This window comes from Peromyscus leucopus, chromosome 3 (genome assembly GCF_004664715.2).
Source record: "Peromyscus leucopus breed LL Stock chromosome 3, UCI_PerLeu_2.1, whole genome shotgun sequence".
NCBI classification, from domain to species: domain Eukaryota; kingdom Metazoa; phylum Chordata; class Mammalia; order Rodentia; family Cricetidae; genus Peromyscus; species Peromyscus leucopus.
The window spans coordinates 123,630,750-123,702,838 of NC_051065.1; the positions used below are offsets into that span (position 1 = coordinate 123,630,750).

The window sequence follows — 72,089 nt, forward strand, 5'->3', positions numbered from 1 at the left end:
AATGTGCTCAAGATATTGGGAATTCAACACTTTAAATGTATACAAAATCCCAGCACTGAGAAGGGGCAGTATACACAAAGTACCACCTTTAATGAAGAAGCTATGTGCAATTGATACCAGCTGGGAAAAGAAACACCAGAGTTGTTGTTTTTTTCCAATGGAATGTCACCAAGTATAACAACTACACTCCAGGGTAGGCTCCATGCACAGGAGTAAGTAGTTAGTCAACACAAAACAGACTTCAGATTTTGTGTGGTCTTTTCGTTTTATTTTTTTATTTGGTTTGGCTTAATTGATTTTCATTTGTCTTAATTGTTGTTTTATACACATGTTTTGGTTTTTAGAGAGAGACTCTGAAGTTGGGTGTGAGTAGAGAGATTGGGAGGATTTGAAAGGAGTTAGAGGGAAAAACAATGTGATCAAAATGTATTGCATGAAAATTTTTAATAAACAAAAAGAAGTGTGCAGAGTTTATAACAATAGTGCAAAGATGTTAGGGTGATCTAGATTGAGCTGAAGACTCGGGATATTGGACAGATATGATGTGTCACAAAGTATCAAGATCTCCCAAAAATATAACCAGAGCTAAGCTTAGTAATACGTGCCTGAAATTCCAGTACTTAGGTGGTAGTGGGAGGGTCACAAATTAGAGGGTGGCCTGTGCTACACAGGAAGTTCAGGACTTCAAGAGTGGACTGGGATATGAATGTAGTAAAACCCTACAGTAAAATTTTAAGCAGGAGCTGGAGGTGGACCTTGACGGTGAAGCACTTGAAGCATGTGGCAGATTCTGGGCTTAATATCTGGTACTGAGGATCCTAAGTACCAGCACCTCCAATCCAGTGTTCAGATAATCAGTGATATAACTTTTTTTCCCAATAGAATATGGCTCCATGCGAATAGGTTAATATAGTAATGAAGAAAGGCTGAACTGTAAAAGAACTATAAAATGAGGAACAAAAAAGACCAACACAAGGGCTTCTTACTATATGCTTTTTAAATCTATACAAATTCAAATATATGTTGCTCAGAAAAATAATAATTTATATAACATAGGGAATCCAGTCTATAATTGTACTCAATAAGCATATAGACACAGCTAGAAGGTGAAATGCCTTCTAACAGATCGACTATTTCTTAGTTGTTTGCAGTTCTTTTGTGCTGAAAATAAAAATGCCACTTATGGTTGAGACCTACTTATTAAGTGTACATAGGTAATACTTACTTTACACAAGTTGTTCCTTGTACATGAACCACAAAAGGCAACCTATGTTTATGATATAAATTCAAAGTCAGTACCAGCTTTATTGCTGCATATTCAATGACTCAGGTATGTGGTGTTCTCATCAACAAGGTCTTAACATCATGTTCTGGGTACTACCTAGTTCTCATAGTATCAAAAAATTCTATTTGTACTACTGGGAAAGAAAAGTATTCAACAAACTTGCCCAGATGTGAATCCTGTGAACTACAATAATAACTGACCTGCCAAGATGTACCCACTGGTGTAATAGTGGCACAAAACTTGTGGAAATAATCAATAACTTTCTGATTGGATTTAAAGTCTATGCCACAAAATGGAACTCACGTCTGATAATGTGAACTGGGCCAAAAACTTTGTGACTGAATAGATCATAGGCCATATGAGAGAACCTAATTCTGCTAAACGGACATGGTACTAAACTTCCCCCTAAGTTCTTATCTTCATGCCCATATATTGTGCAAATCTCAACCTTCACAATTAAATTTTTTGAAGTCGATTGAAATTAATGCAGAAATGAAATTAATATACAATTGGTCAAAGTAAAGTGAATTAGGGACTATGAACTATTCAGCTCTAAATGGGAAATCCATCTCACAGTGCCCCCCCGACAAGGCTCTGCATTTATCATAGGAGAGGGGACAGAAAGACTGTACAAGATGGAAGTGGTGGATGTCTGTTGGGAATCATTATTGCTTGGATATGGAAATCCCATCCCTAGCTGAGAGGATATTGGCAAGCAATGGCTTCTGGGAGAGGTAGAGTCAGTTTTCTTTGGGAATATGGCCTTCAAAAGACTACCCATGTTTCAGTGGGTGGTCATATATCCATGCACATACCTCTAAGTAGACTTGGTGTGTTTTTTTTTTTTTTTTTTTTTTTTTAAAGAGCACAAGAAGTTGGGAAGGGAACGTGTCAGGAGAGGATGGGGGAGGAGTTGAAGGAGACAGAAGGAAAGGAGAGAGAATGGGAAAACAGATTTCACAAAAACGTATCATATGCACATATGAAGTTCTACGTTTAAAAAGTGCAAAATCACAATGGAAGCACTGACCAAACTTGTTTTTACAAAGAAAGAAAGGAAATTTTGTATTCCCATAATGAAAAATGAGGTTTGCAACGTTGCAAAGATGTAGTAAGCTACACTTTTCTCATCTCTCTTTGTTAAATTAGTGTGATTTTTACCTAGTTCTGGTAAAAAAAAAAAAATTAGATATACTAAAAACTCAGGTAATAACTGAAAATTACCCTGCAAGTTCCTAGCACCTTTCAGCAGAACTCATCATATTAGAACTATACAGTAGGAGAGTGAATCACTAACCTAAACTGACAGGAGAATTAGGTTATAATGAAACATGAACAATTATGGTACAACACAAGCCATACACCTCTGTTGGAAGGTACCCGAGCAAACCTTTGTTCATTCTCAGCCTTGTGCTGTGGCTATCACTTTAGAGGTGGAATTAGCTCACTCCCCCTCTAAACCCAGACATATTGCTTAAAAAAAATGGTTAAGACATTCTCGTGTCCCAAATCAGAAGAGCCCTCTGGCGTGGGACAGAGAAAAACCAATATTTTTATTTAAAACAGGTTGATTATAAATGTGATCTTTTTTAAAAAAAGAAAAGGGGATATGATATAGATATATAGGGTATAGAGATGATTTAAAAAAGGGTAGATTAATAAACCTACTTTTAAAGAACAACAACTTGTTTAAAATGTTTTACATTGGTATAGATTTTAGTTTATGTTTAAAATGTTTTACATTGGTATAAATTTTAGTTTATTGATGCAAACAAAGTTAATTTTGTTATCCTGAATATATATTTCTATTCTTGTTTGAGATATTATGTTTATGTAACTCATTTAAAATTGTAATGGATAATTAAGAAATAGATTAATAATTAGTCATCTATGATAATCATATTTATAGCCATGTTAGATAAGTCTTCTAGGTATACATAGATATATTTCAGATAGATAGGTAGTCTTCAAACACTTCATAGACTTAGAAAATATGGCATTTAAATAACTTAGAATTCTGTTGACATGAGACACAATTGCTCCTGGCTGCACCAATTTGATCCCGAGAGAATGTTGGGCTTCTAAGACATTTCCATTTGGAAGTTTGTCTTTTTTGGCACAAAATGGCCTACTGGGCAAAGAACTGCCCTTGCCTTGATGGCTGACAGTATGAATACAATGCTGTCCTTTCTGGACAAGTGGGACACAAGGAAAGCAACCACTGTACTCTGCCACGACAGGGTAAGATGGTCTTTCAGAATTCCTGCTTCTGAAAATGGTCTGTCAGATACTCTAGGCCTGTAGCCAATTTGAATGCACCAACAATGCTGAGAAACATTAGGTGACTGTCCAGGCTGCCAGCTGTCTTGGTCTACTCTTACAATATTCCCTAAAGTTGCTTGCATCCATCTACCATTTCTCAGGTACCATTATGTTCCTTCTCAGGTCTTTGATGTGGTTGAAGACTAGATAGTTGTAATTTCCTCAGTTATGATAAAAGATAAGTTATATATAAAACCTTAAACTCACAAATATAAGATAGATAGGACATCTTTTTTTTTTTTTTTTTTTTTTTGATTTTTCGAGACAGGGTTTCTCTGTGTAGCTTTGCGCCTTTCCTGGAGCTCACTTGGTAGCCCAGGCTGGCCTCGAACTCACAGAGATCCGCCTGGCTCTGCCTCCCGAGTGCTGGGATTAAAGGCGTGCGCCACCAACGCCCGGCAGGACATCTTCTTTAATGTTGTAACTGTAAAGGCGTGCGCCACCAACGCCCGGCAGGACATCTTCTTTAATGTTGTAACTGTAATTCTTGCTCAATAATTGTTTTGTTATATGTAATTTTACCATATTAAAGTTAAAACCTTCCTTTAAAAAAAAAAAAGAAGAAAAGGGGAAGTGCTGTGGATATCGCTCTATATAAATAAAGCACTGGTGGCCAGTGACCAGACAGGAAGTATAGGCGGGACAAGGAGAGAGGAGAATTGGGGAAACAGGAAGAAGGAGGGAGAGACACTGCAGACACCACCAGGACAAGCAACATGTAAAGACGCTGGTAACCCACCAGCCACGTGGCAAGGTATAGATTTATAGAAATGGGTTAATTTAAGATATAAGAACAGTTAGCAAGAAGCCTGCCACAGCCATACAGTTTCTAAGTAATATAAGCATCTGAGTGACTATTTTATATGTGGATTGTGGGACTGCGGGGCTTGGTGGAACCTGGAGAGAAGCCCTCCAACAACAGCCTTGCACTGTACGCAAACATTCATTTTTCTTGTTCAGACATTTGAATTCTTGCTCAAACATCTGAATTTTTTTCAAAAGACTATGAGCTTCCTAAGGCCAGGCACTACGTATTGTTTACTGGAATATCATTTTAAGTGCCTAGCACATTACAGATGCTTACTATGTGCTTAATGAACTAATGAGTAGAACTACTGACTTGAAATGGAAGGCAACACAATTAGTTAAGGAGTTTCTCTTAGATAAAAATCCAAGCTATCCCTAGTCAACAGATTTAGAAAATCTTGAACCTATACTCGCCAACCATTGGGAGTATAGAATACAATAACAGTGGTGATTATGTTTGAGTGTGTATCAATAATTGAAATTTCTTCTGATTTTTAATTTGATTTCCTCAATAGTTTATCTTAAACTTCCTTTGGCTTTCATAATATATATTGTATATACATATATAGTATACTATACATGTATTATATATTATAGATATTATATACTATACATAAAATATATTGTTATGTCATAGTTATGTATTATATAGCATATTATATGGCAATTATATGTAATTATAAATATATGCATGATTATATATAATATATAATTATGTGTAATAACATATTATATAATAATATTCACAATTTTAACAATTTGGCCATTTTCCTGTAATTATTTAGAATTTCTGATGTAATAAAGTATTTACATAATTTCCACATATCCCTATGCCAATACCAACTTCTCCTGTGGCTACCAACTCCCTCTCAAATTCAAGACCTCTTCTTTAATTCTTTCTGTAACATTATACACATGGATATATATATTTATACACACACACATACATATGTATATATAAGTACAACATGCTGAGATATGTTGCTCATATGTGTATGTGTTTTGGGTCTGACCACTTGGGATAACCTATGGGGCCAAGACACCTGCTATCAGCTAGTGTCTTCTAAATTTGACAGGGAAGAATCTGCATAGAGGAAATTTCAGCAATGTGGTCATCTGAACAATACCTGCCTGCACAACCACACCACCAGTTGGCACATCAGTGTGAATGGGGAGTCTCATAAGGCACCAATCCTAGATGACGTGCTATAAGCAATGAATGTCTGCCACAATAGGGAGAATCTGTCTGCTCCAAGCCACACTATGTTTTCTGAAATGTGTATGTATATCCCTTTTTTAAAACTTTCTTTTTATTTATTCTTTGTGTCTTTTTTTAATTTAATTTAATTTTACATATCAGCCACGGATTCCCTTGTTCTCCCCCTTCTCACACCACCCTACTCCCCCTCCTTCCCCCTCTTTATGTCTTTCACATCATGCCTCCTGATCCCACCCAAGCACACTATTCTTTGTGCTGGCACAACACTGTTCTATTTTTATGATACTGATGCTAACCCACCAAGACGTTTTAAACGATATTTTAAAAGAAGTTTTAGGTCATATAAACCCTCCTCTTTCTCGCTAATTAGACTCCCGGAGCTCCACCCGGGGCCTAGCCATAGATCTCTGCATCCAGATCCCTCAGTCATTGGATGGGGTTTCTGGCACAACTATTAGGGTGTTTGGCCATCCCATCACCAGAGTAGGTCAATTCCAGCTGTCTCTCAACCACTGCCATCAGTCTATTGTGGGGGTATCTTTGTGGATTTCTGTGGGCCTCTCTAGCACTTTGTTTCTTCCTTTTCTCATGTGGTCTCCTATTCCTTGTTCTTCCTCTCTATTCTTGATCCAGCTGGGATCTCCCGCTCCCACAGGCTCTCTTTCCCTCGACCCTCGCCCTTCATTACTCCAACTCATGACCAGGTTGTTCATGTAGATATTAGCCATTTCTTGTCATTGGGCGATCGTTGTGTCTTTCTTGGGGTCCTGTTTTCCAGGTAGGCTCCCAGGTGATGTGAGTAACAGTCCAGTCATCCTTGTTCTACCTCTAGTACTGAGTGAGTACATACCATATTTGTCTTTCTGAGTCTGGGTTACCTCACTCAGGATTATTTTTTCTAGATCCATCCATTTGCCTGCAAACCTCATGATGTCCTTGTTTTTCTCTGCTGAGTAGTATTCCATTGCGTATATGTGCCACAATTTATTTATCCATTCTTCATTTGAAGGGCATCTAGGTTGTTTCCAGGTTTTGGCTATTACAAACAATGCTGATATGAACATAGCTGAGCAAGTGCTCTTGTGGTATGATTGAGCATTTCTTGGGTATATGCCCAAGAGTGGTTAAAACCAAGATTTGATAAAGCACAGGGACAAATAGCCAAACGAATGGAAACACATGAGCTATGAAGCAAAGGCTGAGGGCCCCCCAACTGGGTCAGGCCCTCTGAATAGGTGAGACAGTTGATTGGCTTGATCTGTATGGGAGGCATCTAGGCAGTGGTACCAGGTCCTGGGCTGATTACATGAGTTGTCTGTTTGAAACCTGGGGCTTATGCAGGGACGCTTGGCTCAGTCTGGGAGGAGGGGACTGGACCTGCCTGGACTGAGTCTACCAGGTTGATCTCAGTCCTCGGGGGAGGCTTTGCCCTGGAGGAGGTGGGAATAGGGGGTGGACTTGGGGGAAGGGGAGGGGGGGCAGGAAGGGGGAGAACAAGGGGATCCGTGGCTGATATGTAGAACTGAATGGTATTGTAAAATAAAATAAAAGGGAAAAAATGCAAACCTTAAAAAAAAAAAAAGAAGAAGAAGTTTTAGGGTCACAGCAAAATGGAGAGCAAGATATAAAAATTTCCCAAAGAATATCTCCTTCCATCCACATAAACTTAACCACTTTCCTGTTAACAATATTCCTACCAGAATGCAACAATTGAGGCCCCAACTTTGATACATCACAATATAATTGATCTTATTATCCTCATTCTACAGATGAAGAAAATAGGGCTTCTAGAAACTAAACAAATTATCAAACTTTAAATGACACAATGAAATGAGTCGATGTGCAACGTGAGCAGTGCTAGGGTAAGGTAAGTGGTTCTGTACTAAAGAACTAATGTGGGGGAAAGGGACGAAAAACCAATGTTCTGCCTCACCTGGGTGGACATCACTGCCCCATGCTTTCCCCAGTCCACTAAACTTTTAGATCAGCAATCCTACCTTCCACGTGTGCAGTCTTCCTAACAGGTGTCTACTTTGACCTGTTCTAAAATCACCCTTCCTTCCCCTGAGATCACCTTAAACAGCCTTTTTCTGCCTAATGTAAAGGGGCCACTTTCATGTGAGCATCTGGAAAATCAATTTTCTTCTCCCTTATCCTTGGATATGATTGGACTGTAGCTTCAGTAGCCATTGTGTTTCACATCACCAGTGACTTGCTCTCCGGTATAACTACCCCCCGGGGAAAAATCATAACTGTAAACATTCTTGGTCCCATCTTCAAAAAATAAAAATAAAAAAATCTCTGTGCCAAATGACTATATATATATATATATATATATATATATATATATATATATATGAAGTCTTCTCTGAGCTATGAAGGGGTTTTAAATGAAGCTGGAATTCTTTCAGGGAATTTTTTTAATGAACTGAACACAAGCATTAACACAGGAACAGTTGGATGCTAATCACTTAGCTGGCGAAAACTATATTACACAGCTAATGGAAACACCAGGGAGTACACGGGAAATGAGAAGCCTGTGTTGGCAACAGCACAGCAATGTGTCTGTAGGCAGCTTCATGTCACCGAGCACACTTGCATTACGATAAACTACACAGAGGCACGAGCTATTATCATAACAGCCTTAGCACCTCTTGAGAATTTACCGTACTGTATGGAGCATCTTGATGCTGTGGAATCCAAAAAGGCATAGCTTGAACATTGTTGAGGAATGAGCCATTAATAAATTCTGTTGGCCCATTCAACAGAAAAGTGACCACTGATTAATAATAATAATAATGAGTCTCTTAGAATCATATTGTATCCATTGAACTTTTGTTTTGGCAATATCTCAGAGAAATGGGCATTACAAATGAGGTTCAAAGAGGTTAAGGAATTTTCACAAAGTCACATAGATACCAAATAGGAGAGGACAAATTTACTTCTATAAGATGTAATGATTTTTTTAAGCCAGTTTCTACTATGTTCCATATGTTAAAGGTCTACCATGTGCCTAGCATTTGGATGCATGATAGGGGAACTGGTTTCTTTGATCACAGAGGGGACATGTTAGTAGGTCAAACAGGAAAACAAGAAAATTTACTGGTTGCTGCTGACACAATAAAGCAAGGTGATATTTAAGAGCAGGGAAAGTGCTAAAATAGATAACGAAACATCTATCTGATAAAATAATATTATACGCTCAGCTTGAAAGGCATTGAGTTTGAACATCCTGGCATCAAACTTGCCGGAAAGAAAGGGTATGAAACTTGTTTTTAAGTTGCTCTTGCAGAGGACGCTAATGAAGACATGGGGAAGGTTGCTAAAAGTGCTCAGCAAGCCACATTTTGACATGGTCTGGAGAAAAAAACAGATCCAGTATGTTCAAGAAACAGAAGTCAAGATGCAAAGCCTAGTGAACATAAGATCCTGGTATGAAATAAAGGTAGGTCAAGCTCTGTGTAGGTCTTTGCGGCCACTTGTTTGATTTTATCTCACTGAGAGAAAAAACAAACAGGATTTCAAACTGGATGTGATAGAATCTGATAAAATTGGGGGGGGGGTGGAAACTCCACCTACAGTTTAAGAGTGGGTTCAAAGAAACAAGGGTGGGGACATTCACACTAGTTAAGGTGGGAAAGATGAAAACCCAGCATTCTGTTTCCACTGAAAAGCAGATTTACTGTTGATAAGATCTCAGTTACTTTTCTGTTGGTGTGATAAGATGCCATGACCAAGAAAACTTAGAGAAAAATAAATTTATTTGGGGTTCACAGTTTCAGAGGATTAGAGTCCATGACTATCATGACAGGGAGCATGGCGGCAGGCAGGCATGGCACTGAAACAGCAGCTTAGAGCTCACATCTTGAGACACAAAAACAAGGCAGAGAGAGATAACTGGGAACGGTGAATGAAGCCATGCCTCCTAATCCTTCCTAAACAGTTCCACCAACTGGAGACCAAGCATTAAAATATACGAGCCCTGGCTGTCATTCTCAATCAACCACGACAGCAAACAAGGTGAAGATAAGGAAAATCGTGGAGCATTTACCCACCAACCCCACAGTTCCCCAGAGTTTTCTTGAGTGCGAACAGCAGGAAATATTAGATAGAAGGATTTATTGCAGAGATAAACAGATAGAAAATAAAGAATAGCCTTGAGAGGACCTGGAACCTATTCCAACGGGCCCCAACTGTCTCTGCCCCAGGGTTTTTATAGAGACGCCAAGGGGTGGAGCAAAAGACCTCCTCCCCCAGCACAGTCAAGTGCAGACCATCTCAAACACCTGCATTCAGGCCCGTGGTCCTAATCATCCTCTATGCAGACCTGCTGGGTAAAGCCACGAGGAACCCGAGAACGGGCTCCCACGGAAAATTATGATAACTTCCATAATTTTAGATGAAGCATCAAGGTCAGGCTTGAGAAGAATTACAATTCAATGTGACACCCACTGCTAGGACAGAAGTAGTTTCTGAGAATGGGTCAATGCTAAGGGAAGAGAGACACCTGTAAAAAGAGAACAGGTCACACAAGGCTTCGTGGAGGAGGTGGGTCTAGCTTGCACACTTAAAAACAACTGCAAGATGGGCATTTGAGGCTCAGGTAACAGCATATCACACAGGCAGGAGGTTTGAAAACTAGTTTGCCCTGAGCTTTGCTCCTTGCACCAGATCTGTCCCAGTGCTTCAAGGCTTAAAGAGACTGGAAGAGAACTGAGCAGTTAAGTTCTTGAAGAGTATCAAAGGAGGAGTCTGAGACCTTGAGGGGAAGAAAGTGTTCAACATAAAGTGGAAACCATAAGCTCCTGTCATCTCTGCCACAAAACAACTTGGCAAGGTGTTCCTCTCTCTAGGTTTCCTTCTTCATCTGTCAAGGGTAAAAAGGAAAATTCTTTCCAAAGCAATGTTCAGGTCTAAAAACCCATATAAAAAGGTTGGTGTGCCTCTAGTGTCTGTTGACAATGTTTATATTTTTTATTTATATCCATATACACACAAAGACTCCTCTATCTCATTTCAAAAAAAAATTAAGGCAAAAGAGAGAGAAAAAAGACAGAAAATAGTCTAGAAAAAATATAATGCATAATAACCTTTTTATAAAAAGTCTACTTCCTTTATTAACCTGTGGTGAGAATTAAAGATCATGTGTATAATGAGCTAGCTCATTGTCTTGCATAGAAAACACTTAGGATTTTAGCTCTTACTGTCATCCTTGTCAGAATTATTTTGTGATATAAAATACATCTACAATAATTATAACCTGAAAATGTGCACACATATATTAAAAAGCTCAATACACTGCCCACACAAGACAGAATCTCAAGCAGTTTTCTACCAACAAATCCTCCAAGCTTGTAGCAAAATATAACCCATGGGAAATATATAAATAGGATTTCTCCATCTTAACCAATTAAATGCCAGTGGATTGCTATTAGAAATAATTACTCAAATTTATTAAAAGAAGTAACTGACCCAGCAGTTAAGAGTACTTACTGCTCTTGAACCTGGGTTTGAGTCCCAGCACCTACATGATGACTTACAATCATTAGTTAACTCCAGTTGCAGGAGATCAAACACCCTCTTCTGGCCTCTATGGATACTACACGCACGTGGTGCACAGACACACCTGCAGGTAAAACACCTATACACCTAGAATAAGAAAACTATTTTAAAGAAGTAACTTAAAGGAATTATATCACGGGACTGCTGTTTGTGGAGGATAGTCTAAAGGTGGAAAACATAAAATTATATCATCAGCATCTGAGCAAATGCTTTTCTGTTCTCTATACCAGAGAAGCATGAATTTGGCTCAACCAAGTCATCTAGATACACATGAAAAGTTTGGGAGGGGGAAGCGGGACCCAGTGGGTGTCCTAGTTAAGGTTTCTATGCTGTGATGGAACACCATGACCAAAGCAAGCTGGGGGAGAAGTGGCTTATTTGATTTATATTTCCACAGCACTGTTTATCATTGAAGGTAGTCAGGACAAGAACTCAAACAGGGCAGGAACCTGGCAGTAGGAGCTAAGACAGAGGCCATGGAGGGGTGCTAGTTACTGGCTTGCTCATCATGGTTGCTCAGCCTACTTTCCTATAGCACCCAGGACCACCAGCCCAGAGATGGTAACACCCACAGTGGGCTGGGCCCTCCCCCATCAATCACTAACTAAGAAAATGCCTTATAGGCTTGCCTACGGCCCTATCTATGGAGGCATTTTCTTAACTGAGGTCCCCTCCTCTCGAATGACTTTAGCTTGTGTCAAGTTGACGTAAAACTAGCCAGTGCAGTGGGTAAAGTGCTTTGCTTAACAAGCATGAGAACTTGAAGTCCAATCTCTAGAACCTGCATAAAGCCAGATGCAGCAGTGTGCATCTGTAATCTCAGGGCTCCTGGGGAGCTGGGAGACATAGACAGCAGTATGCATCTGTAATCTCAGGGCTCCTAGGGGAGCTGGGAGACAGAGACAAGAGAGTCCCCGGAAGCTCACAGGCTAACCTAGCATACACAGTGGTGAACAGTTTATACACCCTGTCTCAAACAAGGTGGAAGGTGAGGACCAGCATCCAAGGTTGTGCTGAAATCTCCCCGCGCATTCCAGGGCGCACATACTCCTGCACACATTTCTAAGCATGCCGAGGAAAGCAGTGCTGAGTGTTGCAGTAGCAAACGACCTCTGCCTGTGCTGCAGTTCACCAGAGACTAGCACTAGAACCCACTCTGGGATTTTTAATCCCAATGTACTTGATCATTGGTTTTAAAAACAAGAACTTGCCCGGCGGTGGTGGCTCATGCCTTTATTCCCAGCACTCGGGAGGCAGAGGCAGGTGGATCTCTGTGAGTTCTAGGCCAGCCTGGTCTACAAAGCAAGTTCCAGGAAGGGCGCAAAGCTACACAGAGAAAGCCTGTCTAGAAAAAAAAAAAAATACAAGAACTTTGCTCAGTGTAACTCTTCAGGTATGGCGAAAATTAAAGATCCTATGGCTTCCATAGTTACATCTCCTATGCCTTAACTATGGAAAAAACCTTATATCTTCAAAACATGCTTATCATCTACCATAAAGTATACTAAGATTAGAGGAGAGAATGGTGAAGGAAGGTGGCTAAATTTGGTGTTTTGGGGGTACAATTAAGCACATTAAAATTTTTATTTAGATTATTTTATGTGTAAAATTGTTTTGCCTGCATGTATGTATGTACACCATATATATGCCTGGTGCCCTGGAAATCAGAAAAGTGTCAGATCCCTTGGAATTGGAGTTACAAACAGATGTGCACCACTATGTGGGCATTTGAAACAGAATCTGGGTCCTTTGCAAGAGTAACAAGTACCCTTAACTTCTAAGGCATCTCCCCAGTCCCAAGTACACTAGTTTAGATCATACCAGCTATATCATATGGGAAACCAGTACATGGATAAATGTTGTATCAATAAGGATTAATTCAGACTACAAGAAAAAAAATGCATATAATGGCTTAAATATACTGAAAGGATAATTCCTTATACCAATTAAACACTGGTCTATGTGAGAAAAGGAAAACAAAACAATTCACAAAACACCCAAAATAAGTCATGAGAACTCCAACCACAATAAAAATGGGCAGCATTTATAGGAAAAAAAAAAAAAACAGACACACTACAAAATTAGCCACAGCCTACTTGTTTGTTAGTTGATTCCAACTTAACTGGTTACTGTTTATAGTTAACCAGCTACAGGGTCTTCTATGACCATCCACAGGTCTGTTCCTGTCATTTACCTTTGTTGTTTGGTGTGTTGGGCCCTATGTTGATGCCCAGTCAGAACCCACAGCCACCCATAATTTTATTTAATATTAGGACTTTCTTCTCACACAAGGGGAAGTCCAGAGGCATGTCATTGATGGTTCAGATAAAGTTAGCTCCAGAGCCACACAATGCCTGTGACATTATGCCTTGGCCCAGGTTGGATGCCAAAATTCCAACCATCGGGATGCATTCCAGCCTAACAGAAGTAGATGACAAGGTGGCACCTGCTGAGCAGCCCAGCCCTAAGCCAGCATTCTACCCGAGATCATTCAAACACAACCATCAGCAACTGCAAGGATCCATGGAGTAAGCTTTCATCCCTGTCTCAGAAATGATACATATACAATGCATTCCAAATTCCTGAGTGACTTGTAGTCAAGGACTGAAGCACACCATCCCATGCAGTCAAGCCAGCCATACGCATGTGTATCTCTGCATTTCTCATCCAGGCATACACATTCAAGCCCCCCCCCCCCCGACAAAACACACACACACACACACACACACACACACACACACACACACACATCAGGAGCTTTGGCTGCTACATTTTGTAGGTACCTCTCCTTACCAAAGGCCTTGGCTAACGTATTTTTCTCCACCTTGGCCTGATTCTTTTCTTCTCTCAGCTGTTCCCATTCTCTCTCTTCTCCAACATCTGGATCCATTTAAAGTCAGGAGCCCCATAGGAACTCACGAACTTTAGACTGACAGCTGTGGAACCTGCATGGGACCGGACTAGACCCTCTGCATACTAGGAAACAATTGTATAGCTGGGTTTGTTTGAGGGGCCCCAGGCAGGGGAATCAGGATCTCTCCCAGGTGCATGAGCTGGCTTTCTGGAGCCCATTACCTATGGTCAGACACCTTGGTCCTACCTCAACTGAATATATCAGGCTTTGCTGTCCCCTCATGGGAGGACTTACCCTTTTGGAGGAGGGGGTAGGGGTGAGTCAGAGGGGAAAGCAGGGGTTGGGGGGAGAAGGGGCAGCAGGAGGAGAGATTAGAGGGGGATCTGTGGTTGGTATGTAAAATGAATAAAAAAAATTTTAAAAAGTCAGGAGCCTTTTGCTCAGGACTCTTCATTTTAAAATAAATAATAAATGCTAAACAACAACAACAAAAAACCCTTGCCCATACACGCTTTATCTGCTGACCTTTGCAATGCTCTTCCATGGAGGGAAGTGTAATGGGAAGCCAGCTGTACTTTCTGCCTCTTGGATGCTCTGACAGAGTAAATCAATAAAGGCTTGATTGTTCCTTTCAACTAGCCTTGTTGTCCTAACTGGCCAATTCAACACCTGGCAGCTGGACCCAACAATAACCTTCCCAGAGACCCTGCAGAGACTCTCTTCCAACACATACTAGCCCATGCTAAAATAGACATGATTGTTCTTAGATGATTAAGAAAAGATTGGTCAAAAATCATCAGTGTTTGTTATAGTTTTGAAATCTATTCTACAGATGAATTATAGGCTTAGGAATTCAGAAGATGGTAGTCTATGTTGAACTGCAGGGAGATAGATTCGTAGCAATTAAAGTTTAAACTGCTCTTAAAAAACAGATAAGATTTTGGGATGAGTGAGGGAATAAATAGACTAAGGAAAGGTATTGGGAATAAATGAGTTTCTGGAACAGAGAAGAAGCCTCCTTGTCTCTCTAGAAAAAGGAGGTTTTGCTTCAGGAAGTAGCATATAGTTATATGCCATTCATGAAGGAATCTTCAGCAAGTCTAGTACAGGAAAAGTGAAATGAGAAATGCTAAAACAGATTTGCAATCACCTATCCAATCGCATTTATGCCAATGAAGTGACCTGAATACATGTGCATCACACTTTTCAGCAAAGCCCACGGAAACATGCTGTTAGAACACAAGACAATAGCCCAATTCATGACTGTGTCTGTTTAAACCCCCCAACTGAGGTCCACAGGTATCCTTTCAAGGACACAAAGCAACACCAGGCCCTGGAAACAGAAGCTTTTGATCATAGACAGAGGAATCTTTAAATTAAAATATCAAATTAAAAAAATGCTCTCAATAACAATGAGTTAAGTTGATTTCCTTTCTGTTTTAAGGTGGTTTTTTGCTTTGCATATGAAAAGACAGGGAGAAACATTCTTCAAATGAAAACTGTTTAATTGACATCTAGATTGTTTCCAGTTTCTGGCTATTGTGAATAAAGCTGCTATGAATGCAGTAACCAAGAAAGACTTCCAGTGGAGAGATTGGGACCCCAACCCAGCCACATAACCTCTGACCTACAATTTGTCCTGCCTACAAGATATGCTGGGACAAATGTGGCACAGAAATTATGCAAGTGTCCAAGCAATGCCTGGTCTAGCTTGAAACCCATACTATGAGAGGGAGCTCACCTCTCGAGGGCCAAGGCCCAGATTGAACAGCCCAGAAACCTAGGATAGAACCAAACGTGATTGGCAAAAAAGACAAAAGAGTCAATGAAATGATTCCTAATGATATTCTGCTATACTCAAAGATTGTTGCCTAGCTCAATTGTCATCAGAGAGACTTCACTCAGCAACTGATGGAAACAGATGCAGAGACCCACAGCCAAACATTAGGTGAACCTCTGGAAATCCTATGAAAGAGGGGGAGGAAGGATTATGTGAGCTAGAGAGGCCAAGAACACAACAGGACAACGCACAGTCAACTCACCTGGGCTCATGGGGGCTCACAGAACCTACATGGGACTGACCTGGGCCCTCTGCACATGTGTTGCAGTTGTGTGCCTTTGTCCTCATGTGGAACTCCTGGCAGAGATTGCAGGGGCACTCTCTGACTCTGTTGCCAGCTGTTAGGACCCTTTCCTCCTGCTGGATTGCCTCATCCAACCTTAATAGAAGAGGTGGTGCCTAGTCTTGCTGTAACTTGATATGCCATGGCTGGTGGATATATATGGGAAGCCTGCAGTTTTCTGAAAAGAAGGTAAAGGGAGTGGATTGGAGAGAAGGTTGGGGTGAGGGGCATTGGGAGGAGAGAAGAGTGAGAAGAAACAGTGATAAGAGCTGGTAAAAAAAAGAAAATTAAAATTAATTAATAAAAAAGGAAAAATGAACCTTATTGAAAAAAAAGAAAGGAAGGGAGGGAGGGAGGGGGAGAGAGAGAGAGAGAGAAAGGAAGGAAGGAAGAGAGAGAGAGAAAGAAGAAAGAAAGAAAGAAAGAAAGAAAGAAAGAAAGAAAGAAAGAAAGAAAGGAAGGAAGGAAGGAAGGAAGGAAGGAAGGAAGGAAGGAAGGAAGAAGAAAGAAAACTGTTTAATGATGGCAGCAGAGTAAGATCGATCACAGCAATCTTCTGAGCCTCTAAGAGGCAGGTTGCTGTTGTTCTTTATTAATTGGTAGTGAAGGTGTGAATAGTAGAAATAAAGCTAGTGAGTGTGGCTCCTCCCTGCAGAATAACTCCTGTGGATTAACATACAGCCAGACATCCAAAAGCTCAGGGGCCAAGATGGTCCCTTGCCATGTCTAAGCAAGCTGCACCATCAAGAAATCTGCAGACATCTCTCTGAAGGAAGTCTTCATTGACTTACTAAAATCTGTTCTTCAAGGCAGTTCCCAATAGTCTCATTTTCAAAGTAGATACTGTTCCTTCGATGACCCCAGTTGGCAATTAGATATCCTGCATCTTAATCTGCCCAAGTGGCGCTTCTGAAAATTAAAGTGTGGGATGCTCTCATTATGCAGCGATGCTGGGGATATGCGTACACTCACAACTGTACCCTCAGAGAGATGAAGAAACTGACAATGGCCCACCAAAAAGCAGACATTTTAATTAATATGCTTCCCTGTGGCTTTGCCTTTCTTCTTGTGTGCTCAGCTGGAGTAATTAGAGGAAAAACCTGAGGGGAGCCTGCCCCCGCAGCCTCACTCAGCCTTCTCCAGCTGAGTCTCACTCATAGCTGGCAACTGTCTCCACTGGGAAGAGACTCAGCGTGAGCTGTAATGTACATCTGCTCTGGGGAATAATCCCTCCCAACAACCATCAGGAACTGCCCTGTTCAAAAAGAAAGAAAAAATAATCCTACTTACTCTAAGAGGAGGAAAAGGAAAGATGCCCTCCCCAGCTATTCTTTCTCTGCTACAACATCTTCCTCGGAGATTTTTCTTCACTGAACAATCCCATCAGGCATAATTTATCATCTCAAAAATTTACCCATCTGAGATTTCTGGATCAAATGAGTTTTAATGAATTAAAAGATTGTGCAGTCATTGCCACAACCTAGCTTTAGAACATTTCCCCCACTGGAGCAGTTCCCTGGTGTCCTCTCTCCATCAGTCCCTTCTACTCCTGCCCAGGCAGCCAATGATGGTTCTCTCTTTCCCAGGGCTCTTTCCGTCTCTAGAATTTTGACTCAGTATGTTATGAAGGTCATACACATTGCTGTAAGTAAAAGTTGTTGGCTCTTCCTTGCTAAATGGTTGTCTATTGTGTAGACGTATCACTTTTGAATTTGTTTTCCAATCAACAGATCGAATGGATGGTTTCTAACTTGAAGATATAATGAATAACATGAAACAATCAGAGACAAGTCTTTCTGTGAACCCATGATTTCATTTCTCTTAGGGAAAAATACAGGAAAAAAAAAACATTGCAGGGTGGTTAGGTTAACTAGCTTTCTAGGAAGTCTTTAGCTCATTTCTTTTTTCAAAGTGACTATACCTTTTCCTTTTCATGAGCAATGAACAATGCTTTCAGGTTCCTTATAACCCCAATAACATTTAGCATCCTGGGTTTCTTTATTGCATACATCACATTCTCTTCATCTCCACCTTCCCCCCCCTCTCTCTCCTTCCCTCTCTCTCTCTCTCTCTCCCTCTCTCCCTCTCCCCTGCCCCGGGGATTGAATTTAGGGCCTTGTGTTTAGGTAAGTACTCTACCACTGAGCCACATCAGCAGCCCTGGATTACATACATTAATAAATTTTGCAATGGTATTTGTACTAACATTTCCCTAATGCTAATGATGTTGGGCATTTTTCATATGCTTATTACTTGCAGATCTTTTTAGATATAGCATCTGCTCTAGTACTTTTTTATGATTTTTACTTGTATTGTGTGTCTTGTGATAATTTAATTATATGAGTGTCTTTCATATTCTGCATAGAACACCTTTAACAGATATGTCATTGAAAATATTTTCTCTCATTCTTTTTTCCATTTCCTTAATACATCAAAAATAGTTAACTATAGCAAAATAGTTAAATTTCTCTACTATCATTCATGGTTTTGCATCATGCATAAGAAATATTTGCCTAGAGGTGCATGGGCTCAGCAGAAGCTGCAGACCAAGGAAGCAGATTAGATGAGATCCAGGGCAGTGGCTGCTCTTAATCTTTGTCAGAGAAGCTTCTTGTTGCAGTGGGCAGTATTTAATGAGCAGATGCATAACTAATCGAAGTAGTGAGAATAAGAAACTGAGGGTTCAGTCCTAAATGTAGTATCTTTCTCAAATCAACAACAACATCACTTGAGGAACACTGTGAAATGAAAATTTCTAGACTTGACTGGCTATCATACTCATGAACTTCCAATGGCTGTCGTTACATGTTCAAGATCATTCAAGCCAGGTGGAGGAGATCCTGCTCTGCCAGCTCTAACCTTGAGGTGCTATTGGCAATTGATAGCTGCTGGCAGGAGAGATAATCATTCTTTCTTTCTTTCTTTCTTCCTTCTTTCTTTTTTTTAATGAAGGTGTGACCACTGGAAGATTTCTCGTGCTCCAGTGAAAGACGCCATACCCATAAACACATGAGCAGCACTATGGGACTTAGTGGAAAGAGAGGCAGGAAGGGAGCTGTTTGGGGGAAGAACTGAAGGGGAGAAGTGGGGGTTGGACATGATCATGTTTCATTGTAAAATTCTCAAGAATAAAGAAAAAGTTAATATTAAATTTTTAATTAAAGAAATATTTGCCTAATCCAAAGTCACAAATCTTTTTTCTCCCTCTGTAATATTAGAAGTAATATCCTATTGATCCCATTTGTAGATCTATTATCTATATGAGTATAATTTTGCATATGATATATTATTTGAGTACATACAGTCATATAGGCAATGAATTATGCTGTGGATTTATCCAAACTCAATTTTTATTACTACCTGCTAATTAAATCGTAATTAACTAGACATCCAAAGTCATAATTTCCTCACTATAAAATGAAAGAATTAGGTTGAACTTCTAAGACACTTCCAGAATTTTTATTTGGCCTATGATGAAATCACATTTAAGAAAGTTTCAGAACTCATAGCACAGGCAAAATATTCCAAATTGTTGTGATAGAACAATTTAAGGTGCAGGTGCTCCTTAAAGTAGAAATTATCATTTAAGCTCATGTTTTTAAAGGGTATAGCCCATCATGGCTGGAAGACACGGAACAACCCATGGCAGTGACAGCATGCATGGGGCCTCCTCATATCTTCCTGGATGACGTGGGAGACTATACTCCTGAGCCAAGCAACTTGGGAAGTTAAGCTGCAAACCTTTGAAAAGACCATCCCAGCTGGGCTTGTTGACTGTTTACACTCCCTCAAGGAGGGGTTAGGAGAGTCATGAGACCCTCATTTGAGTATCTAGCAGCTCCCTATCACCTGTTATATGCAACTCTGTCCTAATTGCATGTGGCCTGGGGAAAAGGCTAGATATATATTATGGATGGAGAACACTCAGGGAGGGGAGCTGTGTGTTTACTTGGGGGACACAAGTGGGAGAGATTTGTCCCAACCACCAGCCAACCAGTACACTTCCAGCTACAAACTATAGTCTGTTAAATATAAGTTTTTAAAATGCAAAAAAGACATAATATGCACAAGCTTTGTGTTGTGGTGGTGTATTTGTAATCTAAGAAATAAAGCTTGCCTGAAGATCAGAGAACAGAGCCAGCCACAGAGTTAGCCATAGAGGTTCAGGCAGTAGTCGTATATACCTTTAATCCTAGCACTTGGGAGGCAGAGGCAGAGGTCCATCTGGATCTCTGTGAGTTCAAAGCCATCCTGGACTGTATGAGATTAGTCCAGTTTACAAGAGAAACAGCCAGGCAGTGGTGGCACACACCTTTAATTCCAGCACTTGGGATCACAGAACTTTAATCCCAGTACTTAGGAGTCACATGCTTTTAATAGGAAAGTTGAGACAGGAAGTGATATGGCTGGTCAGAAAAAGGAATATAAGGTGGGAAGAGACAGGAATTAGGCCTTTCAGCTGAGGACTCAGAGGCATTTGGTCTGAGGATTCATGGAGACAGGATCTTCTCTTTTCAACTGAGGAGTTGTCGAGGTGAGAAGTGGCTATGGCTTGTTTCCTCAGACCTTTCAGAATTTACCCCAATATCTGGCTCCAGGTTTTTATTATAAGACAATTTAGGATTCATACAACATTGCTTAGGGAACCTAACTAAAATCTACAAGACACTGATAAGAGAAATTAAAGAAGAACTAAGTAAATATTCACTGATTGAAATAGTGCCAGGATGTCCACTCTCACTAAATTCATCTGTTAATTCAATACACTCTAAATCAAAATTCTAGCAAATTTTTTTTTAGATCTCTGGAAATTTTACATAAAAATACAAAAGACATACAAAAATACAAATCTGGAAATTTTATACAGCTAGACATCAATTCTTTCTAAAAGCCACATTACTAAGGCAATGGGTTATATATACCACTGGGATAAAATAAAAAGCCCAGAAATATTCACACGACTATGGTCACCAATTTAAAAAAACTATGCTGTGGCAACTGGGAAGGGAAAGAGTCATCCCGTTTCCCCTCTTATGCACAGTACTAGATCACTGGATAACTATCTAGAAAAAGATGGATTTAACCTCTAATTTCCATTACTTATACAAAAAGTAACTTGAAGGGATTGACAGACCTAAATGTGAAATGTAAAACAATAAAGCTTCGAGAAGAAAGCATAAAAACATCTCGTGACCTCTGAACATGCTAACATTTCTTAAATAGAAAAACAGAAAACATCAATCATTAAATATATACAGCTAGCTTCATTTAAGACCCTCAATCCGCTGATATGGTTAGAGGCACCTATCACCAAACTTGATGATTTTAGTTCAATTCCTGGGGCCCACATCAGGCCCCATGTGCCTTCCCATAAACACAAAATAGAAAAATGTAATAAAATACATTTTTAAAAAATTACTCCAAAAGACACCATTAAGAGGATGAGTTGATGTCCATGGCCCAAGTTGCCACCAAAGGCCACAGAGATGCCCAGGATCTAGACTACAACCCATGGCCATGCTGGGCTGGGCTGTGGCTGAGGGTCACAATGTTCTGAGTGAACTACACTGCACTCATGGCCATGGTGTCGTCTGGGCCAGGGTGAGTCCTTGTCTGAGGGCCATGTCTGGATCCGTGGTCCTACTGCAGCCAGAGTTCATGGCTCCTGTTACCACCAAGGGCTGTGGAGATACCTAGGGTCTGGCCAATCACTTGAGACCATGTTGGTATTTTAGAGCCATGCTGCCGCCAGGACCATACTGACCTGGGTTGTTCTGTGCTGCCACCAAGGTCATGGTGGCATCTGGGCCCAAGCTACTGCCAAGAGCCATGTCTGGGTCTGTGGTCCTACTGCAGCTGGAACTTGTGTTGATGCCCATGGCCTGTGTTACCACAAGGGGTGATAGGAACCATGAGTCCTGAAATCCAAGGGGCCATGCTTAACCAGCCCCAGCCTTCACTGGCCCTGGGATAGCTGGTCCAATCCCTCGCTGAACACTGCAGCAGGAGAGCTGGCCTTGCCTCTCATGGGAGAGCTGGCCCCTGAACTCAGGAGAGATGGCCCCATCCCTCACTATGTGCATGGGGAAACTGGCCCCAATGGCATGGGCCTAAGAGAGCTGTCTCCACATATCACGGGAGGGGTGTGGTCCCAGAGGCCCAGACTGATGAGATCAGCTACCACCCAGCCCCATGTCCTGGGCCTTGGGTCATCCCACACTAGTATCTACCCCATCTATGACCTGATAGAGCATATGAAATGACTGGTCCTGCAGAACGATAGATGCAGGATCCCCATGACTCAGGGCAACAGCTCAGAGTTTCCATGAGGATCCAGTGATGATGGTGTGACAGAGGCCTTAAACCAGACCAATGACTCATTGCAATGAACATTTGCAGGTGGGGCTAATTGGATAAAAGGGTATACTGCCTGACACACTGCATCTCCCAATGCCACTAGAACGAATAAAGAGGTTTTGGAGAGACAGAAAAGAAGGAGGAGCAAGGTGGGATTTTTATTCACTTTGTTTTGTTTTTAATTAATTTTGAGGGAGTTTCCTTTTGAGGGGGGGATGCTGCAGTGATAAGGAGAGGATATAGAGGCATGGGAAGGTGAGCAGGATTGGGTTGCATGAAGTGAAATTCCCAAAGAATCAATAAAGAATTATGTTATTTAAAAAAAGTAATAATAAATTCTTTCGTGGCAGGGGGAAGAGAAGCAGACCATAGGAACATCTCTTCCTCTCCCTGTCTCATTTACGTTGATTGTATGCATACATCAATATATACGATTAAGTCCGGACTCATCAAATATATATAGCAAACCCCTACAAGTCAGTAGTAAAAATACAAATGACCCAATTTAAAGTGAACACAGGGTTTGAAAGACATTTTCTAATAGAAAACATGTAACAGATCAATAAGCATGTAAGAATCCAACATCAGCAGTCACCAGGGAAATATAAATTAAAACCACAGTTAAATGCCCCTACCTCTTACTAGATTGGCCGGCATTATCAAGATCAATGGTGTATCATGTCTTAGCAAAGGCATGGAGTAACTCAGCCTCTCATACACTGCAGTTAGCAATCAACTGATACAATCAGTTTGGAAATGTTTACCTGCCAAAGCTAAATACAAACTACTGCTCCCGTCTTGAATTCAACCAAAGACAAAATGAGTGCATGTCCTCTAAAGTGTGGGTCAGATACGGTGAGGGAAGTGCTATTCATAATAGCCAAAAATCTAGAAGCAATCAAATGTCTACCTGCTAGAAATTTGATACAGACAAAATTTTGCATATTGTATACAATTTAATGTATGTGTTTTGTTTATAAAAATAAGTGTGAATTAACTGATGTTTACATTCAAAAACACCAGGACAAATGTCCCAAACACAATGTATGGCAAAGAAGCCAAACACAAAAGAGCATATATCATAAAATTCACATTATAGGAAATGCAAATACTGACCTATGGGATAGGATTCAGCTCATAGGACTGAGCAAGGGACAGATACAGGGACAAAAGATAGTCCTTCGGGATGTTATCTTCCTTTTGTGATAATTACATGGAGATATATCTATTCAAAACTTATCAAGATGTAGACTTAACATTCATGTACTTTACATGTAGTTAAAAAAATGTAAGGGTGCTCAATTTCACTTGAAGTGAGATAAATATAAACATAAATTACTATTTCTTTTATATTAGGTCGAAAAATATACAAAAATGTTTAATATGTTCTCTTAATGAAGCTGGAGGGAGCACAAAGTAACTTGGAATCCACATGAAACCATACATTTGCCCTTTCGGAGTCTCCCTTTTGAAAGTCCATAGACATACCTGAATATATATGATGCCAAATATATACAATAATATCTTTATAAAATTATTTGAAATGTCAAAAATTAAAGAACGATCTCTCAAAAAAAAGAATAGGAGTGGTAAGGATGTAGCTGAAAATACAGGGAGAGGAGAAAAATAAAATACCATAGTTTTGCCTCATATGCAGAATCTATAATCAAATTTGTACATGTGGCAATGAAAGCAGAGGGAGCACTGTCTGCCCAAATGAGGAGGACTGATGAGAAGGGAGGAGTGAGCGATTTAGAATATAGTAGAGAAGAAACTATGAGAAAGGCTCAATGACATATGTGTATATGAGGATCATGGCAAACCCCATTATTTTGTATTCTACCTTTAAAATGTTAATTAAAAAATAGAAAACAAAGAAAATATCTTATATCCATGATGGAAGATACAGAAATGTAAAAAGATGAAAAGGACAGTTATGTATTAATATCATGATATGCTAGATGAAATAGTATATACCTACAAAAGTAAGAAATAATAAAAATAAGAGAAATGAACCTGTGTACTAACATGGAACGATATCTAGGAGACATGGTGACATATGCAGGTATAGAATGCTAGCTGTAGAATTTGGTGTTTTGAGTTTTAGGAAAGTAGGAAAGTGGGAATATATATTCACATCTTCTGTGAACATAAAACACTGGACTGGCAAACCAGAAACTAAAAAAAAATATTAATCCTTCAAATAAAGGGAGAAACAGAATCAGTGAGACAAGATTGAAGGAAGATTTCTCAATCTATACTACAGGGAAATAATTTTGATCTTTGAACCATTTAAATGTCTCAAAGTGCAACAGCTGGAACTGACCTAGGGGGAAATGATGGTTTGTCTTAAATGAAAAACTTAATAATCCACCTTGTGTTTTTGTAAAGATGGGAAAGGCCTCTAACTCTGATCAAAGCATTCTGACTAACATGGTTATTCAAATAATATAGTACAGTGGTCACATCTGGAAAGAAAAAAGGGGACAAGGGTTGAGTGTTGAGGTCTCAGGGGCCAGAGATACATGTACATTTCCTTTATTCAAAATATCACACACACACACACACACACACACACACACATTCACATACATGAAAGACCAGGTATGATTATATGTATCTTCATTCTCAATCAAAGTAATCAGAAGTCTGAGGCAAGAGGATTACAAATTTAAGCCTAGGGCAACATAGTGAGACTTTGTTTGTTTGAGAGAGAGAAAGAGAAAGAGGAGAGAGAGAGAGAGAGAGAGAGAGAGAGAGAGAGAGAGAGAGAGAGAGAGAGACAGAGAGAGATGGTTCAGAGGTTGAGAGCACTGGTAGCTCCCAGAGGACTGGGTTTGGTGTCCAGCCCCTATATGGCAGCTCATAGCTTCCTGTAACTCCAGTTCCAGGGAATCCAACGCCTTCCTCTGACCCCTGCAGGCACCAGGCACACACATGGTACACAGACACATATGCAGGCAAAACACTCATACACATAAAATTTTTAAAAAATAAAGAGAGAGGGAGAAAGGACAGCCGAGCCTTAAGGGAAGAGCATGAGAAGATCTGGAAGAAGATAGCCAACTTCCAAGAGAAGAAGACACTGACCCTATACAAGCTACACTGTGACCTTGGTCTGATCTTTTGTCCTGAATTGTAAGAGAACACATTACTGTTGTTTTAGCCACAAGATAATAATAGTAATAAAAATAATAACAGAAGAAACAAAGGTAAGATAAACATCAATGCACAACTCTCCACAGGCTGACTAAGACTCTCCTGAGAAGGGTTGTATTCACAACGTGATGAAGGTGTAAAGAATAGAAGATGAGGAACACGGGGAATTAGTATGAACGGTTAGGAAATGGCAGAAGGCAAAGAAGTGTTAAATATGGGCAGCAGAGGAAAAAGCACATTCCACTGAGTCCTTTTTTTTATTATTGAAGATAGTTCCAGACTCTGAGAACAAAAGATCTTTTAAATTCAAAGAATTCCATTGTTTTCTCTGTGGACAAACAATACAAGGAAGAGAAAACATCTTTAAAACATCGGCTCATCGAGAAGTCATAATAGAACCACTCAGGGTCTCCCTAAGCTGTAAATACTGACTGAGAACAGAGCAAATACGGCCCCATGAGTGCCCTCCACCAGTGAATGGTGGAGCGTGAAATGTCAGATTTCATGTGAGGCCAACAATTCAGAACCAAGCCAGAAATCTATTGTTCTCGCACTAGCTGTAGGCTGGAGCATAGTTTCCAAATTGGAAACTCGACTGAGTTACTATGACACCCTCAAAGACAACATTTTGTACATATTTCATGATCTCTTTTTATGGAAATGCACAAGGTCTAATTTCATATGCTGTTTCTTCTCTGCATTGGCCTTTTGGGTTTCAGCATGTGTGGAAAAGTTTTCTTAGGCCTTTCTTTCTCACTGCTAAACTCAGCCAAATTCATTCTGAGAAAGCCACTCTACAGTAGGTCTCCAAGCAACCCATGTCCTTGGGATCATCCAAAACATTCTGTCATAGGACATGTTTTCTCTCCTCCTACAAGCAAAAGTAGCAGGAGCAAGGACAGCACCCAGGCTCCCTTGGAGGCTCAGTTTCTTTAATCACAACCACCCTCCTGGGTAAGATTCCTTCCGCCCCTTGGCAAAGAAGAAGACAACAGGCTATCATAAACATGGCACCTTGCAATCATAACTTTTCACATTCAAACCGTTCTCCTATTTGGCCCTTACAGATTTATGCAGAGATAGGGTGGGTATTATGATTCCTATTGTACAGATGAGGACTGTTGAGACTCCGGAATGTAAATACCTAACCAAATGTTACATAGCTCCTAAGTGGCTGAACCTGTGTTCTGGTCTTTTGATACTGTTCCAATGCCAGATGCCTGGGAAACTCCAGCCAAGAAATAACTTTTCAAGGACTTCATCTTTCTGTAACTTTCAAATTCTTTGTGAGTCTCTGTTTGTCTATAGTATCACAACATCTGCAGATATGCCAGAAACCAGTCTCTCCCGCTTCATCAGCCTGCCCCAGACCTAAATTTCCACCATTTGAAGTCACTACCCTGGCTAACAAATTGGACTTCCCCACCAGGCCAGTTTGCCCTGTGTTGTTCCTCAGAAATACACTGGAAACATGCTAAAAATATTGAACCGTCTGGGCATCCCCCAGATCCTTCTTAGGAATCTGCATTTTTTAGCAAACTCTCCTATGCTGTTACCAGCTTTAAGGCTGAAAGACACTGCTCTCAGCAATGAAAACGTTTCAGTATTCTGGGCCCAAGACTAGAATCATCTTTAAAAAGCTACCTTAAGAAGAAATTAAAAGCAATGTGTAGCATGAGCTGGGGTGGAAAGAGACCAACCAGGTGTAGTAATTCAGGCCTACACTCACAGCTCCTGGGAGACTGGGGCTCGCCACCAGTTTCACAGGCTGAAGAATAGACCCTGGAAGGAGAGAGGAGAGAGGAAGAGGGGAGAGGAGTCTACAGGTATCTGATATCCTTACAGTGATCTGGTTTGGCTGGCAGGAGGAGGGTGAAGGATAAATGTGTACAGAAATAAAAACAGTTAAGGAGTTTTGTGTAAACCATTATAATGTCTCTGGTTTTTTTAGAAAATGTCTATGCTTCCTGTATGTTTTTTCCTTCATTTCCCCTAGACTCCATTAGCCTTACTAAGAGGCCGGGTTAACTCTGTACAGAGCGTATTTCATCAGCTCCACAGTTCAGCTCCTCTGTGTATGTGCTGCACTTCATGCAAGGAGGTTTAATGTGGCTCCTGCTAGACTGCTTAATTAGTCTCCTGTGACTAAAATGGAGTTCCTTTGCTACATTCATTTATATTACAAGAGAAGGTGGTGAACATCCAACTCTGATGTCCAAAGCATTTCACAGAGTGCGTTCCCACACTATAACCCTCCAGGATTTTCCTGTGTGCTCCAGTTGATGCAAGCTTCACTTTGCAAAGTGTTCATGTGGCCCACATTTTATTCTCCAGGAACTAAAGTAGAATGTATTACCTAGGAAGGATTGTCTGTCTCTTTCCTCTCACTTCTGCTCCTCCACTCTCATTCTTCCCTCCCTCCTACTCCCTGTCCATTCTTTTGTTCTCTCTCTCTCTCTCTGTTTCTCTCTCTCTCCTCCCTCCTTCCCTCCCTTCCTCCCTCCCCCTCTCCCTCCTTCTCTCCCTCATATGTAAGATAGCACAATTGCATTAAAATCATGCTCATGGGTTGCACTGGGATATTTTAAACTTTTAACTTCTTCATATACTCAGTGCTCACATCATCCCAGACTCAGAATGCCTGGCCTCTTGTTCCAGTCTTACACTGACCACTATGGGACCTGGAGGACTTCAATTGTCCCTCTATAGCTCAGTTTCCTCATCAATGAAATGAGAGGGCTGGACTAACTGGTAACCACAAAGCACTCTACCCCCACATATTCTACATCCTTTGGATCCTATCCAGCAACATGAAGGTTAAAAATCTCCAGGTCCAAATTATAAATCTGTCTACTTGAATTTGGAGCATTGAAAGTGTTTCTCTCCTTCTGTTCCAACCGGGGAGCTATAACAAAGTTGGTGTAGCCACTTAACGGGTTTAACTTCTTCAATCAGGTCTAGCAAAATGAGGGAAGGAAGAGGAATGTTAATGAGATAAGCTGTGCTTTCAGTGTCTGGTCACGGCACAGCAATGGCACACATGGCTTTCTTTCCCCACAGTGTCTTTCTACTGGTGGTTTTCCATTGCCTCCCTCCTCCTTCCTTCACTTTGACATTGACGTGCTGATGCCAGAGACACATATGGTACTGCATTGGCAGCAGTAAGAGGAAGGATATGTGTCCCTGCCTTCCTAGAGCTCACTGGAGACGTGGAAACAGTGATGGACCTGAATAGCCAAATGTAGCCCAGTATACAGCTTTTCATGAAGTTAAAAGCAGCAAATGGTCTTGGAGGATTTGTGTATGTATTTTGGATGTTTTAATCTTTGAAGCATTGATAATAAACAGACACATTTGTAAAGATCTATAACCTGTTATCTGTAGTTCCAAAAGTCCTATCTCATCTTCCAGTTATTATCCCCCAGTTCCAGATCCATTGAAGTAAAAGCCTGCGGTTCACTCATTCATTCACTTGTGAGGACAGGAACACCTACTGTATTTCAGGAGCTGAGCCTGGAGCTAGGAACTATCCAGAGAGTGAGATGGACAGAGTTCCTGTCCTTATGATGATGCGTAAAGGCCTGTGAGTGGGTGAGTGGAGGGCGTGTTTGTTTTCCTTGGTCATGTGATTTGAATCCGTTGGAGGGCCTTGTGTATGCTAAATACATGCTAAATACTGGTCTACACCCCCATCTGGGTGTGCGACAATAATCAAATATCTATGGACATAAAATGCAATATATTATACATAATGTTTTGCAAATATAAACAAGCATGCTTTTAGAAAAACTCAGAAGCTACATATATTCAAATTGTAACAGTAATAATGCTAGGAGCTAGAATTATGGGGGTTTTCCCTTCATAATATTTTACATATGTTATGTTTTACAAGCATTATACTTTTGCACTAAAGGGGAAAAAAGCAATTTTTTATTGTAAACACTGTATGCTTTTGAAGATTTAGTAACATAGTAAAATGTCATAGATTACTAAAACTCTAAGGTTGCCAAACAACGTGCATAATGAGATTTTATTTTAATTCTGTAATGCAATAATAGGAAACTGGAGAGGCATGTGCCACAATGCTAATAGTGATTATCTTTGCTGGGCAAGACAATTTTCTTCTCTTCCTTTTTTTTTTTTTTAATTACCCAAATTGGGCGTGTAACATTTTATTTATTTTATGGAATCTCATTACCCGTCAGATTGGCACCATCTGCTGAACCCTGGGAAACTTGTTGAATGTCTTACCTCCTTAGCACCAAGCTCAGGAACACTGTTGCTTGTTATTTTGCTCATGAGGCCGGGGATGCCCGAGGTGTTCGATTTCTTTCTGCCACGCTGGTACTTGATCATAATCAGCAAATACCAGCAGCCTCATTGGTTACATTCAATGCTACACCGGCTCCGCTGTGGGGGCTTAGGGTTGGGCAGTGAGTGATGACAGCAACAGCAGACGTGTCCCCTGAAGCCCCCAAACCTTGCTCCCTCTCTCTCCCAGAGCACCTGCCCCTTCATCTTCCCCCACAGAGTGCACCTCGAGGGGTAGGGGACTCATCCTGAACAGTTTTTCATCCTCAACCCATCAAGGTTCACCGTGAGAAGTGGAACCCGCAGACGGAACCGAGGGAAAGCTCATTACTACAGAACGTAATTTATTACCCACAGGATTCCTGAGTCACCCACTGGGCAAGGAAATCGAGATTGGGAGAATGTTGAGCCCGGAAGGGAGATGAGAAGCTCAGGCTTACAGATGGAGATACTGGGCCCAGAGTTGATGAGCAATTTGCCCTGGATCCCACATCAAGTTGGTGGCCACGCGGCTCTTCCCCTGCAGCCGCCTGAGAAATAAATAAAATACAGAATGCTGCCGTGCACAGAAAGAAGGGGTACTAGTGGCAAGGGAGAGATCCAGGTGTGGCTCTGAGTTTGCTTCTCTCACGAGAAAAACCTGTGTTTATAAATTGATGATCAGTGGCCAGTCCTCATACAGACGAACCTTCCAGAAATGAAGTACCTGACAAACAGAATGGCTCTCTGAGTGGACTGGTAGGACCACGTGTTTGGTTTGTCACCAGCTTCCCACAGCATCCTCCAGCAATAGCTAAGCATGCACTTGAGACACAGAATACACTTCAGGGTCAGACTGGCTCGTGTGTGAAGGTCAAGTGTAAGCCTTACAGGTTGTGTGATGTGGGCAAGTTAATTAACCCTGTGCCTCTGTCCCCTTAGCAGAAAGGAGATAATGGCATGCCATAGCTCACCGGGTTACCCAAGGATCAAACAGGAAGACACATGGCTGTCCTCAGAAGAGGGCTCTGGGCACAGCAGCTGCTCAGTCTACAGCTTTGTTTTCATTATCCTGGTCCTAAGGCTGTGCTATCGCTGCAACTACGTGCAGGATGGATCCGTGACAGATGACAGGAGCCACTTCTCATTCTGCCTCTTGACTCGGGTGGCTCATGTTTTCTCAAATGATCTCATCTCTTTTGGCTCATCAAAGGCCTGAATTTTTCTTCTGGAATCACTTCAAAATTCACCTCTCCAAAATTACTCCTAAGCCATCTCCACACCTGTACCCCACCCTCTGAATTGGGAGGATGCCTCGGGGAGGTGGCAATGGTAACTAAAGGTATGAATAGACAGAGTGAGAGAAAATAAGGAATCATGAAAACCTGAACTTTGGAGTAAAAATCCCCTGTGTGTCAACTACCAGATTTGTGACTGAAGGGACCCTTGTATTGTGGGATGCTCCCCTCTGGACCCCAGATTAGGCACAGACCTCACCCAAACACCAATTTCTGAGCACAAACCAAATGCAAAGAGATCCTTTATTAAGCAAGGCAAAAAGACAAGGTGGCTGAATCTAAATCAGGCAGAAATAGCAGCAAATAGCTTTGCAGGTTTAATTTTAAGAGGGGAAAGCGGGGAGGTCTGTGTTAGAATGAGCTAGGATGTGTTGGTAAGTTCTGATTGCTTATTTTAATTAGTTTAGTCAAAATAATTAATTTTAGTTACTGGACCCTGAGGTTTTGATAGCTGGACCTTGGTAATCAGTCTCAGGAATGAGACAGTGGCCAAATAAAGGAATAGACCTTGGTGGTTAGCTTTAGGAATGTAATCTAACGGTTTAGCAAGGGGGCAGAAAGGTAAAAAGCAAAACCTGTCTGCAACATGTTTGCCATGTTCAGACCTGTGTTTGCCATGGTCTGGCCTGCTAGAGCCTTTCAGTGACCTAGAACAACAAATCACCTTAATGTCTCCAGGCCTTCATCTCCTCATCTGTTAAACCATCACCATAGCTAACACTATAGCCACCTCCCTTTGTTGGGAGCAATTCAACATCAAACAATGAAAAGACAATAGAAAGAAAAAAAAAGAGCAGGAGAAGTCAAGGGCAGGCAAAAAGACTAGGTGGAGATGGAAGGTTCTGGGTGATGAAGCTGGAGGAGCTCAGTGGAAGGAAATGGTGTAGAGACTATGTGTCTGTCTTCAGGAGAAAAGTTGGTCATGGTGCCTGTGAGCAGAGCCTAAGTGGCCTGGTGCCTCTAGACTGAGGAAAATGATATTTTCCACCTGAAAACAAAGCAGGTAGTACTGGTACTAGTTAGGAAAAGACCTGGGAAGGAGGAGGATGTGCTCTAACATCCCCTAACAAGTGGCTGTGGAATGAATGCACAGCTACCTGCCACCTAGCTACAAGCTCTGTAACCAGACACTGTGTTATATTGAATTCGACTACTTAACGTTTAAGGCATATTTTTGACTGCAATAATTTTCCACTCCCTAGTCTATTTTCCCTTTACAGAAAACAATACCACAGTCACCATTATCCCTACTCTAGATTCACAGAATAAAATGCAACCCAAATCTAGTTAACCAGGATACATCATTTCTCGGAATGCTACTTAAAATATTTGACGACCAGCAAAGTAAGAATGCCACTTGTAAGGAGGGGCTCCTGTACAGTTGGACTGAATGAATGACCACCCACACACTCCCCTCCCCCAGCACAGGATGAGTTCAACACTGGATCCAAAACCACAGCTGATCTGCTCTTTCTCTAGCTAGAAAATAAACGCAGATGGTAGGGCAAGGAAGCGGGGCTCTTTTTATTATAGCGGCTAAGATCTGAAACCTTAGGGGTAAGGAAAGAACGAATATGTCTCAGTAGGATCTTTGCCTTTAAGAAAAGTTCCTGAAGTTCAAATACTCAAAAATGCAAAACTTGGTAAAACTCTATACAAGGAACACCAAAACAGAGTAAATGAAAATGGTCAAACAACCATGATTGGATAACACTAAGCATGCTGTGTTTAACTTAATATACAGTTATGCATCACAGACAGCTGAAAATTGCTGTGGATATTGTTCTATATAAATAAAACACTGATGGCCAATGACCAGGCAGGAGGTAGGTGGACAAGGAGAGAGGAGAATTCTGGGAAGCGGAAGGCTGGGGGAGAGAGACTGCAGCCACCGCCAGGAGAAGCAGCATGTAGAGACTCTGGTAAGCCACCAGCCACGTGGCAAGGTATAGATTTATAGAAATGGGTTAATTTAAGATAAAAAGAACAGTTAGCAAGAAGCCTGCCCACGGCCATACAGTTTATAAGTGATATAAGCGTCTGAGTGATTATTTTATAAGTGGATTGTGGGACTGCGGGGCTTGGGGAACCTGGAGAGAAGCCCTCCAGCTACAAATGGCGCCCAACGGCTCGAGTTTCCACCTTAAACCTGAGAATATTTAATAACCAATTCTAAACAGAGCCAAAACCAGGTTCCTGCTTCTTGTCTCATATGAGCAGCTAGACGCCGCAAAACGCAGGTTTGAACACTGGCGGATTCCTGGCGAGTGCGTTTGACCGGCAGTATGGCGGGAATGAGGAGTCTGCCAGAGGCACATTATGCTGCGTAGTAGATTTAGTCTTTACTAGTATTTTTTTTAAAAAAAAGGTTTCTGGGCTACATGCTGCTTTGATAAAAGCTTAGACCCACTATTTCTGAGACTTGATGACTCCCAGAGCTGGCGGAAAACGTACCACTGCCATGTTGGGAAGCTGAAAGTGGGCGGAGCCAGCAGCCACAGCGCCATTTCAGGCTTACAATGGTGCAGTTTAAAGCAATAGGCTCAAGGCTCAAGGTAATATAAAACATAAGCCACATAAAGATGGCTACCAACACAGAGAATCTGGATTATGTTCTCTTTGATATTCATAACTAAACAAAAACATTTGATTACAAAAGCTGTTGAGTTATGCCAAAATGTATATTTTAAAAGGTACCTTGACTTCAAAATTTGGATATAAGGATATGTTACTTTGGAAAAGAGGTTCTGCTTTTGTTTTCACAGAAAGCCAGAGGCTGTGGACTTGTTCCAGATTAAGATACATCAGGTTTCAACCAGCCAAGACCCCTGAAAGGACTCCGATGACACCATGGCCCAGATGATCCAACATCCAGATCGGTTTCAAGGCAACTGGTTCACACAATACAGCCTCACGGACTACCCCATAGGTCTAAAATTTTCTTTGCGTCCCCATAAGATACAGCGCCCCCTCCAGCAGGAAGTAGTAAGAGATGCTACGCCCAAATTCCCAAATATACCAAGCTGGCTTTAGAGGTGGAATTGGCTCACTCCCCTCTAAAACCCAGACATATTGCTTTAAAAAAAAAAAAATGGTTTAAGGGATTCTTGTGTCCCAAATCAGAAGAGCCCTCTGGTGTGGGACAGAGAAAAACCAATATTTTTTATTTAAAACAGGTTGAATTATAAATGTGATCTCTTTCTGAAAAAGAAAAGGGATATGATATATAGGAGGATATGGAGATGATAAGATAAAAGGTAGATTAATGAACCTACTTTTAAAGAACAACTTGTTTAAAATGTTTTACATTGGTATAGATTTTAGTTTATGCTTAAAATGTTTTACATTGGTATAGATTTTGGTTCATTGATACAGGACTTGAGGTTGATTTTGTTATACTGTATATATACTATATATATATATATTATATATATATATATATATTGTTTCTATTCTTGTTTGAGGTATTGTGTTTATATAACTCATTTAAAATTGTAATGGATAATTAAAAATAGATTAATAATTAGTCATCTATGATAATCATATCTGTAGCCATGTTAGTTAAGTCTTCTAGGTATACATAGATATATTTCAGATAGATAGGTAATCTTCAAACACTTCATAGACCTGGAGAATATGGCATTTAAATAACTTAGAATTCTGTTGACGGTGAGACCACAATTGCTCCTGGCTGCACCAATTGATCCCGAGAGAAATGTTGGCTTCTAAGACATTTCCATTTGGAAGTTTGTCTTTTTGGCACAAAATGGCCTACTGGGCAAAGAATTGCCCTTGCCTTGATGGCTGACAGTACAAATGCAATGCTGTCCTTTCTGGACAAGCGGGACACAAGGAAAGCGACTACTGTACTCTGCCAAGACAGGGTAAGATGGTCTCTTAAAATTCCTGCTTCTAAAAATGGTCTGTCAGATACTCTAGGCCTGTAGCCAATTTGAATGCACCAAAATGCTGAGAAACATTAGGTGACTGTCCAGGCTGTCAGCTGTTCTTGTCTACTCTTGCAAGATTCCCGAAAGTTGCTTGCATCCATCTACCATTTCTCAGGTACCATTATGTTCCTTCTCAGGTCTTTGATGTGGTTGAAGGCTAGATAGTCGTAATTTCCTCAGTTATGATAAAAGATAAGTTAGCTATAAAACCTTAAACTCACAAATATAAGATAGATAGGACATCTTCTTTAATATTGTAACTATAATTCTTGCTCGATAATTGTTTTGTTATATGTAATTTTACCATGTTAAAGTTAAAACCTTCCTTTTAAAAAAAAAGAAAAAGGGAAGTGCTGTGGATATTGCTCTATGTAAATAAAACACTGATGGCCAGTGACCAGGCAGGAGGTAGGTGGGACAAGGAGAGAGGAGAATTCTGGGAAGCAGAAGGCTGGGGGAGAGAGACTGCAGCCACCGCCAGGAGAAGCAGCATGTAGAGACTCTGGTAAGCCACCAGCCACGTGGCAAGGTATAGATTTATAGAAATGGGTTAATTTAAGATAAAAGAACAGTTAGCAAGAAGCCTGCCACGGCCATACAGTTTATAAAGTGATATAAGCGTCTGAGTGATTATTTTATAAGTGGATTGTGGACTGCGGGGCTTGGGAACCTGGAGAGAAGCCCTCCAGCTACAGAAAAATATAGAAGTATGTGAGATGAATGACTCATGAGAGAGATCAGGGTGGGGGAGTAGCAGAGTAAGAACACCATGTCCACCCTCTTCCACTTTGTGGAGATATCTAATCTCCCTCTATCATAGTCTTCGCCCCTGGAGAAGCTTTTATCCCATTACACTCATATAGAATCCACTCACTTTCTACTTGTGCATGATTAATATGCACTCAATAAATGCTAATATGTGCTAGGCACTGTGGTGGGCATACATCAAAAAATTAACACCTGAAAATTAACTAAAATCATAGCACTTAAATATTTAGAAGAGTCTAATAAAGTTGGCTGTCATCATCATCATGGCTATTTTTAAACTTCATTCGTGCTCATATAGTCTCATTTTCTTGACTATTTAATCCATTCAGTCCACATGTAAATGACCAAGTTCCTACTATGTAGCACCCACAGGCACTGGGAATGCAGCCATGAACACTGCAGAACTGATTTCCAACATGGAGGAGCTCTTGGCAGGCTGAAATACAAAAATCATCACAACTGTCAAGTTAAGAAAAGGAACATCAATTAAAAGGAGTCTGAAATGAAGATCTCTGGGCATTTGTATACACTCCTTCTTAGCCCCCTTCATCCTTCCTGCTCCACATTCTCCATACCCTTCGGAAACATGGCCTCAAACACAGGGCTCCATGGCCTAACCTAGCACAATCTTACCCGAGCCAGGAAAGAAAAAGATGAAATGGTCTCCAGCCATACTTCATTTTCTCCCTGCAACATGAGATAAGTCAGTTCCCTGCTGGAGAGAAATGAGAATAGAGAGTCGCTGAGCTGAGAGGATGGAGGAACAGAGCAGAGCCAGGATGCAGGAGGCCATTGCTTTCTAGTCTCAGGATCCAATCATGTCTGCACCTTCCCTGAGCTCATTGTTTCAAGAATCAATTGAGTCCATAGCCTGACTCATTTCCATAATTTTAGTGAAGATAATCATGTTAAATATACGAACTGAATTTGTATCTGAGAGTAATGCCTCGTCAACGAAAGTAACGATTAGATTGAGGCCAAAAGAATGAGCCGGAGTGTCCAAGAGGACAGTTTGGAATTAAAGTTCCAGGAGAGGAACCAGAGGCCCTGGCATGGAAAGGGGCTTCCTGCAGGGATGAAAAAACAGAGGCAACCTGGGAGTCCAGGGTGGTGGAAGAGGAAGTTGAAAAGAGAGCTAGATCATGCAGGCAGGCTATGGAAAGACCTTTATAACCCATGTTTAATATATCAGTTATAACAAGAATCCACATTTAATCCTATGACCTGAACTAAAATTTCTATTTAAGTCAACATTCATTTTCTTTGACACCTGGTCTCACACAAAACACAACTATCCACAGACCCAGCCACTCTGCTTGTCTTTACCAGCCTTTCTTCTACACACATTTCCTATGGCAGTCAACTGACTCAGGGACTACATTTCCCCTCATTCTAGTCTAAAGAAAAGTACACACCCTCTGGTAGCAGATGGCAAGAGAAAAAGACACTCAGAGTAATGCTGCTGTACCAATAACTAAGTTATGAAAAAGTGGCCCCTATGGGGCCAATTAACACCAACTCTTAATAATAACAGTGGTCATGTTCTCTGATCCACCCTCCCCTTGCCTTTACACAGCTTTGCTTCACTAGCTCAGATGTCAGGGGAATTTAAGGGTGGTTGGAACTGCAACTACTGAGACATTCAAATTATTATTCCTTCTAAGTATAGGATACTCAATTTCTATCCTCCATTCTTCCAGGTCTACACATCCCGGAACCCTGACATGCCTGTTGTTTAACTTTATTAGTCAACTACTTTAGCTAGAACCAGTGGCATCACTGGTGACAAACAATACCTCTTAGAGCTATCAGCAGAGAAGACCTGATATCTTTCGCCTCATCCATCTCTATGGTGGTTATTGCCATTGTTTCCAAATTACCAACACAGAAACCTTGGTTCTGAAAAGTGAATTGCTGTGATTTAGGATGGCCAACAGTAAAAGTGGGAAAGAATACTCAAACCCAGCTGCCAACAAGTGTGCTTATGACCACTATGTTCTCTGACCTCTATCATCAAGAACTTGCGCTAACTACACAGAGCAATTCAGAATAGGACAACAACCAGCCCACAGGAATGCAAACTTCAAGTGAAACAAAACAAGGAAAGGACAGAAGGGTGAGATAAGCAAAATGTAAAACAAACATACCGTGTGGCCAATTTCTTCAGCTGATGAAAAGTTATGGCTTGAAAGAAACCCAATTCCCTCCTGAACTCTTTCCCGATTATCACAGGGATGTGCTACCTACCCAGCCCATTGTCCTCCATAAAATCCTAGCAAGATCTGTCTGAATACATTTTCTTCCTTTGAAATCCTTTAGTGAACCTCTGTCATTTCACTCTTTCAATAAATATCCACAAAGATCATTTGCCCTGAGAGTTTGGGCCCCACTCCCTACTAACTGGGTAAGTTAACAATGCAAAACATTTAACCCCTCTGAGCCATAATCCCCCATCTTGAAATTACCTTCCTATGATGCTGCTGTGGAGACTGTATGAAATAATCTGTACATGGCATTTGGCCCTTGGCACAGTACCTGACATGTCATGAACGTTTAATAAATTTCACCTATTATTGGCCATATTATCGTGTATAATTTGCTCTAAGAAAGTGGAATGTCTAAAACTCAGGGTTTTAAATGAAAGTCAGATGAAGGATTATTAACTACATTCAAACAAATTTAATTTCATAAGGATATACAGTGAGACTTCTTCATTGAAAACTTCCCTAGATTGTGACAAGTGTGGCACAACTTGTGTTTCTATTCATAACACTAGGACAACTAAACATGCAAGGGCATTTCCTCCATCCAATCAGTTCTCCAACTTTCCAGAAGCCAAGAGGACAGCCCATAATTCAATTTAGTTTAGTTTCACATTCCACAGCTTTCAGGATTTATTTCCATGAGCATGTCATCACTTGAGATGTCAGTTATTCCTACTGGCTTTGAGCTGACTCACACCTTCATCCGATTTGACTCTCCACCAGCTTGCTGTTACCTTAGTGGGATACCTGATAGAGTCAAGTCACCAGAGGAGAGTCTTATTTTGGATCACATTTGAGACACAGCCATCTGCTGCATTGGGCCTGGGGCTGCATAATACGGCAGGAGCTCTTGAAGGGAGTCTGTTCACCTCGGGGCTATGTTAAAGAAGAAAGAAGTACCACAATCCCCTCCAAGAGCATAGCCATTGTGACTGGAAGACCTCTCACTAAGCTCCAACTCACAGTGTAGCCACTTCCCAATATCATTAAGCTGGGACCTTTTAACGCAGTGACTTTGGAGGATATTACAGATCCAAACTACAGCACCTACAAAGGAGAAGGAGAAGGAACCTGTATCTCTACCTCCTTTCCATTAAAGAGATTTGATTTAAAGAAAAAAAGAGGGGGGGTCACAGACCCCAGGAAATGCATTTACTGGTGAAACTAAGGGGTGAAGATATAAAGGCTATAACTCAGGCACAACCAAGTGGAAGAGATGGCATGGGATCAAGGAGGAAGAAGGGTGTGTGGAACTTCCATGCCATCCTTGTTACTCTATCCTCCCAGCAGCTCTTTCCATTTCCTGACCTAGAAGCTCTTTTATTGCCATCATTTGGGAATTTATATTGATTTCATTGCCGAGATAATGATTGTTTGAATTATAAGCCATTGATGAGTATATCGACCTTCTGTCCTTCTTCCGCTCCTCAGAGGTTGGGGGACCTTTTGGATGCTACCCTACCATCCTAAAGTTATCTAGGGACTGCCAACCAATATCTATCTCACTAGCAACAAGAAAATGATGCATTTATCATTTGATGATCCCAAGGGTTTTAGGAACTTTGTGTCAGGAACAACAGTTAAAGACTACTTGTTGTTGTTGTTGTTTAACCCAAAAGTTAGCTTACTGCAATTCCATGAAAGTCAGTCATGTTAAGAAATTATATCTGAATTATAGTGCTTAATAACCCATGTCCACAAAAGAAAATTCTCCAATGGATAAGAATATTATCAAAACTAACTGTCCATGTCCAGAGGCAAGCAAATAATTCCCCATGTACAAGAATAACAGAAATATGAAGTTTTCCATCTAGGAACCAACTAGAGAGCTGGTCTGGTAAGGGCTAGTTACAACCAGTTTTGTGATATGGGATTACATTTATTGTAAGAAAGTAAGAAAGAATTGGGATATAACCAACTCTGTCATCTCAGCCAGGTTACACAACTCTTACAGACTTCAGTCTCCTTACTGTCACAAAGGTAACTATGCACAGAAGGCTTTTCCAGCCCGTATTCAATGACTAGAAAAGTGATTACTATCACTGAAAGATGATGCAAAGAACTTTTCTCAAACAATCCCACACTTTAAACAGAAATCATACTATTTATTTCAGTTTCTAGCTCCATAGCTTGCTGTTACCCAAACCAAGTAACAATCTAATCTGAAATAAATAAATCTTGAAGGTGATTCTGAAGACCAGGTACTAGGTATTTGTCATTCTTTTTTTGTTTGTTTTGTTTTTGTTTTTGTTTGTTTGTTTGTTTGTTTGTTTTTGTTTTTTAATTTGTTTCTTTTATTTTATTTTACAATACCATTCAGTTCTACATATCAGCCATGGATTCCCTTGTTCTCCCCCCTCCTGCCCCCCTCCCCTTCCCCCCAGCCAATCCCCCATTCCCACCTCCTCCACGGCAAAGCCTCCCCTGAGGACTGAGATCAACCTGGTAGACTCAGTCCAGGCAGGTCCAGTCCCCTCCTCCCAGACTGAGCCAAGTGTCCCTGCATAAGCCCCAGGTTTCAAACAGCCAACTCATGCAATGAGCACAGGACCCGGTACCACTGCCTAGATGCCTCCCAAACAGATCAAGCCAATCAACTGTCTCACCTATTCAGAGGGCCTGATCCAGTTGGGGGCTCCTCAGCCTTTGATTCATAGTTCATGTGTTTCCATTTGTTTGGCTATTTGTCCCTGTGCTTTATCCAACCTTGGTTTCAACAATTCTTGCTCATATAAACCCTCCTCTTTCTCACTAATTAGACTCCTGGAGCTCCACCTAGGGCCTAGCCATGGATCTCTGCATCCAGACCCCTCAGTCATTGAATGGGGTTTCTAGCACGACTATTAGGGTGTTTGGCCATCCCATCACCAGAGTAGGTCAGTTCCGGCTGTCTCTCGACCATTGCCAGCAGTCTTGTACCTCTTCCTGCTTGTGGGTGCAAAGCCAAAGATGTCCTCTTGAGCAGCCTAGGACAAAGAAAACAGCCTTCTAAGAAACCAACATACCTTGACAACTTATATCCCTTGTTGGAAAATTGCTGTATTTACCTAAGGATGTGTTAACAACTGTTTGGTATTCTCTAAGCAAGAGAGAATCTTGGCAATGGCAAGCAAAAATTGGGATGGGAATAAAAATCATGTGCATTTGTGTCACAGGCATAAAGAATATATTAACTCCTACACTGTGCTCATTATAGAGGAATTTGTTGCTTGGTATATTAAGTCTGGGGAAAATACACATTTCTTAATCTGTCAAGTAGCAAACTGTACAACGGTTTTTGAATCAATTTAATAATCAGAAGTAACTAATGCGTGAGAGTATCTCATGTATATTCTTCCCAGAATACTTGATAAATAAAAGTGGAGTCCATTTGAAGCAGCCAGACTGAGATACATTCATCAAAGGTCTTGGTTGTAAAAAATAACATTAATGTTCACTTAATAAAAAGCAAATGTAGACAGCCTCATAGGACCAACAGAAGCCTGGAAGAACAGACTTAGTACCACAGAGCAACCCAGGAACTGCCAGAGGCCAAGAAATGAGAAAAACATCAAACACATTGGTGCCAGGGCAGTCTGACCAATATGCCACTACATCTGTTATTCATAATGGATGATATCCAAGAATACTTTTTGTATCCTTAAATCACTCACTAAAGATTCACGATAGAACTCCCAGGGTTTGTCACACATCAGTCTTCTGGGAGAAGGAAGCTGAAAGTATTCTTCTAATTCCATAGAGGAAGACAGGCTCTTGAAAGTTTACCCTACCAACATAGTGAAGGGTGGTCTCTCAAAGGAAATCAGGGTACTGTTTAGGAGAACTGGTAGTTTCTTAAAACCAAAAGACAAAGAAAGTTATACACAACAGGGCTTTACCTGCATTTGTTTGGTTATCATTTAAACCTATCCAGGTCATATGATATTATAAAGAAGACAAGCCAAAGCATAGATGATCCCATAAGGCAAGAACTATAATATCTAACACACTCATACAATCTTAGATACCCTAAGCCATTGTACATTAGAAAGAAGGGGATTCTAACATGGTTGTTTGTCTGTATTCAAAATGGGAAAGCCTAAACAGTTGGTTGCTGCACAGATTCCTGCAAGGCCATGTTGTAGATTATTATTTTAAGGTGTGTTACTTTTGTTTATGTTGCATTTGTTTAACTCTGTGAACTTGTGTTACTTTGGCTGTCTAAAACACCTGATGGTCTAATAAAGAACTGAGTGGTCAATAGCGAGGCAGGAGAGAGGGAAAGGCAGGGCTGGCAGGCAGAGCGAATATATAGAAGGAGAAATCTGGGTGAGAAGGAAGAAAAGAGATGGAGGAAAAGTTTGAAAGAAGGAAGGAGTAGCCAGAGAAGGAGGTGGACTCCGAGGGCCAGCCACCCAGCTACACAGCAAGCAACAGAGTAAGAGTAAGATTTATAGAAGTAAGTGAACAGGAAAGGCCCAGAGGCAAAAGATAGATGGGATCATTTAAGGTTAAGAAAAGCTGGCAAGAAACAGCCAAGCTAAGGTGAGGCATTCATAATTAAGAATAAGCCTCCATGTGTGTGATTTATTTGGGAGCTGGGTAGAGGGCCCCCCAAAAGAGCAGAAATAAACAACAAGGCCAGTCTGAAATACATTACTTGGGTTATTGTTTTTCCTCTCCACCATTCAAAGAAAGAGGGAAAATGTATGTGGTGATATTGTGTTCCCCAAAATATCGTGTACCTTAATAAACTTATCTGGGGTCAGAGAACAGAAAAGCCACTAGTTAGGCAGTGATAGCACACACCTTTAATCCTAGCATTCCAGAGATAGAAATCCCTCTGGATCTCTGTGAGTTCAAGGCCACATTGGAAAAAGCCAAGCATGGTGATACACGCCTTTAATCCCAGAAAGCCAGCCTTTAATCCCAGAGAGTGGTGGTAGAAAGCAGAAAGATATATAAGGCGTGAGGACCAGAAACTACCAGCATTTGGCTGGTTAAGCTTTCAGGCTTTGGAGCAACACAGTTCAGCTGAGATTCATTCTGGATGAGGACTCAGAGGCTTCCAGTCTGAGGAAACAGGACCAGCTGAGGAACTGGCAAGGTGAGATAGCTGTGGCTTGTTCTGTCTCTCTGATCTTCCAGGGTTCACCCCAATAACTGGCCTCAGGTTTGATTTTATTATTAAGAACTTTTAAGATTCCTGCTACAAACATAAGTCTTGTATCACCAGGAGTCCCAGACTCTTAAATTTAGATCCCTCAGACATACAGCGACAGCTAACAAAATCTTGTGGTTTAGAGTAATGTAAGTATCTTTAACTGCTCGTAAGCCAGGTTTTCAATACTAATTCCAAACAAACGGTTTAGGTTAGGAGTCTCAGCCTCAGATTACTGCCAGCATGCCCTTTGTAGTTATAGGCAAGCTCTACATCTTCTACAGGAGCTTAGCCAAAGCATATGCTGAGGTCCACAAATGGCATCATGGGGTGTCATTACTGCTGATAACACTGCTGTGAGCTGATGTGTTTCAAAAACCATCTACTCCAACTTTTACTACTCACCAAAAAATAAGGCGTAAGTTGTGATAATAAAATTTCTTATAGGAAGTTTTGAAGTACAATGGGCAATTTTCTTGGTTTTTTAAAGTCATTTCCATTTTGTAATATAAAAATTTTCATGGGCTTTGTTTTTATTTGGTGAAGAACTCAATCTGGATGATTTCAGTCAACAATGACAGAACTCTTAGGAAAAAAGCACCAAGCTATTTTGGTTTATATGCTTTTTTTAAATCAGCCACTCAAGGCTGCCCTGTTCTCCTAACAAAACACACAACCAATTTGAATTGTTTAAAGCCTTCAATTTGGCAAGACTTTAAAATACCACACCACGGTTTCAAAATGTTTAAGTCATGAAAGACTGTATAGACACAGAAGAATAGATGTGAAATGCTGCTATTTCTCAGGGGAGTCTCTGAGTTTGTGTAAGGACATGAAATAAAACAAATACTAAACATGCCTGAGGGGGGGAGATACATGCTTAAAAACAGGGCACTACTCTTCCCTTCTTAAGTTTTTATTGACTAAAGCAATAATGTTCAGTTGTGCCTACAGATACCACAGCCCTTTTTAGAGTCTCCCATGTCTGCCTTGTAAGTAACTAATCCTTTGTTATTTGTTGATGTCCTACATGCACTAAGTGTTACCTTCCAGTCCTGAAAGAACATGAGCCTAAACTGGGAACTCAGGTGGGCTTGCTCATAACATGCAATATGGATGTTTAATACTTCCAAAGCAAGTGGGAGGCAAGGGAGCTTGAGGCTAGTCCTAACTATTTCCAGAATAGATTGCTTAGCCTTTCTGCCCCTTTGCTCATCCTATTTATAGTCACAGGTTGAATACATGTATTGCTTTTATCGATAAATTTTTCCATTTTATAGAAGTAAATTTACATCAAGAAGCCTATATGTGGAAGTCGAAGGGAATGTAAATTATTGTGTCTTTTTACCTCTAAATACAAGTAGTAATTGGAAATTTATTTCGGGTAATAAATGTTTTCTTTATGGCTCCTGCTTTTTCTTTTTACCTCCCACAAAAACTCTCTACATAAGTGTTGGGTGGAGTCTTTTCATTTTTCATGCCACTCACATATTCATTCATGCAACGTGTTTGTATCTGCTTGGGTATATTCACTGATACAGACAGAACTCACAGCCTCATAAATCAATTATGAAAATAAGAATTATTTCACAGAATGAAATACACTCTAGTGGGAGGATTAAAAGTTTTCCTGGCAACATCTAAGAATGGTGCCTCTTCCAAACTTTTAGGATCAAGGAAAGGCACCCAGTTCAAGCTGAGTTGCAAAAAGTGAGAATTACTTCTCATTTAAGGAACTGTAAAGGGAATCTTCTGGGCAAAACATATAGCCTATGTGACATTTCATAAGCAAGAGAGCATAATATAATCAAGGAAAATAAATTTTGGTAGCAAGAGATAAGGCTACTAACATCAATAAACACATCAACAATGTGTGTATATATGTGTATATATGTTTGTGTAGATAGATAGATAGATGTTAGATAGATAGATAGATAGATAGATAGATAGATAGATAGATAGATAGATTGAATTAAATGTCAGAATAGCATTGATCAGATTAATTTCTTAAAACGAACACTGGTTGCAGTTCAGTGAATGGCTTTGAAAACAGTAACATGGAAAGCATAGAAACAAGATGGACAGTGGCTGCAGTGATCCACTGGGAAACAATGGATATTTCAGTAAGGGTAGCAGCAATATAGATAGAAGAAAGGATATGAAACTGTCAAAAATATATTAAGGAGCATCAGTAGGACTTGAAGACTAATTATGATAGGACAAAGGAAAGAAAAGATTCAAGGCTGACATTCAATTTTCTTGCTTGGACAATTATTTGATACTAGGGCTATTCACTTTAATCTTGAAGTTTAAGAAATTGTAAGTCAGGTTTGAGTTTCCTAAGTTTGAAGCACCAGTTCAGGAGAGTGCTTAATAGGCCAGCTTAGACCTACAGGTGTGAGTCATCCATGTATCCAAGTTGAGATCAGAAACAGAGAATAAGCCAGGAAAAAGGACATCCATACTCAACAAGAAAGCCCTCAGGGACAATCTATCAGCAAATGGCCCAATTAACTGTTACAATACTTTATAGAAATTATGTGAGTAGCAAAAAAACAACTAAGAGAAATGTTTTATAGTAATGTGCTACATATAAGAGACCTACAGTAAAATCAAATGTGTTAGCTTTATATACTTTGGGGATTATCCTGGAACTTCTCTTGGTATTCTTAGAGGACCTTGTGCTTCCTTATGACCATGGAAAGCTGAGACAAGAAACAAGAAAGAATATTTACTGATAGTTTTTATGTCAATGCATCCCATCCCTTTTTTAAGTGACCTCACTAAAATATGTAAACCATCTCCTCCCTTATTTCCCAGTGCTGCTTTTAATTACTGCATGCCCTCCCTCCCATCATACCTACTTAACTTTAAGATGGTTTCCACAGCAACAGCAAAAGGACTCAGAAGAAAAGACAAATACACTAATATCCCAAGGTGTGCTGCACATTTAAATTAAGATATCAGCTGTAGATTGCAATGCTACAAATGAAGATAAGAGGAAAGCCATCTATTCAGCAAATAGTGGCAAGGGATCAAAACATGAACTAGATTCCTCATCTGTTCTTTGGTAAAACTTCACAAAGCTGGAAAATTAATAGAGGTAGTATAAATCTTATAACAATCAGAAAAACTAAAATGAGAAAATATAATTTTTCCTATTGAGCAGGTCTACAGAAAGGAAAACAGTATTCTCGTGTGTGTGTGTGTGTGTGTGTGTGTGTGTGTGTGTGTGTGTGTGTATGACTATTTATTTTCTATAGCAATTTTAGGTTCAAAGCAAAATAAAATCAGAATTCCCACATGCTCCCTACTCCCCATATATACAGTCTCCACCACTATCCACATCCTGCACAAGAGTGGTACATTTGCATCGATCAATGAACCAACACTAATACACTATTATACCCTAATGTCCATGGCTAACATCAGGTCTTGCTCTTGGTGTTGTTCAGCCTATGGATTCTGACAACTGTATAATGGCATGCACCCACCATTACATTACACAGAATCACATGGCTGTTCTAGAAAATCCTGTGTTCTACTTAATCTTATTACCCTCTTCTCAAACCCAGAAATCACTAATATTTTTCATTATGTTCAAAGCTGTGCCTTCACCAGAATGACATATAGTTGAAATCAAACAGCATGTAGCTTTTTCAAACTGGCTTCTTTCATCTCATAAGATGTATCTGCAGCTCCTCCAGATCATTTAATGTCATAGCAGCCCATGTCTACATAAAGCCAAAAATCACTCATCATATGGATATATTGCAATTTATCCTCTTAACTACTAAGAAGCAGTTTAATTGTTTACAAGCTTTTAAACGGGTGGCTATAAATTCCTATGTGGTGGTTTGGGGGGACTTGGGTTATCAACTTTTGGTGGTAAATGCCAACAAATGAGGTTACTAGATCACACAATAAAAGTTTATTTTGTAGGCAACTGCCACACTGTCCTCCCAAGTGGCTGTATTTCCACCAGTGCTTTGCACTTGCACTACCAGTGAAGGACAACCGTCCTCCACCTCCTCACAGCATTTGATGCTGCCAGTGTTTTATATTTTCACCAGCTGCCATCTCAGTAGATGTGCTATGACATTGCTGTTATAAGCTGAGAATCTTATCATGTTCTTGTTTTCCTTCTGTAAATCTGGGGTCCTCTATCCAGTTTCTTCCCATTTTTAATGGCATTGTTCCTTGTCCTATAAGTGAAGTTTTTGAATTCCTTATACTTTTAGCTGGGCATGATGGCACATGCCAGCCTTGTCTACATAGAGTGTTCCAGGCCATCCAGGGCTACATAGTGAGACAAAAACAACAGAACAACAAAAAAAGTGAATCTCTTATCCTTTCAGATAAGAGACCTCTATCAAGAGATGTCATGTGCAAATATCTTCAACACATTTTATTCTCGTTTTATTGCATTGTCAATGGCAGAGCTGAAGACTACAGTTTAGTGCATAGTAACATTTCTTTCATAGACTATGTCTTTGGAGGTATAGTTAAAAGCCCCACCATCTAGGTCTTCTCCTGTGTTGTCTCCTGGAAGTTTCATAAATTGGAATTTTTATACATATATCTATAATGCATTTCTGGATAATTTTGTGAAGATAGAACAAGTGTGTAATATTTATGTAGAATCTTTAGTATTATTTTACTTTGTTTCCAACTGTAGGTTTGACTTTTTGAAGCATGCTGTTTTAAATTTCATACCTATGAAATTGATCATTGAACTTCTTTGAAAGTATCAAAAGAAAATAATTAGAGACTTGGTCAAGGATGTGCATCTAACACCATTATATAATGAAATATTAGAAACGGTTTGTCAAGAAAGTATTACCTGGTTAACTATATTATAACTAAATGATAAAATGTTATAAAACTACTTCTGGTAAGGTTTTAAGTACTTTTTTACCTCTCTGCAACGAGCTATACTAAATATTATCGCTAGAGTATGGGATGTAGGCTATTTGTATTTTATTCCATATACTTTATGAGATTCATTTATGATGAGAAAATAATTAAGATATTTTTCCTCAAGGACTTGAACTGTCAGATGATCCTTTATAAAGAGCTATGAAATAAAATTGAAACTTGCAATAAGAGATGGCATTCTTCAAAACACTGGACCAAAACAATGAAATGATGCCCTGTTTCACTGTTATCACAAAGTAGATTTAAGCACCCAAAGCACACATAAAACCCTGCAGCTGAAATCTGTGGAAAGTAATTAGTAGAGGTTGGTTTATTAGAGAGAGAATTTAATGATTAGAAGAGAGATTTGGGAGTTAAGAACTACACAGCAATGGTATAAGAAAGAAATGGATTCAGTAACTAGGAAAGGGTGTAATCACTGTGTAATATAATCCCTCAATGTAGACTAGACTCCTCACCTTCTCAAAGTCTGCCATAATCTATTATATACAGCCTATACCAGTGTCTGTCATTTACCCCCACTGTGGACCCTTTGTTCCCAAATAATATGGACACTTTGTGTTGGCGAGATAGATCTTGGATCAAAGATGGAAGCCCCAAATTAAGTCCCTATACAACTACCTATTCAGAACATGACTTGGGTAAATTGTATAGACTATATGACACAGATACCTCATCCGTTTATGATACAACCTCTGACTCCACCACAGTCATTATGAAGAGCAAACAAGGATATGCATACTAAACCACAGAAGTTCTAAATGTGTATTTGTAATAATATGATTTTTCATTCTATGAACAAGACATTGTTTGGCCTCTGGTAACAAGTCAAGATTAAAACTTGAATCCCTGGTTGACAGGACAAATGATAGTCTTGTGGGTGAAGCAACCCCTTCCTCTCTGGCTGCTCTACATTTGATGCTCCAAAATCAGGGTCCCAAAAGCAGATGGCTTTCCAAGGTAGGTGAGGGACATTCATTAACTAAAGTTAACATGCACCTGTGTTTCCAAGCTGGCACCAACCAACAGGGCTCTAATATACTCCCAGCTCTGACTTTCACTCTGTATTGCTTCATATGCCCACCCATTTATTCACTGAAAGATTATGTGCCAAGCTCCAGACATAAACCACAAACAACAGAAATTAGACAAAGTCCTGCCTGGGTAAAACCAACACCAATAGGGGGAAGCAAATTGAATCACAGGATCATACAAAAAAATTTAAGTCAATAGCAATAGAAATAGAGATTGGGAATTATTCGCAAGGTTAGTTGAGTGGCTGATATGGACTGAGGGGTTTAGAGAAGGCTCCCATGAGCTGAGATCTGAGACAGAAAAGTGAAAATAAAAGTAAACAGATCACCTTCTGTGCTGATAGCACTCTCACCAACATAGTGAATGTTCCTAACACCTGAGGGACATTCTGCTAGAAATGTGGCAAGTACCAACCTCACAAACTTGACACAGTACAAGAAGGGCAAGGATTCTTGGTATGACCAGGGAAAGCGGCGTGATAACAGGAAACAGAGTGTCTGTGGTGGGCAGACGAAGCCTATTTTCCCCAAAAAGGTTAAAACTACAAAGAAGGTTGTGCTGAGATTTGAGTGTGCTGAGCCCAACTGCAGATCTAAGAGGATGCTGGCTAGTAAGAGATTCAAGCATTGTGAACTTGGAAGCAATAAGAGGAGAAAGGGCCAGATCCCATTCTAAGCCAATTTTGATATGAAGAAAATAAGACCATGAGCTTTTACTTAAAAAAAAAATAAAGTAAATAGATTAAGTAAGGGTTTGTGTGATTAATGGTCCAGTGGCAGAAAACACTGACATTCAAGAAATGGAATGAAGGCATGTCGGAGCATAGGTCATGAGAACAAATACAACACAAGATAAAAGTTAAAGAATACAAGTCAAGTTAAGTGGGATGAGGGAGAAGAGAGAGAGGAGAATCACCAGAAACAAATTTTGTTCAAAAAAATTGCACAATGAAACTTAATACTGTATATGTTGGATTTAAAATAATATAAACAGTGTCTGATTGTTCTACTAGAAGGGAAGTAAGCATGGAATTAACATGTGTTACATATCTTGTATGAGAGAAAAAAACACTCTAATATTTAGAGAACTTGACAGGAAAGCAAAGAAGATAGCCTCAATTAGAGATGCAGAACAGCACAGGCAATCTGGAGATATCAGAGAGTATCACAGTCTAGCACAAAGAGTTCTAGCACTCTATGGGTAGAATAAACACAGTGATGGGAGGAAAGTGGAAACAAGAATTTCAGTTAAAGAAAAGGAAAAGAAAAGTGATGGTGCAGATGTGAGCATCAGAATCAGAATCCAGTCTCAGAGAAGTGCAAATTGAAACCAGGACCAAATCTTAAGAGTATAGGGTTGAGAGCCAGGAAGGTGATGAATCTGACTTCATTTGCCACACTGTAGGCTCATAGACAACAAAGATATATCATATATCAAAGATATATCTGGGAGTCACATACTTTTTATGGCCAGAGAATTTAACCTCTGCCAATCTAACCCAGATGTTTAGAGAAAGCCAATGACAAGGTCCAAAGAACTTGCATGAGCTGAACTGGATCCCTTTACTGTATGAGCTGCTTCCAACCAAAGAATGAGAACCACTCCCTGGGTTCAATTCTGGTTCTATTACCAAGAGATGGAATTTAGGATAGTTACTTTACCTCTGAGCACTTTGCTTTCACTAACAAGAAGGTAGCACTCCTAATTTCTACTCCTCCTGTGCTTCACAGAGTTGTGGTAGTTCATCCTGGATCTGATCTGAAAGCCTCCTCCCTGAAGGCTAGCTTACATGGTAGATGAAAACTCTATTCAAGCTTCCAAAGGAGGGAAGCAACCAACAATCCTACCCAGCTACAACACCTGTGAACCATAACAATGACCAGCATGGCACAATAACCTTAAAGTTCAATAGTGACACACATTCACTTGCTAATAATCTCTCTAATTGGAACTAAGACCTGCTCAACAGGAGGTAAATCATACCTGGTACTGGAAACCTAGCCAACTACCCAGGGCTAGTAAAGTCATGAATCTTGTAGGAGAACCTATAGTCATCACTTTATTAACCAGAATAATCTCTTACCACATTTTAAGTATTTATCATTATACCCACAGAGAAGTATAGTCCTCAGCCTTCATTAAGAAAACTTCTCAGGGTCTAGAAAGATGGCTCAGTGGTTAAGTCCACTGGCTGCTCTTCCAGAAGACCTGGGTTCAATTCCTAGCACCCACATAGCAGTTCACAACTGTCTGTAACCCCAGTTCCAGTGAGTCCAACACCCTCACACAGACATACATGCAGGCAAAACACCAATGCATGTAAATAAAAATAAATAAATAAATTTTACAAAAGAAAAGAAAACTTCTCTTTGAAACAGAAGGAGACAATTACAAAAAAACACAACCAATCAAAATGCGGAATTGTGGAGCCCAGTCCCAGTGGATGCGTCTACAACACAACTCCCACACGTAAGGCTCAGAGATCACTGTATAAAATAGGATAGAAAGATTGTAAGAGCCAGAGGATTGAGGGGTTTGCTGTGAGATTGTGTCTATAAGCCATGTCAGAATCTACACCCATAAACTATCACCAACATTACTACCTAAACATGAGCTAAACAAGGACAACAATGACATGCCAAAGTGAACGGGGAAAACATGAGGCCTCTCTGCAAAGAACTACAGGCAGCCAAGATACAATGAGTGGGAGATACAGTCTTCCCTAGGAAAGATCACAACCAATTGGTTACCCAATACCAAATGGCCATCCCTGAAAACATACATGTAAGTAACATTATATAGACTGAGCAATTTATATTTAGGATATATATATGCATATAACAACAATTACTGAAAAAGGGGGCCATGAATTTAAAAGAGAGCATGGAAGGGTATATGAGAGCATTTAGAGGAAGGAAAGAGAAGGGATAAATTATGTCATTATATTAATCCCCAAAACAGAAGAGAAAAACAAAGAAAAGAAGCAATGAATTTGAAGGAGAGGAAAGTGGCAGTGCATGGGAGAGTTTGGAGGGAGGAAAGGAAGAGATAACTGATGTAATGACATTATAATCCAGAAAATAAAGTAATTATTTTTAAAATTTAAAAAGCATAATTAATCCAAGTGCCATTTGATATTTGCATTAGTTAAATAAATCATGGACCACAACTAATAAATTTGTATTAATTAGCAATAAATATTAATAGGATGCAAATTTTTTAAGTTGTGGTGGCCCTCCCTACATGTGCCTGTTTTTCCATACCTTGCTTTTGCTCACTGTCTCTTTCCTTTCTACACATGCAGTCAGCTTTGAAGACTTTCTAGTCTTAGAAATCAATGTCTGTGATGGTGGAACTTGGTTGTCTCCATGACTGGGTTAAGAACTGACTTGAACACAAAAAACGGATCTGTGCCTGGGGGATATTTCTAGAGAGGAATGGCATGGTGAGACAATGACTTAGAAGGAAAGATCCACTCTCCATATGAGCCATCACCTTCCAATGGGAAGCCCAGATAAAAACAGAAAAAATAACCAGCATGTAGCTTGCCTTCCTATCTTTCTGAGCGAAAGAGAGTGTTATCTCCTGCTATAGCAGAAATCCTCCATGACATCAGACTCCAGCTTTGTTGGCTCAGTACCATTTACTCTCCATGGATCTTCCAGGCTTTCCTTGTCAAATTGGACTGCTGAAGGATCCAGCTTCGTGTATTGAGCAGCTATTGGTTTCTCTGCCTCTACATGTAGACAGCTACTGTTGGGCTACCCAACCCCATCATCAAAGCAGATCTAGTAAGTCCCCTTTAATAATATATGCATCCATTCTGTCAATTCTGTTCTGCTCAGGAAACCTGCCTAATGCAGTGCCTGTTGCTTGAAATAATCTGCTCACTGTCACAACAGAGTGTCTATCTGCAAAGCAGCTGATATTCCTGAATCTACAACCCTCCTCTTCATCAGGTGACTTCAATGCTAAAAATAGGGAACTGGTGCCAAGAGCCTTGTCTACCCAAATCATACTTCAATCAAGTGACGGCACAAAAAAGAAAAAAAGAAAAGAAAAAAGAAAGCAGCTGGATCAAACCAAAATTCAATTTCTTTTACTTCTTAAAAGAAAAAAAAAAAAAATGTGTTCAAGTTCTTCTAATTTCTATATAAATGGCTTCAAACACAGGTTATTGCAACCCCTGACAGTATCTAGTGAATGATGGCATTATCTAAACAGGACCACTTGGAAACAGAAAGCTTTGAAAAAAAAAAAAATTTAGAAAACAGGAGATGAAAAGCAAGCAAAAAGGTTAATTGCGGAAATTGTTTAAGTGACTACAACCTGCATTTTTTTTTTACTAGCAAATACATCCTTTCCGCAATTACCAGTTTGAAACACCAGATCTTAAAATCAATTCCCAAAGCATTATCCCCTCAATCAGCTTTTGTCCAGAACATAGCCAGTCAACAAGCAGTCAACACAAATGTAAAGCTAGGAAGCACTACAACCACATGACCCCTGCATTTACATTGCCATTATCTCCCAACTTAGCAAATAGCTATTGAGTGCCTGCCACACATACAGGATTACAGTGTGTAACAAATAACAATTTTGTTCCTCAGATTAAAAGATGAAGCATGAAAGACATTCTGATAGTCTGGGGGAATGGAAAAAAAAAAAACCCAGCATCCTAAAGAATCAAAATAGTTTATTTCTACTACCTTAAATGGCTGTGTATCTCTCCCATACATGTCTATTTCAAATCCCTCGTGCTTATAAAACTTAAATAACTCTGATAAGTAAGTGGCTGGAATCTTGAGTCTCTTTTCTTACAAAAAAATCTTATCTTTCTGATAAAGCCCACATTGGACTAATTATCAGGCCCATGTCAGACATACAATGAGAACCATTCTTGATCTGTATTATTTCTGCTAAAGGCATCTGCCTCTGTTGCTATCAGAATAAACAGACAGAATACTTAATATATTGTTATGCACAGTTAATGTAATGTTAGAATTCTTGCTCACACCCTACACCCTTTTTGTTATTTTTGTCAACTGAAATAATTATGATTTGACATCTTCAGTCACAACTGTAGGGCTGGCCTTAGTGTATGGCCTTGTGGCACAGGGACTCATTAGAAACCCCCAGAGTAATTAAATGGTCTTTTAAGATGCCTTCACCACATAAGCACTTTACTTTTTTTCTCTGTTTTCTAATACCTTTTAGTTGACAATATTACACAAACCATAAAAATTGGTTGAGTTAGCAGCTTTTAAATAGTATCTCCAAATCCTGACCCTTCCATATTCCCAGTTAACATAAGACTGTGAGTGGGGAGCAGTAATATGGAGAAGCATGGCACTAACACGTAGGTCACACACATATTTAAGGAATAATGACATCTTTTCTTATATGTAATGAGACCCTCATGGTATATATATATATATATATATATATGTATATATATATATATATATATATATATTTATTTATAGAATGGTTCTTGTTGTATGTCCGACATGGGCCTGATAATTAGTCCAATGTGGGTTTTATCAGAAAGATAAGATTTATTGTAAGAAAAAAGACTCAAGATTCCAGCAACTTAGTTATTAGAGTTATTTAAGTTTTATAAGCATGAGGGATTTGAAATAGACATAAATTTATTATGGAGTTCTGTGGGGAAAACAGACTCACTGATACAGGATAATGCAAATCCAATTGCAGAGTCCTTGGAAATCTGGGTGCCAATAATACGCTGCTTCACACCACCTGATTCCATCTTCACCACTCAAGAGAGCATTGCCCCCTTTCTCCTCCCTTTTAAGTGGTCAGATAAGTAGGCAGATAAGAAGCACTACCTCTATCAGGCCTGATAGCTCAAGGCCATGGGCAGAGTAAATTACCACAACTCTTACAGTTTCCACTAAGTTCAATTATTTGTCCTTTTCAGGGCTCCAAGCCCCTGAACAGCTCTGTATTTGTAAGCATACACCATGTGCCATGGTTTCAAAGCAAATTCATCGCCTGACTTCATGCTTCAACTGTTAATTTCTACCTTGATACTTAAACGAATGCTATGGAAATAACAAAACAATATGGCAAAATGTGACAAAGCAGGCCTACATTTACACTGCCCTAGTGACCAGATGGTAAACCAGTGAGTCAGCAGAGCAGAAGGGGCAGTCAAAGCCAAAGAATTCATTCACAGTGCGACTACATGTTCTCTAATTTCCCCATTTGTTCCCATCTACTTTGAGCTAATATGTCCTTGGTGTTTCCAAGAGCAGCAAAATCCATTTATTCAAATATTCGACTTTGTGCTAAACTGAAATCAACTGGCCTCAAAATACCAATAAAGATTTCTATGTAAAGCTATTAAATTCAATATTCTGAAACTAGAATTTAGGATTTTGTAGAGTGGCAATGGCCACTATTCATTAAGTTAAACATTCAAGGACTTTGATTATAACCTATTAGAGTAGATAAGCATTACTAAGACAGAGCAGAGAGATGAGGAGCCCAGCTGGGGATTTAGAGTAGGTGGGGGCTGGGCACAGGCTTAGATTTATTGAAGGCTGAAAAAGCCATGAGTTAGAGCAAGTAGCTGACATTAGACTAAAATTAGAGGAGAATGCTTCAGCATAGAAAAAAAAATGACTAGAAACCTATAAGGAAATCAATAGTCCATTGGCCACAGATGAGTATCTAGCAGAAAAAATAAAATGACCCAATGACATTGAAATCAAACCTTTCATCAAGTGTGAAGAGAACTTGAATCACTCCATCCCAGGTTAGAATCAAAAACTCACAACCTCCTGACACGTGTGCCCTCAGATATCCCTTTTGGCCTCTGAATCAAAATCTTCTCAGAGAAGTAGGAGTTTTAAAAACTACTCTAAAAAGTTGTGAAATTATTTCTCCAGATAATGGATTACAAATTGGCACACAAATATTAACTTTTGACAGTGTCAATACAATGGGTTTTGACAGGCAATATTAACAGAATGAACTAACATTTTAAATGCTGGTTGACGTATTTCCAACCTAGGTCAGTCTCATTGTCCCATAATCTTCTGCTATTGGCATTAAAGCAAGTGAGGGATGGAAGAACCAACTCATAAACCAGGGAGTAATTGTTCAGTCCTGACTTTCAGAATAAAGAATATTAAGCAATAAAAAGACAAGCATTCATGAAGATAATGGGCTTAAACTATTAGAACCATAAAGTTTAGGGAGGGGGTAATGGATTTCCAGAATTTCTGAAGCTTTCTCATTTTTATTATAAACCAGACAGTAGTTCAAGTCATAGAGCTTTTTCTTCCACTGTAAGCAACGAAAAAGAGGAGATACAGGACAAGAAGCAAAATCAATATTCAACTAAAACAAAAGGCACTTGAAATTACTCCTAGGCTGAATCTACAAAAGAAAAAGAAGTTAGGTATGAGGATTCCTGCCATATTCTCCCACATATCCTTATATAGTCTGGGATAGGAGAATGGGTACCAGAAACACACCTCCTCCCTACTGTGCTTTGGGGGTCCAGTAGGAAGAGAGACACATTTCCTTCTCCCAAAAGAACTCCAGGAAGATGGAGTCTTCAGAATGAAACCAAGCTGAGGAACTACATCAAAAGAGGACAGTTGTAGACAGATGGGAAGAAGGTATATGCAGAAAAAGGGTCTGTGAGAGCAGTGTGCTCCCAGAGACCATGTATGGGACAAAGAAAAACAGTGCATTCTCAACTGGCACACAGGAGCCTGCAGAATGGATGGAAGAATCCATGGCTGCCAAGAAGCCAGACATAGGGTCAATGTGACTTAGAGACAATCAACAGCCATGCAGATCATGGACATGAGTTTTCATCCATGTTCTCCTCCATTCTGAGTGGCACCTGCTAATGCGTCTGAGGAAACATAGCTCAATGTGGCAGAGGACTGCTTCTGCCTATAACTTGGGAAATATTTTCCTTCTCAATTTCTGTGCAAAATTAACACACAAAATAAAGTGTGTTCTCTAACAGAGAGGTACTTTTTTCTTTGACACTTAAACTCAATATCAAAAGAATGTTAGTCTGTTGTGAAATGTGCATTCCACTGAGCTCTCAAAGGAAGTTATGGTCCACATAGTTGTTATCAGTTGTTTTTTCACTCTTTGGCTCTTTTGGGGGCCCACCACCTAGCTCCCAAATAAAACATACAGAGTATTATTATTACTTATAAATGCCCAGCCTTAGCTTGGCTTGTTTCTAGCCAGCTTTTCTTAACTAATTATCCCATCTACCTTTTGCCTCTGGGCTTTTATCTTTCTCTATTTCTATATATCTTTCTTTACCTCTTACACTGTGGCTTGCTGTGTAGCTGGGTGGCTGGCCCCTGATGTCCCCCTCCTTTTTTGCTCTTCCTTGATCTTCTCCTTCCCAGATTTATCTTCCTATTTATTCTGTCTGCTAAAAGAACACAACACATCTTTGCCTCACCAACCTAATTTTAAAAATACATAATGCTGAAAAAACCTTAATAGTCTCTGAGAATAATCTTAATCTCCTACAAAATATCTAGAATCTAAAAAATAGAGACAGAATTAAATGTTTGAACTATGTCCACTTGCTATGTGATTATTTCTAGAACAGAAAAATCCCCTGAAAAGTCAGCCAGAAGATCACAAGTAATAGTTCTACAGGAGGTTGTGGGTTCCTCTTCAAATACTCTCACACAGAGATGGATAAACAGACAGATACACAGACAGACAGACACACACACACACACACACACACACACACACACACTCCAGCTTCTTAAATACTCGCACAACCTGCCCATATTGTCTATCCTCTCAAAATACAAAAATATAGTAATTCCTAAATAGATTCACCCTTTGAGACTTCTGAACTTTCAAACACTGAAAAATAAAACCTATAGTGGCAAGAGTGGGGACTGAAGGCAGGCAAGCTCATCACCAACCTTCCTGCATGCCTTTTTCATGGATGTAATGAAATTTACAACAAAAACTAGGAAAATTGAAAGCTACAACCTGAAGCAGTTACCACCAAACCACTTGCTGCCCAGTTTGCTATGTGTACCTAGCAATGCTTTCAAGGAAAGGGAAATCCATTCCTTCACCACATATAGGGCAACGGTGACAGCAAAAATGCCTACCTCCAAGAAGAAAACTGCAAGCAGCCATGCTTAATAAGCAAGCAACCACTAGTCTGAACCTGCACTTATTCTCAATGTTTAAGCACCAAAAATGAACTCTAAGTCAGCTGTTGCCCTATTGCCTCCTTATCTAAAACACCAATAATGTATTGCTCTTCTGAATATAGCATTGGGAAATATTTGACTTAAATTATATAACTGACAGCAATGTATCACCAATTAGATCCTACTGTGTATGTTTCACAAGGTTTTCAGTTTTCTTTTTAACTTGAGCTTAATTTTCTATGTCCAACAAGTTGTAATATGGTAGAAGAAAAAAACTGTGAAAATTTCTTTAGGTTAAGAAAGAAAGTTCTCGCCGGGCGTGGTGGCGCACGCCTTTAATCCTAGCACTTGGGAGGCAGAGGCAGGCGGATCTCTGTGAGTTCGAGGCCAGCCTGGGCTACCAAGTGAGCTCCAGGAAAGGCGCAAAGCTACACAGAGAAACACTGTCTCGAAAAAACAAAAAAAAAAAAAAAAGAAAGAAAGAAAGAAAGTTCTCAAAAGAATAAATAGAAATGGCTAATGAACATTTAAAAAGTGGTCATCATCCTTAGCCATCAGTGAAATGCAAATTAAAACTAAGACTCTGAGATCTCATCCCTACCAGAATGAGAGCGAGAGCTGGAGAGAGAGAGAGAGAGAGAGAGAGAGAGAGAGAGAGAGAGAGAGAGAGAGAGAGAGAGATGCACACACCCCAAATGATGATGAGAGGAAAGGAGAACATTTATTCACTGCTGGTGGTGCAAACTGGTGCAGCCACTGTGGAAATCAGTGTAGAGGGTCATCAAAAAAAAATGAAGATAGTATTACCACAAGATCCACCTATACCAATCTTTGATATAGACCCAAAGGACTCTATATTCTACTAGAAATACTTGCTCTGCCATGTTTATTTGTGCTCTATTTACAATTGCTGGGAAATGGAAACATCCTTGATGTCCATAAATTGATTAATGGAAAATGAAAATAAGATACATTTGCACAATGGAATATCATTCAGCAGTTAAGAAAAATGGAATTGTCAAATAAAAAGAGTTAGAAAAAATCATTCCGAATGAGGTAATGCAGACCCAGAAAGACAAATATCACACAGTTTTTCTCATTTGTGGATGCTAGCTTTGAATCTTAAGATGTGGGTGTGTTTTATTTTGGAATATTAGGGGCCATGGAGGTGGGATTTCAGGGGACAGGAAATATAATTCAGTGATATAAAGGGGAAAAGGGGATCAATGGAATAGGAAGGTTAAATGGGGTGGGGGTGGGAGAACAGGGTAGGAGGAGCAATAAACTAGCGCTAAAGGATGTTTGAAAAAGTCATATGGAACCACAACTACAGAAGCTTCCTAAAATTACATATACATATACATATACACATACATCATATACACATACATCATATACATATACATATATATACATATACAAGAGTTTAATGGAGCTAGCTTATAATGTGTCAACAATGCTCCTACTAGATACCAATGGGTACATAGAAAAACCCTGTCTTGAGAAACTAAAAAAAAAGGAGGGGGATAATATATATATATATATATATATATATATATATATATATATATCCTTCAAAAATGGATCACAATTAAAGAATAAATCCTACTTATCTCTAGCAAAGTTTTTTTCATTATTCTTGATCATCTATGGATGCTGGGATTTAAATTTAAATCAGTATCACCCCATTTGACCTATGTAGTGCATGACACAAAAAGGTTTCGAGTAACTCTCTAACAGCATTATATCCTCATTCAAACAGTACAAGAACTGCAAAAGTGAATTACATGTTTCTGCCTTTCCAACAAAATGAAATCTGGATTAAATATTGGCTATTTGGCTTTTTATTCCAGCTTTGTTTTTATTTTCTATCAATAAATTTTAGCACATTGCTTCTCGTGTTATAAAGAGATCTTAGCATGCTAGGAAAGGAAATTGCACATCTCAAAATACCAAGCAATAAATAATTCCCCATTAAGTTCTTTTTAATAATAGTAGTACAGACCTAATTGCAAAAATGTTCCAAAAATTAGTAAGTTCTATTAAATGTTTGAGACTGTAAAACTACCACTTGAACTAAGGTTAGTTAGAAAATACATTTTCAAAAGGAAAGCTATTAAAACAACCCATAATTTACTACCTAGAAACTGATAACTATTCTTAATTTTTTATAATCAGAGAGAATATAAGAATATTCAAATTCTCAGTGAACTGGAATCCCAAGGAGAAAGGAGACAATATATAATTTGGATAAGCTTGAAAGTTTCTCAAATGTATGCATTGGTTTTGAAACCATAAAACTAAGGAGATAAAACACAGAAACCTATTTTTCTAGTTAAGTAATTAATGATTAAGTACAACTAATGAGCCTATCATATGTCTAAATTATCAGGTTAAAAATCAGTTGTTAGGGTAGGGAAGAAATAAAAGAAGGGATAGAACAAGACTTGAGAATTCAAGTGTTCTCGTGAAGCACAGCAGTAATTGAAATAAATGGTATCAGTACCCTGTCTACAGAGGACAGTTCAGCTAATGCTAGTCGCTGTCACACAAAAATCAACCCTTGTGTTATTATATCCTCCTATATGTGTTATTTTTCTTTCACTATAAAGCAGGAAGCTTTCTGTAAAATCTCTCAAATTAAAAATATTCAACTAAACAGAAATGTTTTAAAATTAGTAAATTAAACTACATGACATTTTAAGCTTTATTTGGCCTGTTAGTTATGGGTTTGCAGCTCTGATTGTCTTCGAATGGGGTATTCACAGATTGGATTTACATCAAATTTTTAGATTTTTAAAACAATGCTGGAAGGTGGAAGAAAGCTTCTACAAACAATTTAATATTGATAGAGATTTAGGCATTCACTAACAGGCAGATGGATTAATGCCACCCTTTACTACCACAAAAACTTGTAATGTGTTGCTATACTAGTTAGATTTCTAGTCAGTGTATAATAGTTTGAATGAGAATGTCCCACATAGACTCGAGCATCTGAAAACTTGCTTACCAGTTGATGGCGCTATTTGGGTAAGTTGAGGTGGTGCAGCATTTCTGGAGGAAATGTTACTAGGGATGAGTTTTAAGAGTGAAAGCCTCAAACCACTTCCAGTTTGCCTTCCTGGTTGTGTGTGCACTTGTGGTTGAGGAGATGAACTCTCCACTTCCTGTTCCATAACTGCCACTTGATGCCACACTTCTCTGCCATAATGAACTCTTACCCTTCTGGAACTGTAAGTCCAAATAAACTCTATAACTCTGTTCTTGGTGCTTTATCACAGCAACAGAACTAGTGTGCTGTGACAGAATGCCTGACATGAGCAGCCCCAAAAGTGGACACATTTATTGTGTTTATGATTTCAGAGGTTTTAGTTCATCATGGTGGTGAAGATTCTGTAGAGCATCTCATATCACAGAAGACAGGAAACAAAGCAGAGCAGTAACAAGAAGGATCCAGGACAAGATAAAGGTCCCGAGACATATCCCTTGTAAGCTTATTTCTTCCAACTGGGCACCGATCTATGCAATTTTACACACCTATATATTCTATTTAAATTTTGAAACCATCAAGGGACTAATTCATTCATTGAGTCAGAGCTTTTATTATCTAGTCATTTGGGGAAATGCCCTCCCAGGCGTACCCAGAGATGTGTTTCACTAAGCTAGGTACTTCTCAATTCAATCAAGTTGATAACCAAGATTAACCACCACAACCCACCCCTTATCAAGCCAATACTTCTGAAAGTCTAGCATTCCATCACTGGCTCCAACAAAGCTCGTGTCCAGTTCACAATGCAAAATATATTCTTTCTATCTTCATGCATCCTCATAATCTTAAAAGTTCCAGCAGGGTTCAAAAGCCCAAGTTCAAAGTCTTCTCTGAGACACAAGGAAATATTTAATAGTGAGCCACTCTAGAACGATTTTTAAACAAGAAAAGAAAAAAAAAAAACATGCTAGAGATGGCTTCTCAGTTAGAGTGGTTGCCACATAGGATAAAAGACCAAAGTTCATATCCCTAAGAAGCCATTAAAAATGCCAGGTGGGTATGGTGGTTAATCTTTAATTCCAGCTCCAGAAGTCAGAGATGAGGTGTCAGAACACAGTCTAAGAATGGAGTCCTGTTAGGAGAATTCTGAGTGCCTGTAGGAACACTCTAAGAAAAGTAGACAAGAGTCTTATGACTTTGGTTTCTTCAAAATACAAAATTGTTCTCAGAATATGTCTTTGTGCTCATCCTAGGTGTAGCAAATAGGAATGAGTATGGTGGAATGCTGTTCTGTATGCTATGAATATGTGTTGTTCTTATAAAATGCTGATTGGCCAGTAGCCAGGCAGGAAGTATAGGCATGATGAGCAGACAAGAATTCTGGGAAGGAAGAGCTGAGTCAGGAGTCACCAGTCAGACACAGGAAGCAAGATGACAAGGCAGAACTGAAAAAGGGTACCAAGCCACGTGGCTAAACATAAATAAGAATTATGGGTTAATTTACGTGTAAGATCTAGTCAGTAATAAGCCTGAGCTAATGGCCGACCAGTTATAATTAATATAAGCCTCTGTGTGCTTACGTGGGGGAGGCGAGTGGGAGAGATTCATCCTGATCATAGGGCCCGGGCAGGACTGGAAAAATCTTCCAACTACTAAAATATGAGTTTACTTCATATTACTCATTATTGCTTGCTGTTCTTATTCAATTAAATGTTTTAACTATCATTTATATGCCTCTATGGAAAAACATACTTTTGCCACATGTGCCTTGTCCTTGAGATTGTATACAGCATAAACTCATGAAAACTTTATTTGTGTGACCTCTCTTAACCCTCAGAGTATAAATTGACTGGAGCTCTGAATAAAGTTTGTTAGTGCATGAGACTTTAATCTGCTTCATTTATCAGCTCCATTCTCCCAGGTCCCACCACTTCTAGAGGGATGAAAATAGGGGATTCAAAATTGCAAGCTAGCTTGCAAGATGAGCCAATTTCAGTGAGCTCTGAGCTTGCTTTGAAAGAACAAAGGGAAAAGCAGTTAAGGAAAAGTCTTAACATTAACCTCAGACATCAATATGCACATGTCCATATGTGCATGTGGCATCTACACATACAAACACACATTTACACATACACTACACAAATGCTTGAAAAGAAGATAAACCAAGAAAAAAGTTATAAACTTCCAGATACAGTGGCACAGACCAATCATTTCCATTCTAAAAAAGAAGACTAGGAGATTGTCAAGAACAAACAAACCAAAGTCCAGGAGAATAATCACAAAGCCCTATAGGTATGTATCTAGGGCAAGTGATGTTGCAATTTGAGCTCCAAGTGGATTGAGCAGCTAAATTCCTACAGTCTTGAAGTTTGAGGTCCATATGACCTTGTTTGTGGTCTGGATCCATTCATTGCCTGAAAGCTTCCTTGGCAGACATTCCACATCCCTAGCATTTCCAACACCCTGTCATCTTTATTGCTGCTTAGGCTTTTCCCACATAGCTTTCATGCAGCACACTATCTGGAGCATCCTGAAGAGATCCTGATTTTACCACACATTATCTAGTCTTGTGGGCTTTCCTTTGACATATTGGTGGAAACCTCCATGACCCAGGACTGTTACATTCTATATACATGTAACTGGCATCATGTATACAGTACAAGGTTTGCCATCAATCCAAGTAGTAGCCAGGCCCTTTTGCTCCATGGCTTCAGTTTCCTCTGAGTACCTGTGTGGCTAAGAATAATAAAATTACTAGGACACTATAAAAAGACCAAATCTAAGAATAATAGGGATAGAAGGGGAATTCCAGACAAAGGCACAGAAAATCATATTCAACAAAATCATAGAAGAAAACTTCCCCAACCTAAAGAAAGACATGCCTATGAAGGTACAAGAAACATACAGAGCACCAAATAGACTGGACCACAAAAAAAAGTCCCCTTACCACATGATAGTCAAACACTAAACATACAGAATAAAGAAAAAATATTAAGAGCAACAAAGGAGAAATATCATGTAACATAAAGGCATACCTATCTGTAGCTAGAGTTTTCCTGCCTTGCCCACAGTCAGGACAAATCTCTGTCACCCACCAGTCCCACAGCCGCTCAGATCCAACCAAATAAACACAGAGACTTATATTGCTTACAAACTGTATGGCCATGGTAGGCTTCTTGCTAACTGTTCTTATATCTTAAATTAGTCCATTTCTGTAAATCTATACCTTGCCACGTAGCTCGTGGCTTACCGGCATTTTCACATGCTACTTATCCTGGCGGGTGGCTGGCAGTGACTCCTTCTGCCTTCCTGTTCTTTTATTTCTCCTCTCTGTTAGTCCCGCCTATACTTCCTGCCAAGCCACAGCCAATCAGGTTTTATTTATTGACCAATCAAAGCAACTTACCATACAGACCATCCCCCAGCACAGCCAAGTGCAGACCATCTCAGACACCTGCACTCAGGCCTGTGGTCCTAATCATCCTCTATGCGAACCTGCTGGGTAAAGCCATGAGGAACCCGAGAACGGGCTCCCACAGGACATACAGAACACCCCACAGCAATGAGCCACATGTATACAAATTGGAAAAGAAGTCAAACTTTCACTATTTGCAGATGATATGATAGTATACATAAGTGACTCCAAAAATTCTGCCAAGTGATGGGTGATGCAGCCAAGGAACTCCTACAGCTGATAAATACCTTCAGTAATGGGGCAGGATACAAGACTAACTCAAAAAATCAATAGCCCTCGTATATACAAATGATAAATGGGCTGAGAAAGAAATTAGAGAAACATTACCCTTTACAATAGCTGCAAATAACATAAAATATCTTGGGATAACTCTAGCCAAACAAGTGAAAGACCTGTAAGACAAAAACTTTAAGTCTTTGAAGAAAGAAATTGAAGAAGACATAAGAAAAATGGAAATCTTGCCAAAAGCAATCTGCCGATGCAATGCAATCCAATCAAAATCACAACAATTCTTCACAGACCTTGAAAGAACAGTACTCAGCTTCACATGGAAAAACAAAAAACCCAGGGTAACCAAAACAACCCTATAAAATAAAGGAATTTCCATAGGCATCACCATCCCTAACTTCAAGTTCTACTATAGAAATATCATAATAAAAACAGCTTGGTATTGGAATAAAAACAGACACGTGGATCAATAGAATTGAACTGAAGACCTTGACATTAATCTACATACCTCTTCACACCTGATTTTTGATAAAGAAGCCAAAATTGTACAATGGAAAAAAAGAAAGCATTTTCAACAAATGGTGCTGGCATAAGTGGACATCGACAATGTAGAGGAATGCAAATAGATCCATATCTATTGCCATGCACAAAATTCAAGTCCAAATGGATCAAATACCTCAACATAAATCCAGTTACACTGAAACTCATAGAAGGGAAATTGGGAAATAACCTTGAGCACATTGGTACGGGAGACTACTTCCTAAATATAATACCAGTAGCACAGACACTGAGAGCAACAATAAATAAATGGGAGATCCTGAAACTGAGAAGCTTTTGTAAGGCAAAGAACACTGTCAATAAGACAAAAAGGCAACCTACGGACTGGGAAAAGGTCTTTACCAACCCCACATCTGACAGAGGGCTGATCTCCAAAATATATAAAGAACTCAAGAAACTAGACATCAAAATATCAAATAATTCAATTAAAATATGGGCTGCAGAGCTAAATAGAGAATTCTCAATGGTAGAATCTCAAATAGCTGAAAGACATCAAAGGAAGTGTTCAACATCCTTAGCTATCAGAGAAATGCAAATCAAAATAACACTGAAATACCATCTTACACCTGTCAGAATGGCTAAGATCAAAAACACTGATGACAGCTAATGTTGGAGAGGATGTGGAGCAAGGGGAACACTCCTCCACTGCTGGTGGGAATGTAATCTTGTATAGCCCCTCTGGAAATCAGTATGGCAGTATCTCAGAAAACTGGGAATCAACTTACCTCAAGACCCAGCAATATCACTCCTGGGCATATACACAAAAGATGCTCAAGCACACCACAAGGACATAGGCTTAACTATGTTCATAGCAGCATTATTTATAATAGCAAGAACTCGGAAACAATCTAGATGCCCTTCAACCAAAGAATGGATTTTTAAAATGTGGTACATTTATACAATGAAGTATTACACAGTGGTTAAAAAAATGGCATCATGAAGTTTGTAGGCAAATGGATGGAACTAGAAAAAAAATCATCCTGAGTGAGGCAACCCAAATGCAGAAAGACAAACATGGTATGTACTCACTCATAAATGAATACTAGATGCAAAGCAAAGGAGAAGCAGGCTACAATCCACAACCCCAGAGAAGCTAGGCAAAGAGCAGGACCCTAAGAGGGATACATGCACACCACCTCAGGAAGAGGAAAGGGTTAAGATCTCCTGAGTGAACTGGAAGAGGGGAATAGAGGGGAGGAAATGGGAGGTGGGAACATGAGGGCTCAAGATGGCTGAGTTGGGGGAGAGATAGGGAGGAAGAGCAATGAAAGAGATATCTTGACAGAGTGTACCATAAAGGGATATGGAGAAATCTGAAGCTAGGGGAAAGCCCAGGAACTCACAAGATTGTCCCCAGCTTAGACTTGTAGCACTGGTGAAGGGGGTGCTTGAACTAGCCTTCCCCTGCACTCACATTGGTGTCTACCCTAATTGTCACCATAAAACCTACATCCAGTGACTGATGGAAGCAGATGTAGAGATCCACAGCCAAGCACTTGGCCAAGATCCTGGAGTTCAGCTGAAGAGAGGGAGGAAGGATGATAGGAACAATTGGGTCAGGATCATGATGGGAAAAACCAGAGATAGCTGACCCAAGTTAGTGGGAGCTCATGGACTCTGGACTGGCAGGTGAGGAGCCTGCATGGGACTGCACTAGGCTCTGTGAATGAGGGTGGCAATTGTGTGGTTTGATGTGTTTGTGAATCCCCTGGCAATGGGACCAGGACTTATCCTGAGTACATGAACTGGCCTTTTAGAGCCCATTCCCTATGGTGCCATGCCTTACTCAGTCTTGATGCAAAGGGGGAGGGGATAGGTCCTGCCCCAACTTGGTGTGCCAGCCTGTGTTGACTACCCAAGGGAGGCCTTATCCACTATGAGGAGGGGAAGGAGAGGGGGGCGTGGGAGAAGGGAAGGGGGGAAGCAGAGGTTGGTATGTAAAAAGAAAATTTCTTTAAATGAAAAAAAATTTTAATGATGTAGAAAAAGAATAATAAAATTAATCTTGCCTACCCAATGCTATGCCAACAAGGTACACTATTCCTCTCTTCTCAAGAGAAAGTGTTTTAAATATGTTTATACGTTTATATATTTTAGGTTTTGATATACTCAAGGAATTTTCCTGCCATCATAATAGATAATACTTGTCTTCTTTTGAGGGGAAGGGAATGAGCTGGCATAGAGTCTGACCATGTGGTCCAGGATAACCTGGAATTTACTATTCTCCTGCTTCCCAGTTGCTGGGATTCCATGTGTGTGTCACAGTGCCTGGATTTAGCTTCATTTGGATGGCAGTGATCTTCACAGACAACGTAGATCCCTTGGTCTTAACTTCATACTAGCTTCTCTTTCTTACTGAATTACAAGTTTCTTAAGATTTAAGTTTTCCTGATCTATTTTTTACTTCCAATTTTCACTATAAACCTGGATGAAAACAGCCAGAAATAGTCAAGGCCCATTCTAAACCCTGAGTTGTTTTGAGATGTCTCCCATCATATTAAATAGTCCATCATTTTTATCTTCCTATAAAATATTGGAACATGAACTAAATGTAGGTAAGTCCTTTGCTAAAAGACCTGTCACCCAGTGCCGAGTAGAATCCTCATCCCCACTGGAATCCTCATCCCCATTTGAAGTCTCATGGGCAGATGTTGTACTGTATTTTGGTGGGTATTCTGGTCTTGTTACAGAATCACCCATTAAAGTCTGATAACAGCATTCCGTGTGTTTCCTAGCTGGCTTCTCCAAACCTTTCCAATTTCTCTCTTAAAAAAAAAAAAAAACAGCTTCAAATGCTTCTGAACCATATCATCAAATAGGCATAACTTCAACTCACTTTTCTGGAACTAGTTTTCTGTAGTGGGTGCTTTTGTATGACTGTGATCAAATATTTTCCATAAAAACCTAAACAGGGAAAGAGATACTTTAGTTTATGATTCAGAGTTTTCAGTCCATCATGGCAGGTAGGGTTTAGCTAAACAGAGCAGGTGATGTTATCTTCGTCAGGAAACAGTAGAGCAATAACAGGAAGGGGCCATAATAAGATACAGCTCCTGAGACATGCTTTCAATTATTGATTTCCACCAAACAACCCCACTTTCCATGGTTCTCCTGCCTCTTAATATGGTGTTCAAATTTTTAATTCATCAATGGATTAATTATTACCAGTATAGAGCCTTCTGGAAATAATCCCATAAACACACCTAAAGATGTGTTTTACCTTACTAAAGCAGTCAGGTTGATAACCATGATAAACTAGCCAGGAATGGTGGAACATATCTTTGCTAATAGCACTTGGATAACTGAGGTAGGAGGATAGCCAATCTGAGGCCTATTTGGGCTATGAACAAGGCTAGCCTGCACTAAGTAATTGCTCATCATAGTTACCTTACATGGCAGAAGTATTCTCAGATGAATAAAGAACTTAGTAACTCAAAATTATAATGTATATCCCTAAATAATCACATTAATCCTTAAGTACAGAAGAGAAAGAAGAATAGGTCATGAATTTCAGACATGAGACAAGCTTGACCCACCATTACTGTCCTTGAAAATGGTAAAGGAGGGCCACAAGTCAAGGAATTCAGTGGCTTCAAGAAGCTAGAGTGTGGTGACATATTGTGTATCCTAATAAGCTTTCATGAAGATCAGAGGACAGAGCCAGCCACTAAATTAGACATAGAAGTCAGGCAGTGGTGGCACACACCTTTAATCCTATCATTTGGGAGGCAGAGATCCATCTGGATCTCTGTGAGTTCAAGGCCACACTGGGCTACATGAGATTGATCCAGTATAGTAGAGAAACAGAGCCAGGCAGTGGTGGCACACACCTTTAATCCCAGCACTTGAGATCTCATGCCTTTGCTTGGGAAGCACACACATCTTTAATCCCAGGAAGTAATATGGCAGGGCAGAGAAAGGTATATAAGGCATGAGGAAATAGGGACTCACTCTCTTTAGGCTAAGGATTTCATAGAGGTAAGAACTAATGGCTGGCTGTTCTGTTTCTCTGATCTTTCAGCTTTCATCCTCATATCTGGCTCTGGGTTTTTATTAAAAGACCTTCTAAGATTCAGACAACACTAGAGGAGAGGGCAAAGGGCCAGCCAGACCCAGAGACACCACACACCATTAAATGATGGTGTTTGGAAAATTTTTGAGGCAACTCTGTAGCTTAAAGAAAATCCCATGGTCATGTGACTCCAGATGCTTCTGGGAATGGTTGAACATTGTTTAATAAAGTAGACTATGAATGCATCAGGGATGTTGGCTCTGACAGGGCAGCATCTGAGTGGCTGCTTTGGTGCAGGACCAAAGTATGCTATTGTGGCCATCAGAAGTGGTGACAGGACTGTAACAACCTCCCAGTAGGTTCTGTGGACAGATACAAGATTCAAGCAATTGGTGCCACCAATTCTTGTATCATGGACATTGGATTGGATCACAGGGAGGGCCTAGACCATGGGAAAAATAACACTATGCAAGTGCCATTATATTGATGATAACTGTTTGCAGAGGTTTAGTCAACTTGAAAAATTATGAAAAAGCCTATTGGAAATGGAAATAATTGCCTGTTGGCAATTATCAACTATATCATTATTTTGTAACATTTTAGGAACCTCCAGTGTTTGTTTTTAAGTGATCTTCCTGGAGTAAAAGATAAAGAAAATCTTGCCCAAGTCTTAAAGACCTCACTGCCTTCTATAGAACTAAAATTAAACCTGAAGTAAAATACACTGATTTCAGTATAAAGGGTCACTTGAAATTGCTGATACTAAATAGCTACAAATACTACATAATCACCAATAGAACTGAGATGTTTTAGAAATGGAGAGTGGGTGTTAGGTAGAGAATAAATATTCAAAAGTGACTCACGAAAGTTACTTAGTTGAAAGTGAGAAATTATGTACATTGAATCATTTTAAAAAACATGACATAGCATTTTAATTCTAATGTATTCTTTATTGGCATATATATTGTAGATATTGCTATATTGATATAGAGTTCTTTAAGCTGCAATGCAAATATTCTTTCTTATAATAATTCACATCTTTAAAGGCACTGAAGCATGTTGCTGTAAATGCCCAATCATGAAAAGCTGAAAACTCGGTTACAGATTCAGTGATGGAGTCGGTTGTGTATGGTTGTGAGTGGTAAGGACTCTGTATTGCTTCCCAGGATTTGCATGCATTGCTCAAGCTCCTGTGTTGCTGTGTTCCTAATAATACATACTTTTTAAAAATACCCTTTCTCAGAATAAGGAGTGCTGGTTAATTCATCCGACTTTTAAGCTTGAGCTACTGCTGGTTAAAACTGAACACAAGTTCTTGTCTATACCCAGCTAATTTTGCTGGGAAAACAGGCTATCCTTACTCCTCATCTGCTTCAAACAGAAAATGTTAGCATATTGATTAAAAGCTAATTTTGCTATCCCTCAAATATTTTGAATGCCACCTCATATGAACTCAAGGGACATAAAAATATAAATATGAAAATAAATTTTATGTCTAAAAAACACTAATAAAGAACATCATAAAGGGATTTAAAAAAAAGAAACTAGAGAAGACATGGTAATTTCCCCAAAAAGTTTTGCAAAAGGAATATAGCCCTACTGATACCTTCATTTTGTTTGAGTGAAACCAATGCTATACTTCTGACCAAAATAATTGTCACTAACAACAACAAAAACCCCTCATGTTATTTAAACTACTACATCATTGACTATCTGTTATGGTTCAAAATAGCAAATACTACAATGACCCACTTTTAATATTTCACAGGTTGGGTAACTAAGGTCCACAGAGCATGAAGACACAGCTAGAAAGAATCATTCTCAAACATCCCTGTATAGTGACCATCCCACGATACCAGTCTGCCTTGCTGCCTTGATATGGAACTTTCTCATAATGGCAGAACAAATAGCTGGCAGAGAAAGAGAGGCATGCTGTCCAACTGGGATGAACTTGAATCGCAATGCTTGGTTTGAAATTCAGAGCTAGGTAAGAGAACAAGTACATGAAAGAAGGATGCATTCATTTTAAAAATGCAAAGCTGCTCCAATGTATAAAGTTAACTTTCCTTTTTATTATTATTTAAATGCCTAGCTTTGGTCTTTTACTCACTAACTAGTCAGGAATTCACAGAAATTAAGACAGCTTAGGTATGAGTTCATGTCCTGCTAGCTCCGGAAATGTTGGCAGAAATCTGTTCTCCCACAGTTTATGCACATTTTTCGTTAGCTTAGGTGTCAGCCATCTGCAAAATGACTGGGGCTGTG

At 39.7% G+C, this 72,089-nt stretch overlaps 2 pseudogenes; both read left to right on the top strand.

Annotated features, from left to right (window-relative positions):
- Positions 1-13,502: 13,502 nt before the first annotated feature.
- LOC114692022 lies at positions 13,503-50,046 on the top strand (annotated as a pseudogene).
- Positions 50,047-69,947: 19,901 nt separating this feature from the next.
- On the top strand, positions 69,948-70,542 carry LOC114692029 (annotated as a pseudogene).
- Positions 70,543-72,089: the final 1,547 nt, after the last annotated feature.